Below are 71484 nucleotides of genomic sequence, written 5' to 3' on the forward strand. Positions count from 1 at the left end.
TTTTCTGGTTAACAACGAAGACTGCACAGACTATCTTCATAGTCAAGAGCGCAGGTTATTACCAGCTTCCTTTATCTTTTTTAATCCTTGTTCGTTTTGTTGTTTGTTTCTGTTTTCATGCTTACTTCTTTATCAAACGTTTTTCAGAGAAGAAGAGGAGAATTAAGTCCCCAAAGATTTCATGAGTCGCTGTTTTCTGCTTTATGCCTCTATCCATGTGGTGCTACTGTTTTCACTTCAACTTCTTAATAGATCTTTGGTGGTAGAACTCTGAATAAGGAAACAAAAGTTGATCATTGACCAGTTTAGATGATAGGATGAGGTCATAGGGAGGAAGTAGCATGCAGATCTTGCAAAGAGTTTATGTTGTCAAGATCAAAATCAAAGTCTGAATTTGGCAACCTTGCGTTTGCATTTGCTACAGACTACAACAGACCTCATCTCTGGCTTCAAATTCTGTTCATGTTTGTGCTTGGTTTGGTAGATAAAATAAGAGAGAGCTGTGCTTCAAATTCTTCTAATGTTGTGTTGCACTGTGCATCAATAATTCAACAGCTTGCCCGTATAAATCAAATGTTATAATATAAGTTTTGTATAAATTTCTGGGTCAGCCGGCAATGCGGCCCTACCGGTTCCGACCAAATTGCACCCTTTTTTTTTTTTTTGGTAAACAGATCAAATTGCATCTCTGTTGGTCCCTGATGCTGTGTTTGGTTGCAATGTAAATAAATTTACACTGATGCAAAATTATAGTGGTGCAAATGATTTGGTTTTAATTTCTGACCTACTTATTTTTCAAATTTTAGCTTATTTTGTTTGATTGCAACGCAATTAAAGTAAATTAAGGTATAAAGCATAATAAAGTAAAATCCAAATTAAGTAAAAATTTACTTTTTTTTTTTTCATTTACACTAATGCATTTGTACTAATACAAATAAAATTGCACTGCAACCAAACACTGCCTAAGCATTTGCTTAATTACTTTATTTCATATGATCATAAACAAATTTGACTCCTATTTAATTTTCTTTGACGTACCATTGCGGATATGGTCTCTCTAGTCAACTGGCTCCTCAACTTGTAACGGCATAAAGGCTCCCTCATAATACGCCTTTCAGCCTTTGTAATTTCATCAAACGAAAGGGCCAAATGAAATGGTTAGTTGATGTCTGTATCCCCTGCTTTCCACCAAAGAAAACAAAGGCTCAATTTAGAAGGAATACATATACAAATTTGTAGACTGTAAAACCTTGTATTTTGTATTATTTTGTATATATTTGCATGTTATATATTTGTATTTGTACTCCTTTCAAACTGAGCCAAAAGAATGGATAAAGTTGAGAATGACCTCCTTTGTGAATCTAAAGAATGACCCAATTTGAGAATCCCAACTTTAATCCTGACCATCAACTGGATCAAGGGAGCCAGTTTAGGCCTCCTCCACACCCTAAACCGGTCAGACCCTCAATACACCCACCATAGGGATGTATCAGAGGGGTCCCGGAATGATACATATCAGCCGATATGGGCTGATACGTGTCAATACTTTAAACCTTGCTAGCAAGTAATTCCATGCAATGCATTGGGTTGAATAGAATTTTGGGTATGTTGGGGTTTACAAATTTGGGTTTTGACATCAATTTTCATCCACACCAAGGCCCATGTTTAGGGTTGGCCCTTAATTCAATCCATTTAATTTAGGGAAATTGTCTAAAACTCATGCACCATGAATTTTCAGCATCTCTTAAACTCACCACAACTTTTCAAAATGTCTGAAACTTACCATGTCACTAACTTGATGTTAAACAGACAAACGGGTGTTAATATATTACCATTTTATCCCTCATAGAAAAATATAAAATATATGCAAATAAATTAACGAGTGTTAACATATTACCATTTTAATATTTAGACATGAAAAAAGGAAATTTTTCAAAAAATAAAATACATAAAAAACATAGAAATTATAAAAATATAAAAAATTATAGAAACTGCAAGAAAAATAAAAAATAATAATATTTTCAAATTATAGAAACTTTAGATATTGAAAAGCAAAATCAGAAAATAAAAATTATAGAAAAACACAGAAATTGTAACTAAATAACAAAATACAGGAAAATTTATAGATTATAGAAAATAGAAAAATGTAAAAAACAGAAATTATAAAAAACATCGAAAATTATAACAAAACACTAAAAATGCAAAAAAAAAAAAACAAGAAAATTGAAAACTGAAAAGGACCATTTTTCCTCTAACTCACCATTCAAGGGTAATTTAACCATGAAAATTGTTATTTATGCTGACATAGACACCTCTATTAAGAAGAATTAACCGTACACTAACGGAAGGTGAGTTTTGGAAAATAAAAACTTACTGACATGGTGAGTTTTAGACATTTTGAAAAGTTGTGGTGAGTTTAAGAGAAATGTTGAAAACTCATGGTGAGTTTTAGACAATTTCCCTTTAATTTATATCCCTGTCTTATTAGAGAAAGTCAAAAGCGTCTACAAAGATTTAAGAAGGAATGGCGGATTTAATAGGCTGGGGAAAAAAGAAATGTATCATTTTTTCTGCAATTTTAAGAATGATCTTATCAAAAGGAATTATGATGGATTTGATTAGAAAAAATTTAAATTTGTGACAACGTAGGTTGTGTTTGGTACCATTTCTATATCCACTTGCAACATTTTAGGTTGGTCAATACAAAATTTATAAGAATATTTTTTTTTTCTACCACAAATGCTGAGTTATCAATATGACATTGGGTACCATTCTGCTTCTTCAGAAAATATCAAATTTGGTGTTTCTAGTATAAATGCCAACACCTAATCCAATGCTCATATTATTTTAGTGAAATTGGTTATCTGATGCCATGTAAAAAGATAATTTATCAAAAATTTGTGTTGTGCAACACAAAACGTGAGAAGCAGAAGCGGCAATGATACCAAACAAAAATTTAGTGGAAGTGGTCATCTCGAGTGAACATTGAGATGAGAAGACTCTTGACCTCCCTCTTTCCTCTATATAGTATGGACAGTTCTAAAATCAAAGTTAAGATACCATTTGGATAGTGAGGATTATTTGATTGGTATAACGATAACGATTTTAATGTTCCATCCAAGCAAGAGGCAGCAGCTCATGGGTGTGAAGTCAAACAATGAAAGCATGAAATTCGGTGTCTTAACGATTTAATGTTTGACAGGATTAATTATTGATGAGGGTAGATTTGGCGCTCCAGTGAAATTGTGACATGTGGCACCTCGTGACAATTATGAAAACATCCAGCCAACAAACTTACGAAATTGGTGACCCACCCGGGCACCAGTCTGGCCGGCCTGGCGCAACCTGTGCACAGCCTGACTTGCGCCTGCGTGACCTTGGCGCGGCACACGTGAAAAGCGTGGCGCACGCGCGCGGCCTGCGCGAGCTGAGTGCAGCCTACGCGACCTGGCCGACCTGGACCAGCCTAGCGCATGATCCGACCAAGCCGCCCATAAGGCCCCACCAACAAACCTGGCCTAGACACTGACCCGCCGACTGACACAAGCACCAGCTTGACGACCTGGTCTAGACACTGACCCGCCGACTGACACAGGCGCCGACCTGACGACCTGGCCTAGACATTGACCCGCCGACTGACGCAGGCACCCCCCTGACAACCCCGCCCAGGCGCCAACCTGGCCGCCTGACACAAGTGCCAGCCTAACGACCTCGAGGAGTTCACCACCGTACCCTGGTTCTGACAGGATGCGACGAGTCTTACCGTTTGGAGGCTTTTCACCCACCTAACCCGCGAGGACTCCGGTATATAAAGACCTCACCCCCCAAAGGGGAGGGGGATGAAAAAAGGGAAGTAACCCCTGCTCTCTAGCTCTCTCATATTATCTTCAAAGCTCTCTACAATAAGAGTGCTAACTTAAGCGACGGAGAGCCCCCGCCGGGAAAATACCCCCGGGACCTCTGATTCAGTTCTCGTAGGTCCTTCCGCTCCCGCCGCCTACAAAGATGAGGAAAAGATGGAGTTCTCGGAGGTCCCTCAGCTCCCGCCACCTACAAAGAGGAGGAAAAGATGGAGTTCTCACAGGTCCCTCAGCTCTCGCCACCTACAAAGAGGAGGAAAAGATGAAGTTCTCGCAGGTCCCTCAGCTCCCGCTGCCTACAAAGGAAAGAAGACCACCTCATGCTGAGGGCAACCGGATTGCACCGCACCAGGGAGCTCCAGCATTCTCTAAGTCATCGTCTGCCTAGTAGGCAGTTCGCCACCGAGCAGTACGCCCCCAGGCAGTTCGCTACCAGGCAGTTCGCCACCAGGCAATTCGCCACCAAGCAGTTCGCCACCAGACAGTTCGCCACCAGGTAGTTCGCCACCGAGTAGCTCGCCACCGAGTAGTTCGCCACCAGGCAGTTTTCCCCCAGGCAGTTCTCCACTGAGCAGTTCGCCAGTAGGCAGTTCACCACCAAGTAGCTCATCACTAAGGCACGCCACCACCGGGTCAAATAATGAGGTACTTAGCCAAAAAAATTTACATCACAAAACATTGGTACGTGGCCGAAAACGGTTACATCAATTGGCTCCGTCTGTGGGAACACGCTACAAAAAGCTAAGTTCTCATCTTGCCAAAGCTAAGTCCTCACTTTTTAGAAATTGTACCTATCGCTTTACAATTTACATTTTTTATGAACTCAGAGACTATGCAGGGAGCTAACGGACTAAGTAGCTCTACCAACCTTACTTTCAACTCAAATAATGCCACATCAGTCCTCTCCGCAAGGTCCCCCCTACAAAGATGAGCTCTTCGTGGCTTTCGCGGAAGTTGGCGGTCAAGTGACTACATAGGCACCCTTACGGTCGAGCCTTCCAAGGCTCCTGTGTGAGCTGGCAACCTAAAGTTAGTAGTGCTGCCCCCGAAGGTCGAGCCCCTAATAGCTTCTTGTAGGAGTAGGTGACCGGCATTACGAAGCTGATGCAGGCCAAGCCTACAGGCCACATTACTACTTAAGACCCGGTCGCCTCTCCGGCACGAGCAAAGTTAGAAAAGAGTAGACCACTGGTCACTCCCAAAGCCTACGGGCCACATTACTACTAAAGACCCGGTCGCCTTTCCGGCACGGGCAAAAGTCAAAAAGAGTAGACTACGAGTCGCTCCCAAAGCCTACGGGCCACACTAGTAATTGGATCAGCACTTACTAGCTCATCGACTTACGAGCCAAAAGAAATCTATTCCCTTCGCTAAGTTACTATCAGCTCGGGAGTGGGGGGCTATTGATGAGGGTAGATTTGACCCTCCGGTGAAATTGTGACACGTGGCACCTCGTGACAACTAGGAAAACACCCAGCCAACAAGCTTACGAAGTTGGTGACCCACCGGGGCACCAGTCTAGTCAGCCTGGCGCGACCTGCGCGCGGCCTGACTTGTGCCTGCGCAACCTGGGCGCGGCACACGCGACCTGCGCGGCGCGCGCGCGGCCTGCGCGAATTGCGCGGCACGTGCAACCTGCGCACGGCACGCGAGAACTACGCACAGCCTGCGCGAGCTACGTACAGCCTGTGCGACCTGGCCGACCTGGACCAGCCTAGCGCATGATCCGGCCAAGCCGCCCATAAGGTGCCCACCGACAAACCTGGCCTAGACACTGACTCGTCGACTGACACAAGCGCCATATTGACGACTTGGTCTAGACACTGACCCGCCGACTAACACAGGCGCCGACCTGACGACCTGGCCTAGACACTGACCCGCCGACTGACGCAGGCGCCCCCTGACAACCCAGCCCAGGCGCCGACCTGGCCGCCTAACACAAGGGCCAGCCTGATGACCACGAGGAGTTCACCACCGTACCCCGGTTCTGACAGGACGCGATGAGTCTTACCATTTGGAGGCTTTTCACCCACGTAACCCACGAGGACTCCGGTATATAAAGACCTCACCCCCCAAAGGGGAGGGGGATGAAAAAAGGGAAGTAACCCTTGCTCTCTAGCTGTCTCATATTATCTTCAAAGCTCTCTACAATAAGAGTGCTAACTTAAGCGTCGGAGAGCCCCCGCCGGGAAAATACCCTTGGGACCTCTGATTCAGTTCTCGCAAGTCCTTCAGCTCCCGCCGCCTACAAAGAGGAGGAAAAGATGGAGTTCTTGGAGGTCCCTCAGCTCCCACCACCTACAAAGAGGAGGAAAAGATGGAGTTCTCGCAGGTCCCTCAGCTCCCGCCACCTACAAAGAGGAGGAAAAGATGAAGTTCTCACAGGTCCCTCAGCTCCCGCTGCCTACAAAGGAAAGAAGACCACCTCATGCTGAGGGCAGTCGGATTGCACCACACTAGGGAGCTCCAGCATTCTCTAAGTCACCGCCCGCCTAGTAGGCAGTTCGCCACCGAGCAGTTAGCCACCAAGCAGTTCACCACCAGGCAGTTCGCCACCGAGTAGCTCACCACCGGGCAGTTCACCACCAAGCAGTTCACCACCGGGCAGTTCGCCACCAAGCAGTTCGCCACTAGGCAGTTCGCCACCAAGCAGTTCGCCACCAGGTAGTTCACCCCAGACAGTTCTCCACCGAGCAGTTCGCCAGTAGGCAGTTCACCACCAAGAAGCTCATCACTAAGGCATGCCACCACCGGGTCAAATAACGAGGTACTTAGCCAAAAAAAAATTACATCACAAAACAATGGTACGTGGCCGAAAACGGTTACATCAATTGGCGTCGTATGTGGGAACACGCTACAAAAAGCTAAGTTCCCATCCTACAAAAGCTAAGTTCTCATCTTGCCAAAGCTAAGTCCTCACTTTTTAGAAATTGTACCTATCGCTTTACAATTTACATTTTTTATGAACTCAGAGACTATGCAGGGAGCTAACGGACTAAGTAACTCTACCAACCTTACTTTCAATTCAGATAATGCCACATCAGTCCTCTCCGCAAGGTCCCCCCTACAAAGTTGAGCTCTTCGTGGCTTCCGCGGGAGTTCGTGGCCAACTGACTACATAGGCACCCTTACGGTCGAGCCTTCCAAGACTCCCGTGTGAGCTGGCAACCTAAAGTTAGTAGTGCTGCCCCGGAAGGTCGAGCCCCTACTAGCTTGTTGTAGGAGTAGGTGGCCGGCATTACGAAGCTGATGCAGGCCAAGCCTACGGGCCACATTACTACTTAAGACCCGGTCGCCTCTCCAGCACGGGCAAAGTCAGAAAAGAGTAGACCACTAGTCACTCCAAAGCCTACGGGCCACATTACTACTTAAGACCCGGTCGCCTCTCCGGCACGGGCAAAGTTAGAAAAGAGTAGACCACTGGTCACTCCCAAAGCCTACGGGCCACATTACTACTTAAGACCCGGTCGTCTCTCCAGCACGAGCAAAGTTAGAAAAGAGTAGACCATTGGTCACTCCCAAAGCCTACGGGCCACATTACTACTAAAGACTCGGTCGCCTCTCCGGCACGGGCAAAAGTCAAAGAAGAGTAGACTACGAGTCGCTCCCAAAGCCTACGGGCCACACTAGTAATTGGATCATCACTTACTAGCTCATCGACTTACGAGCCAAAAGAAATCTACTCCCTTCGCTGAGTTATTATCAGCTCGGGAGTGGGGGCTATTGATGAGGGCAGATTTGGCTCTCCAGTGAAATTGTGACACGTGGCACCTCGTGACAACTAGGAAAACACCCAGCCAACAAACTTACGAAGTTGGTGACCCACCCGGGCACCAGTCTAGTCGGCATGGCGTGACCTACGCGCGGCCTGACTTGCGCCTGTGCAACCTGCGTGCAGCCTGTGCGACCTGGCCTAGACACTGACTCCCCGACTGACACAGGCGCCAGCTTGACGACCTGGTCTAGACACTGACCCGCCGACTGACACAGGCACCGACCTGATGACCTGGCCTAGACACTGACCCGCCGACTGACGCAGGCGCCCCCCTGACAACCCGGCCTAGGCGCCGACCTGGCCGACTGACACAAGCGCCAGCCTGACGACCTCGAGGAGTTCACCACTGTACCCCGGTTCTGACAGGATGCGACGAGTCTTACCGTTTGGAGGCTTTTCACCCACCTAACCAGCGAGGACTCCGGTATATAAAGACCTCACCCCCCAAAGGGGAGGGGGATGAAAAAAGGGAAGTAACCCCTGCTCTCTAGCTCTCTCATATTTTCTTCAAAGCTCTCTACAATAAGAGTGTTAACTTGAGCGGCGGAGAGCCCCCGCCGGGAAAATACCCCCGGGACCTCTGATTCAGTTCTCGCAGGTCTTTCAGCTCCCGCCGCCTACAAAGAGGAGGAAAAGATGGAGTTCTCGGAGGTCCCTCATCTCCCGCCACCTACAAAGAGGAGGAAAAGATGGAGTTCTCGTAGGTCCCTCATCTCCCGCCACCTACAAAGAGGAGGAAATGATGGAGTTCTAATAGGCAGTTCGCCACCGAGCAGTTCGCCACCAGGCAGTTCGCCACTAGGCAATTCGCCACTAGGCAGTTCACCACCGAGCAGCTCGCCACCGGGCAGTTCGCCACCAAGCAGTTCGCCACCAGGCAGTTTGCCACCAAGCAGTTCGCCACCAAGCAGTTCGCCACCAGGGAGCTCGCCACCAAGCAGTTCGCCACCAGACAGTTCGCCACCAGGCAGTTCGCCCCCAGGCAGTTCGCCACCAGGCAGTTCGCCCCCAGGCAGTTCTCCACCGAGCAGTTCGCCAGTAGGCGGTTCACCACCAAGTAGCTCGTCATTAAGGCACACCACCACCAGGTCAAATAACGAGGTACTTTGCCAAAAAATTTTACATCACAAAACATTGGTACGTGGCCAAAAATGGTTACATCAGTTATAATCCTTATTGTTATTTATCTTTGATCTTTATCCTTTATTTTTCTATTGGCATGACAATTTAATTAGGGCCATAGACCACCATCTCATAGAGGACATGAGCAACAGAAAGGCAGAGGCTTTGAATTTGTTTGAGTTATTTCATTCAATCGGTAATCTTCCTTTTCAAAACAAGAAGATTTGGGGTTGCAAGGTCTATGGTTCCTTTGTTGCTTAAACATCATGAAGCACAGGATATCCTAGCCTGCATACATGTACTGTTGTGGTCAACACATGCAATAATGGTCTCTGTTGCTAATAATATCTTCATTATTACAGAAATTCCTTCATGGGGAAAGTCCAACTGAGGCGATCTAGATATGACCAGTGGCTGCACCAGTGAGGAGTGACTTGACCAAGTAGAAGGCTCTAGAGTTGTTAAGTATAATCGTTTGGGGGATGGGGGGTTCCTAATGGCTATTTTCAGCTGTTGAGTTTTTTTATAGAAATACCCACCACCCCCTATTTGTTGTAAACAACTAGTTTGGGGGCAAAAAATGACTTAATACCTCCCAACAACTATATAACAATTAGTTTAGAGGACATTTTGGTAAAGCGATAATTAATTTTTTGAGAGACCAAAATATCCCTCCCAACAACTATAAAACAATTAGTTTATGGGATATACTTTGGTCAATTAAATAATTTTCAAACCCTATAAATATCCTTACCCCCCTCGTTCACATAACACCAATTCTTATACTCTCATATACTCATACTCTCTCATACTTTATCATACACTCATACTCTCTTACTCCCTAGTCCCTCCTTATAAACTTTGTTCAACCTAGCTTTGTTCAAATTTCAAGAAAAATAAAAGATAAAAAAGACTTGCTCAAGCATCTCAAGTTAACAATATAAGAGGCTTAAAAGCTTCACTAGTTGAAATCTAATTGAGATACTAGACTAGTGGACTGGGTAAGTGGTAATTAATTTTCATTTTGGTCTAAACCTTAGGATTTTAATATTTAAAATTTATTAAATTAGTTGATTCTTCTCAAAATCCTTTTCCCTCTTATAATTTTAGTGATGTCTAATCACAGTATGATAACACCAGCATCAATGTTAGTGGTATTGTTGTTGATCAAGCCGCCCTTACTCTTAGGAATGTGGCAAGAGAAAAACTAGTAAAGTCTGAAACATGTTTAATACAGAAGAAATTGAGGGAAAAGGGAAAATAACAATCTACCAAAAAATGTATAAATGATTTTAGCTATAATAGCAAATGTGGTATTTTCCATTTGGCTAAACACATGGCCACACATTTGAGAAAAAGAGATGATGAAAACCAAACACAAATTGAGCATAGGTTTCTTAGTAATTTTCGTTATTCACAAGAAAAAATGAGGCAAGAATTAACAATATATTGAACATATTGAACAACCCTTTTTATTAGCTAAAAATCCTAGACTTGGAAATTTTTTACAACAATCTATAAAGCCTCAATTTAAAAAGGTTTCTAGAAATACTATAAGAGTAGATGGTCTAAAATTTTCTTATTCATATAAACATTCAAGTCCTTTATCAAATCTTAATTCTAGAGTTTCACTTATGATATTTGGACTTTCAAAGATAATATTAATTATATTTGTATAACAAGGCATTTTATTCATGAATCATGACTTTTGCATAAAAGAAATTTTAGTTTTACAAGACTTGAAAGGTCATATATTAGCCCAACAATTGTTGGGAGTATTTTAAATACTATACATATGTATGGTATTGAAAATAAATCTTATTTTTTCTATTAGTTTTGTTAATAAATAATGAATATATTAAAAATATTTTAAATTTTAATTAAAATCATTTTTAAATGCAAATTATTTCACCACATATTTCCAAAATTAGAAATTGTCTTATATTTAATTGTTTGTTAGGACTTTTGGTACAAGAAAATAAGAATTTAAATATTTGTGGCATCAATATGGAAAAATATTAATATATATCTATATATATATATATATATATATATATATATATATATATATATATATATATATATATATATATATATGCTCAATATAGGTGGAATTCCACATATTCTATATTAGATAGTTGCATTTCATATTGGGAAATTCTTATCAATTTTTATAATGTTAAATTGCTCTATAATTTTATAGTTGATGATGATTGGGAAGTTGCAATTTGTGTAAAAGAATTTTACAACATTTTTACGATGCAACTATTTTTTTTTTCTAGGATTTATTACCTAACATCATGTATATTACTTAATCAATTGTTTATAATTAGTGAATGTTTTGAAAAATATAAAAATAATCTAAGATTTAAAAATATTATTGACATAATAGAAATTAAATTTAAAAAATATTAGAAAAATATTTCTTCTTTATATTGCTTAGCTACAATATTAGACTTTAGGGGAAAAAAACTGGTGTAGATGCATTGCTTGAATCTTATCATGTAAATATGCAAAGTAATATTGATTCGAACAAAGATAAAATTAATAATTTATTATTTGGAATGCATAATTTATATGAAACAAAACATTAGGAAATGGAAGACTGTGTATAGACACACCATCTAAAACTAGTGGTGGTAGTGCATTAGGTAAAGTTTGGTCATTAATAAACAAAAGCAGGTAATAATCGGTTGCCTCTTCATCAAGTTCATTTAATAAACTTTCATTTTTATTTTCAATCTAATCTTATAGATTTTTCAACAAATGAAAAATTAGAAAATTTTAATATTTTAACTTGGTGGAAAAAACATGAGAAAAATTATCTGGTTCTCGTCGTCATGGCATGTGACATATTAATCCCTATGATGTCAACTATTCCATCAAAGTCGTGCTTTAGTGTAAGTACCAAAGTATTGGATGAGAAGAAAAGTCGTATGAATGATGAAATGTTGGAAATGTTCATGTGCCTGAAGGATTGGCTAGAAGCTAGATGTACAGAACAGATTGCAACATCAAGGAAGACATGACACTTCACTTGATGAATTCACTAGATGATGGTGATGCAAATCAAAGAGATGGAGGGGGAATTTGAAGTAAATATTGAAGTCAAAATTTTAACTATTAAATAATTATACAATATTTTAAATTATTATAAATTTTGATTTTCAATTTTATTTGAAAGTTATTTGTGATCCTTTTCCAATCATAATGTAAATTTTTATTTTCAATTATAATATATTATTATTATTTTAAATTTTATTGTAATTTTTTCAATTTAATTTTATTATTTCATATATGATTAAATCAATTCCATACATTAAATTCAAATGAAGCAAAATTTTAGATTTTTCTTTTCAATTTGTTAAGTGTTTGTGTTTTTGTTAATTTTTTATTTTTTAAATTATGTCGCTTTTTACTTAGCAAAAAAACAAAAAAAAAATCAAAAACTCATTGCTGGGCCACCCTAGCAAGGCATGGGCCTGCTATGTCTCCAGCCATGCCAAGCTCCCCTTTTGGGGGATTCATTTCGAGCAGGAATGGCCCGCTACAACGTGGATCGCCCACAAAAGTGGGCTACACCTCTAGAAGGCTCTAAAAGAGCAAAGGGAGACCATAAAAAATGTGGGCTTCAGTATGAAATTATCTAAGAACTTGCAATTTGACAGAAGAAGAAAAAATGGAGCAAGGTTTAGCTGAAGGCGATGGCTGTGCAGCAGGCTGTGGAACCAATAATAATGTTCTACACCAGTAATAAATTACATAGGACCCTCACCTTTTACAGTGGAGCCCATGAATTTATTACGGACGTGGCAGCCCGCTGAGCAGACATCGCGTTCAGCTAATCAGAATTCGAAAAAATGTTTCGATAGAGCACAATGGCAAGAAATATCCATGTAACCAACTCCTAAATAATTGGGATTAAGGCTGAATTTATCTCAAAATTACTTTTTTTTCAACACTTGTACTTAATCATATGATGTATAAATCCTACTGCATTACTGCATGTTTTCTACCTGTACAACAGCACCATTTTAATCGGTAACAATCAAGAATTTTATTAAATCGTAATAAAGATTGAGTTATATACAAAGCTACATGAATGATCGCTTGGTCATTTCTGTACAACAGCACCATTTAAGTAATATGTACCATACACCCCATTGTAGGCCATCTTGCCTACCTCCATTTTCAATTTGTAACTTACATTCGTACAATTAGTTCCCTAATCGAACTATCCCCCCAAAACAGTTGGTCCCTATGCACTCCTTGTCTAGTCAAGGAGTGTAAGTTGTTTCCTTATTAGAAAGCGTTTTCAAACTTATAATGGATTAAAAAGCAAAATTTTGCCTTTGGCTTTGCTTTGATTGGTATTGCTACCAAATTTTCTTGATGGTTCCAATTCCTTCAAGAAACTATTAGGTGTTGATTCCTAATAATTCCTCTAACTGTTGATTTCTGAGTACTTTTTTTATCTCCTTTTTTCTTATCTTTCAAGTATATCGTACATTGGTTTTATTTCTGGTCTCTTTTCAATCGATAACAGTTAACAAGCTATATTTTTCTTTCTCATGGACATAAGAATTAAATAAAGCAAAATCCTCAACATGTCAACGAGTTTGTAAGATGTATCATCAATGCACACAATAACGGTACAAAAGATAGGAAGAACCCAAGCATTTTGCAGAAAGAGCCCACCAACCATGTAGTTCCGACAATATGTCTCTGGAGACGGGTCGCTGAACTTGCAGTAAGAGCCCATAGCCCATGTACTCATTCCAAGATATTGTCTACAGAGATGCACTGCCTAAATTTGTAGAAACAGTCCACCATCCATGTATTCATTCCAAAACTACTCAGGGGATAGATTAGCTCCAGCTGATGGGTCCCAACCAGGAGGTTTGATGTTTGGCCAATCACCTCGGCATCCTAATCTGATGTAGAGACTCTTCTTCCCTTTAAAGTAATAGAAAACATTAACAGATATTTGAAAATTGAAAAACAATATTATTAACACATGCTAGTGGCACTGGCAACTGGTGAGTTAGCCTCTCTCTCTCACACACACATACAGGATGAAGATCATTTTTCCGTTTCAATTGGTAGACCTGTTCTCGGGCCGGGCCCATTAGAATTTTGACAAAATCCCCCAATCCCGGCCCATGAACAGCTCTATCAATTGGTGAGCTTCTACCAAGATCATAACAGAAACCTCATCCCTAGGTCATCCTAACCATCTACCAACCATACAATAAATCTGTATCTATTTTGGATTCACAAACTTCACAGTCCATAAGGACACAATCACACAAATGCTTAGATGGTTAGGATTATCAAATTGATGAAAATTAGTACTTTACCTCCTAGGCGGGATCTTTAAGTCAGCAGGAGATCAAACTACATTACTCTTATGCTGTGAAAAAACATGTTTATGAAGAAATATATAACTATGCATTAAGGGAAGAGCAGGCTCAGCCATTTCTTCCAGTTCAATAATTCTTGATACTTATTTTAGTCCAGTCAGAGACAAGCATGAGTAGAACACACACAATTTGTTAAAGTAATTGATCATAACTTGGATTTTTTTCACTCAATATAAACAAAAAATGGTGGAACTGAAATATGCACAATTTTTTTTTTTTAATGAATGGCTGAAATATACACAATTAGATAGTGATGTACATCAGAAGGCGGTTGTTTACCTGGAAGCTTTTTATCAGATAGGATTAACTGTTTAAGGGCACTCAAGGAAGCCTGGGCTACGGTTTGAGCAAGATCAGGATCCCATCCACCAAGCTTGACAACCACATCAGCATTTGAGTAGCCCTGACTTCCCTCTTGGATGTTCCTCCGAGCCTCCTCCCTTGCAGAATCTTCATCTACATTAACAAATTGTTGAAAGCAATAAAGCAGAACTCATCAGATAAGACTAATAATTTTCATTTGTAATAGTTGTAGCTAGTAAGACACTGGACTGCCATTCAATAGTCCCTACCCTGATGTCCTCTATAATAGGAGTTTACAAAGATACGTGACACCATCAAGTCCACTGGATCTGTATGGAAACCCAGAAAAAGTATGAGGAAGGCCACAAAAGGCCCACCACACCAGCAACCAGCCAAAGATTAAAGAAGCATAGCAAAAACCTCCAACCAAAGAATGATAAACCCAGCAGGGAAAAGCCAAAGAAAATCAAAACACACACACGCCAAAGAAAATCAAAACACACACACACACAAACACCAAAGAACAACAGCCTGACAGTCGAACAAGACTCACCCCTGCCCCTGCATAGAAGTTGCTCAGGCTATGAAAACAACCTTCCAACAAGCACCCCAGTCACCCAACCTACTGAGAAGTAACTTCATCAGTCTATAGATTATTGTTGGGAAGATAAAGTTTATGCAACCATAGTATGCCAAACTGCCAAAGAGAGACTATAGATAACAAGTACCAGTGCATCTGCCATAGCTTATGGTTTTAATAAATAGAAGGCTTCATTTGACCAATTGTGGAAGAATATTTATCCTGCCCAAAGGAGATTGTGTATTACCACACATGCTTTTCTACTTCTCGAAGAAATGCATCATTAGCCTAGAGGGGCTTCGAAAAGGGTCGAGGACAGTGTACTTTTAAGAGATATCATGCAGAGGCAATTCTTGCCATGCATACCAAAGTATGAAGTGGAAATTCTGAAATAAAAATCCCTAAATACTGCTGCAAGTAGAGATAGCAATTTGACCCGCCCCTGTCAGGGCTCTGACCTGCCTTGCCCCAGTTATGGTGGGTATTTTGACTGCTGATCGGGTTTTGGGCGGGGATGGTATTTTCCCAACCCCCAACCCCTGACACCAGCCCCAAACCTGCCCGACTAAAAAAGTCTGTGTGTAGGGGTGTCAATGGATCAGTTTTGGATTGGACCCCATCCAAACAAAAATCATTTTGGATGGATTGGACGGACCAACAAGACGTATTGAATTGGACCAGTCCAGACTTAATGGTCAAAAGTATATATTGGATTAGATTGGACCTGGTCCATCCGTGATGAATTTATATCAGATTGGGTTGGATTCAGCCAATATCCAGTCCATTGATAGAAGATAAGGATATAGGTGTCAATGGACCGGGTTTGGGTTAGAATTAATCTAAATAATAAATTTGAACAGACTGGATGGTCCAGACATTGAATTGGACCAGTCCAAAATGTTCACTGGATTGGATTGGACCTGGTCCATTTATAATGAGCCCATATTGGACTGGATCGGATTGGACCAAATCTAGTCCACTTGACACCCCTATGTGTGTGTTTGTGTTATGTATGTATATCTAGAACTATATTATATTATGTAATATACTAATATATATATATATATATATATATATTGGTAATAAATAAAAAGAAAATTTTATTGATAAAAGGAAGAGTACATCAACCAAGGTGATGAGAAATCACCACAACTTAAAACTCTATAAACAACTCAAAAAGAGTAGACATCAAAGAAGAGAGAGAAATACAAGATTAACTGCTTGAAATCCACTACAAGAAAAGACCATAAAACCAACACTAGAGCCTCCTTTGAAATCCCTTCAGATTCTGGTATTATAAGCACCCAAACTATTATCCTTTTCTCACATAAAATCAATGTTTAGATTTTAGAAAACCGGGCCGGGCATAGAACTGGAAAAGGGAACGGGTTAGAGGTTCAACTAGGGTCGAACCATGATGACGTGGCATATAGATATGTACTATGGGTCGTATAAATACTATATATCATATATTTTATAACTTCTGATATATTTAAATATGGTAGATAGATGGCAAGTTCCTTAATTTTTAAACCAAATGACTAGGGCTCAAGTCTCTTAATTACCTAATGGTAATTGAGTAATATATAGAAATTTGAGGTCATGGGTTCAGGTCTTACTAAATACATTTTAAAATTTCAATTGTTAAGGACCCGCGGTTCACAAAACTGGGACCGGTTCATTGGTTTTCCAGTTAAACCATCCGACCAGCCGGTTTTCACCAGTTTTTGATCAAATGCAGTTATTGGGATATGAAACAAACTGGCCAAGGTCCTGGGTCACGGTTCAACCAGTCCAACCGGCCAGTCCAGTTTTCTAAACACTGCATAAAATAGTGAACTCATCTCTTCTTCAACATATGATTTCAGAGATCCCTTTTGTTTCTTTCATTCCACACTTCCCAACGTATGACAAAAGGAACACATTTCCAAACCATCTTTACCTAAAAAGTTTCTTTCTATGTAGGCCAACAAGCAAAAAATGTCTCCAGGAGACCTAGGATTCACCATACTAGATCTGAAACAGCCCAAAGACATACCAAAAAAGCTTTCAGAAAGAGCAACCAAAGCACAGATGTAGCCATTCTCCTGCACAGTTTCACACAAGTAACACCTTCCTGGCAGTTGGATATCCCTTAAGAAACTCAGAGAAATAAACCAAAAAAACTTGCTTCTGAAGCAACACAATCCTCAGTCAACAAAACTGAGAATGCCCACCCGACAAAAAATCCCCCCAAACAGGAAACTCTAAACTAACCCTAAACATATCAAGGGCTTTCAGCACTCAGCGAGTACTGTAGCTCTAGCTCCCAAAAAGCTCCTGGTGTATTCTTCCCATCCTAAAGCCAATAAGCCCAACTTCTTACCCTCTTGGAGACTGGTTTCCAGCACCTTTTCCCCATCCACCTTTTGCTTAATTTTTTGAACTCTATCCAGTTCCACTCCCTCCTCTTCCTCTTCATCTTCACCAACTTCTGAAACATCCTCTTCCCTGACAACACCCCTTTTGAAATCTATCTAGAACTATATTATATTATATTATGTAATATTACATAATATAATATAATATAGTTCTAGAGAGATTTCAAAAAAAATAAAAAATAAATAAATTTGCAAGTAGGAATAGCCAGGGCAGGGCTAGGCAAATTCGGGGATCCCCATTTCCCATGGGGATGGGAATGGAATTGGGATTTCTAGCCCCATTTGGATACAGGCCGGGGTATTTTAGTTCGGGGTCGGGGACAGGGCATGCAATACTCAGCCCTGCCTCCTACCCCATTGTCATTCCTAGCTTCCAAGATGCCAGTTCCATAAAGCTAAAATTCCTAGACAATGATAGGATAAAGATAAAGAAAAAGAAATACAACTTTTCATTTCTCAAAGACAGGGATACAGAGAAAAGCATGCAGTGTTATATGTTGCCATCCTTCGTTTACAATTAGCCTTTCAACCATAGCATACCATTAAATTCAATGAAGCTTTTATAATATTTAAAAGCAGTATGCTAATCATATTTACATAGAAAGTGAATTGTAATATTTAAGTGTGGTAAAAGAAAAGTGAAAAAACATAGGCCTCAATCTTGACGAAAATCTCCATTTCAATTAATTTAAGAGGTGTACGACCTATATTTGCCTAACATTTTGAGGCATGTTTAGGAATTTTTCTTGCTGCCCCAGGGGCATGTGAGAAGAGGGATTGCATATACTCCATACTAGTGTTTTAAAAGGTGTGGGAGACGTACGCCTGGAGGCGGGTCTCCAGGCAAGGCACTCCCAAAACGCCCTGATGTTACGGTTCAAAGCAGGCTTAGCCTTGCCTACGCTTGGCAGGCTTACGTTAGGGACATGCCCGTCATTTTCGCCTGTAAGACTTTTGGGAGAACTGATGTCATCTTCAGGCAGACCACCGAAAGCTTAACGTACTCTTTGAGGAGGGGTGGTCCACCTCCTTGGGTGCCTAACCTTGGCACTCCTAGACCATCATCCCCTTGCGGGGCGGCCCTGGTTAACGGCTAGCATGGCTACCAGGGTTCCTCATGGGCGCACACTTGCTCATGGGGACAGTGTTGGACCGGCACTGCGCTACCGATACTCAAGGGAGGCTTGGCACGCGGGCCTGGCTCAAGCATGTCCCTTCACCTCGCCAGCCCCTTGCCCAAGCTGATTGAGCTATCCCGTTGCCCCTAGCGCATGGGTGTGTTCCGGCCCAAGCGGTTGCCTATCATCATGGCACACAGGTGCCTGTCATCATCGGCATACAGGAGACCCTACACATCGGTGCCAAGTCACCTCATTGGCGCATGGTCGCCTTCCATTATGGTTGTCCCCCTTTAGCACGTAAGCAGCGCCTCCCATGGACCGGTCTGAGCCAGGAGAGTGCCCCGGCCATTGGACTTGAGGTCATGATCCAGTGCTACTGACGTTGGTGGAGCCATCCCATCGGGCAACTCCTAGCCTCTAAGCGCACAAAGGCTTGTCCTGGCCTGCCTTGGCCAGGACGCCGCACGGGTTTCTTCCGCTATAGAATTACCCCCATGACACTGAGGCGTTGACACCTCTGAGGCGTATGCCTCAGGTGCAAGAGGCGTACACCTCTTGCGCTTTTTTCATGAGGCGTGCTAGAGGCATACGCCTCATGCACATCTGATATAAAAAGACAAAAAAAGAAAAAGAAAAAGAAAAAAGAAAAAAAAGGAAAGGAAATGAAAGGAAAAGAAAGGGAAAAAGAAAAAGAGAAGAAAAAAAGAGAAAAGGAAAGGGAAGGGAAGGGAAGAAAAGATAAGGAGAAAGAAAGTAGTTTGCCCCTTGCCCCTTCGACTCCCCCAGACCTCCCCCCCTTGAACTAATGTTATGCATCTTTATTCTTCTTAATATAAAAGTTATTTATTAAAAATAAAGAAAAAATGAGATCCCCCCTCCTCTTAAGAAGGCTTACGGCTCCTTGTGTTCAGGAGGCTTACGCCTCTTGCATTCTGAACTACGCCTCACGCCTCTAGGTAGTGGAACACCTTGTGTCACGCCTCCGTGTTTTAAAACATTGCTCCATACTTAAAAGAGTATCATAGTAGTGTACATCTAGGGTATGATATCGTTTTCTTTCTTCAGCCCAAGAGGAGTGTTATTGTACTTGTACATATTTTGCTCCTCTTAATAAAACCTAATTGTGCCTTTGAATTATAGGAACTTGAATTCTAATTTTGGGTGCTCATAGGTTTCCAATCCATGCATTTTTGGGGAATTTGAATCTCCACCCACTGGAGTGTTTTATGAAGTGTCATAAGACAATTTATACAGAACCCTTGGGTTCCACACTAGGATGCACTGATGAAAATTGTACGCTATTTAAAAGGATCTCTGGGACATGAATTGTTACATAGGGAAGGTGACAAATTGGAAGTAGACAGATATATAGATGCTGATTGGGCTGGCTCCATCTCTCTAACAGAAGGCCTACATCTTGTCATTGCACCTTGCTAGGTGGAAATTTAGTTATGTGAAAGTATAAGATATATGGTTGTTGCAAGAAAAAGTGTCAAGACTGAATATGGAACTATGGCCTATGGCTCACACCATGTGTGAGTTGGTTTAGTTGAAGCATCTTCTTCAAGAAATTGGATACACTGTGACTACTCTTATGAAGTTATATTATGATCACTGAGCTGCTGTCCATATAGCTTCCAGTCAAATTCTCCATGAGAGAACCAAGCACAAGAGAAATCGATTACCACTTTGTAACAGAGAAAGCCCTTGAAGGAATTATATGTAGTGTTCATGTGAAATTTGAAAATCAGTGGAAATATTTGTTTACTAAGGCTGTTTTTTTGCAGTACAATTCTGAACCAGATATGAATTTAGCACCTAGTTCAGTTCTGCATCCGTTTGTCTCTAACTATGATTTGCACTCCTACCTGATAAAAAATTTTTACTTTCTTCTCCTCCTATGTCAATTCTCTCATATAAAGTGGGGACCACATCATCTTGCATCATACCTCTCTCCAAAACAAATAAACCTCCTCCTACTTCCATTCTCTTTCATATAAAGTAGAGACAATTTCATTTTGCTTCTCAAAAACAAATAAGACAAAAGGCAAATCTGAAACAAATTTAAAGCAAAATTTACACTCAACCCTTTTATACTCCCATTCATTAACACCAGTGCAAATGAAATCCACACTGCAAAAAACTTAGTCTAAGAATTTAAGTAGGATGAGGGTGGAATACATATATAACAAGTTGAGATATATTCTCCAGCTTGAGGGGAAGTTAAGTGACATGTAAATGGGTGTTCATGTCATTTTGTTCTGTTTTATCTTTCTATGGATCTGCCCCCAACTTAATAGGAGCATATTAGACATTTTTATATTTATAATCTAATGCAATCCTATTTATAGTAATCGACTGGGAGGGAAGAACAACTTTTCTCCCATTCAAATCATTCCCAAACTCTTCTCCTCTCTTCTCTCCCCTGCATAGACAGCAACCAATACCATATTCTGATTTCAGAATAGTTTTAATAAAGCAGCAGGATTACATAATGTTGTGTTTGATAAGAGTGGAAAAAGTGAATGCACTGACGTGAATGAAAAACGTGTTCAATAGAAAGATGAAAACCTGGTACGGTTGTGCACTGATAAATTTACAGTGTCTTGTTTGGTTGTGATGGGTGCAAACATGAATCTCAAGACCAGAACCAACCTATTTTGCATTGACCAACTTTGAGTGCAAAGTTTGTTTCCATTTTTCCAAAGCAAACTTTGATCCCATTTTGAATGCAAAAACAGTTGAAAAAAAGTACTTTCATTTTCAGTATAAAAGCACATTCTTACCAAACACCTGCAAAACTGAATCGGAGTGCAAATTCACTTTGGTTATGCAGTTGCACTCCTACCAAACAGAACCTATATGACCTTAGAAAGATCGAAGCGTAGATACACTCTAGGATATAAGAACATCTTTTTATCAATGGGGAAGTTTTACAAGGTCATGAAACAAAAATAGTAAAAACTGTTTTAAGTGATGAAAAAAATAGCGTTGAACATTGAAACAAAACAAACAAACTTGCCTGAAGCTTTAGATTTTGACAACCACACTGTAAACCCTGCATAAAGATGCCTCCACTTATCAGCCCTTCCAGCAGCTCCATGACTCCCTCCTAATGTTGCAACAACAGCACGGACGTGACTGCAACATAAAGGCATGAAGCAATGTCTACAAGTTTCCTACATTTTTAAAATGATACAACAAAATTCAACCCATGGATCATACCTACTGAGGCTTTCTAATATGGCTGCTTCCACTTCTGCTACAGAATCCACCCCTTCGGACTTCACCCCTGGAAGTGATTATACTAGTTAATGCACTGCAAGATGGTTGATACAAAGTTACCAAGCTATAGTTATAGCATGAGTAGATAACTGAAATTCATGAAGAGATGGAATGTTACAGAAATAGTTTTATTATAATTTTCTAAAAGAAACAAACTCCCCTGAGAGCATCCAACCTGTGGGAAAAAAAATGCCAAAGGTTAAGTCCATATCCAGTCTGCCTCCCAAGACCCTGGATTGTGTATGTGTGTATATACATTTTTTCATCAACCTTATTATTTAAAACTGAAAAGATTATTGTGCAATTAGGGTAGCAATAGTAGGATGCATTCAATTAAAGAAATGGTGTTCGTGCAGGCAGGTCAGTGGAGGAGATCCTTGAAGATAGAAGCAAAAAATTTCCTGTTCGAAGAGATGAGAATCAAGGGGAAGGTAAGACTGAAGGTAAGGGAAGCGAAAAAGGGTACAATATTGCTGGAAGGATTAGAAGTGATCGAGTGGCTAAGAGAGTTCATAGCTGGAGCCTGTTCAAAAGGTAAGCAGATAAACTGGCAGGATTTTAGTACATTAGAAGGGAGAAGAAATGTTGTTGAATGTAAGAGGAATAGAAAAGGCTTCTTCATAGCTTTGGCTGAATTTTTTGGTAAGGGACGAAGGCAACTGGTGTGTCTACCAGCAGGAAAAGAGAACTGAGGATGGAGGGAAGTTGACTGCTTGCTCAAAGAGTAGCAAATGATAAAAAAGCCTCCATAAGGGAGAAGGCATATCTCAGCAACAGCAGGGTAGAACAAGGGCCAGTGGTCATGGCAAAAACAAAAGGCCAATGCAGAATGGTGGGAGGTCTAGAGAGAGAAGAGTGGGATAGTAAGTTTGTGATACAAGCCAAGGAAAAGGTTAATGATTGGAGGAGGGTAGCTGACTTACTGGCAACCAGGTTGAAGCTGAAGAGTGTCTTCATAGTAACCCCCTTTGATAACTGTAAAGCCGTCCTAGATCCAGTAGAGAATGAATTGGAAATATCAGCTATCAACTTTCAGGCTGATTTCGGATCATTCACAGTCTTTAAATGGAATCCAACATCCAACTCCAAGGATTTATTTGTCGAAGATGGTGTGGTGGTGTGTGTAATAGGCTTTCCATTTCATCTGTGGAAACAAGAAGTAGCAGAGTCTATGGCAGTATTGTGTGGAGGAATCTTGAAATAATCTTTCTGGGGTGATCTTTATTCAGTAGCAATCCTGCTAAGTGGTGTGAAGCCAGAAGACATTCCACGAAAGGTAGAGGTATGAACAGAGGGGAGTTTTGTCTCTGTGTGGCTAGCATCTTCCATTGAAACAGGGCTGTGGAAGGAGGCTCGTATGGTAGGAGGGGAGAAGGAGGAAGAAGCATTATGTGGACTTGTGAGATTGGTTAATTCAAATGGGAAGGAATGTTTCACTAAAAAGGGCCAACAAATTCTGGGAAGCCAAAAAGCTTTGGGGCAGATGGAAGGTCAAACCTGTAGAAAGCAAGAAAAGGCTATGACAAATGGCAGATCTTTTGCACAGGTGGTGTCAGGGGAAATAGACAAAAATATACCAGTGTCTAAAGGGAGAGGGCTGAACCACCAACGTCAGACAGGGAGGGTTGCTGGTTCGACCATTAAAACAGGGGGGTGTGATTTGTTAAGAGGTCATATGGGAGAAAAAGACTTAGAAAATGGGCCCAGTCGAGTGGATCCCTTTTCTGGTGGGCCGGAGAAGGCAACTCAAGTAAAGGCTTTAAAGCTGGATTCTTATATTACAAGTTTTGAGCCCAAGGCCCATTACAAGACAGATGGGCCAAGGGACCCTTTAAGTAAGCACGTGACTAGGAGGAGGGATGAGCTGATAGATGAGATTAAGCGTCTATCTTCTTCTACCCCAAATCCCTCCTTTCGGTCAAACAGTTCAGGCGCAAAATCTCAAGACTCTCAGTCTCAAGGCTCTCTACAGTGGGTCCCATCCAACCTGGCGAACCGTCTCTCACCAGATAGGCGCAACCCGAGATACCTGAAGCCTAGTGATTTGAACAGAACAGGGTTTGAAGATTGGTTGAGTGAACAAAACAGCAGTGACGATTCTGATAGAGATGAAACTTTAAGTTTGGGAAGTTTGTCTCCGAAAATCAGCAATGATTCACTTGAAATAGAAAGTTTGCATACAGAGCTGTTGTTTTTAGAGGAAGAGATTGAAGAGGCAGGTGGCAGGAAGACTAGAAATGGCAAAAAAAATGGTCCTAAAGTTGTGAAAACTCCTCTTCCCTTCGTCGAGGGAGCTGACCCTGAGTCTAATGAATTACAGGATGTTGGTGGAGGGGGACAAGAATCAGCTGTGAGGATGGATGTGGGTATTCCAATGTCAGAAACACAGAGAAAGGATTTCCAAGTGGGTAGGTCGTCAGGAAGTGATTCTTTCACTATGTCTACTTCACAACTTTGTCCAAAATGGGGAAAGGCCTTAAAACCATTTGTCACCTGTCAGCAACTCAATTCCAGTGATTCTAGTCCTACCCAGTCCTACCAGGTATGGGTGTCAATTCTTTTTTAGGTACTGACTTGTCTGCTATGCCTGTAACAGATATTCCAGCTTCCCATCCAGGAGGTTCTAATGCAAGAGAGAGGGTGATAGTGGAAGGAGGAGAGAGGGTGATGGAAGGAAGTAGTAAGGGGGAGGTGGACAGAATTTGGGAGTTGATATGTACAATGATGGAGGAACTAAAAAAAAAGGAAAGATTCTTAGAGAGATGTTGTAGCCAAAATAAGTGTGAGCAGGGTAAAATTCTTCCTCAGACATTGGCTGGAAAGGATGGAGAAAAGAAAGAGGATGATTGTCGTATTAGGAAGTGGGGGGGGAAGGAACAAAGAATAAAAAAAGATCTAAAGTGGAAAGGCTAATCTTAGACATTGAGGGAGATTTAGAATTTATTGGTAGAGGAGATAGAAGGAAGGGCCTAAATGAGGAGATTATGGCATTTTCATGGGTTTTTTGCTATTTTGTCTCGATGAAAACTATTAGTTGGAATGTAAGAGGGTTAGGGAGTGCAAGAAAGAGAAAGGTGATCAAAGACCTACTCAGAAGGGAAAAACCCGATATTGTGTTGTTACAAGAATCCAAGATGATGGAATTAGATGGGAGATGGGTGAGGAGTTTTTGGAGGTCTAGAGGTTTAGGTTGGAGCTCGTCTCCTTCTTGGGGAGCCTCGGGGGGGATCGTAACACTGTGGAGGGAGGATGTGGTGGAAGTAGTGGAAGAATTGATAGGCAGATTCTCATTTTCCATTAAGTGTAAGAATGTAGAGGATGGGTGTGTATGGGTCTTAACCAATGTTTATGGCCCTAATTCCTATAGAGAGAGAAATGAGATGTGGGAGGAACTATATACAATCAAGGGGCTATGGGATGACCCTTGGTGCCTGGGCGGGAATTTTAATGTCATTAGATTCTCTGATGAAACCAGTAATCGCCAACAGGTAATTACAACAAGCATGAGGAAATTTAATGGTTTTATTAAAGAATGCGAACTGAAGAAAATACCTCTGCTGCAAGCCAGTTACACTTGGTCCAACCTTCAAGAAACCCCTTTGTGTTCGAAGTTGGACAGGTTCTTATTTAACCTTGCCTGGGAGAATAGTTTGGAAAACTTGGTTGCTAGAGCATTACCCAGGATCACCTCTGATCACTGTCCTATCCAGATAGGTACTGAGTTTTTTCTTATAGGACCCAAACCTTTTAGATTCGAAAATATGTGGCTTACCCATCCAAATTTTGTGAAAAAAGTGAAGGAATGGTGGGGTGAGGAGGAGAGGGGGGTAAGATGGAAGGGGATCAAGTTTCATAAGAAATTAAAAAGGTTGAGAGCCAAAATAAATGAGTGGAATAGAGATCATTTTGGTAGAATTGAGGAGCAAAAATTTTGCCTAATCTCTCGAATAGAAAACTTGGATGTAAAGGAATCTCAAAATGGGTTGATCGAGGAGGACAGAGTGTTAAGGAGACAATTGAAAAAGGATTTGGAACAATTGTTACTGAGGGAAGAAATCAGTTGGAGACAAAAATCTAGACACAAGTGGATTAAGGAAGGCGATGGGAACACTAGATTTTTCCATGATTTGGCAAATGGGAGACAAAGAGAGAATCTTGTGACCAAGCTAGAGATAGGAGAGGAGGTGATTACCAACCAGGATGACATAGCCAGAAAATTTGTGGACCACTTCAAATCGATTTATAGAAGACCTTTGAGTGAGAGAGCAGTCGTGGAAGGGGTGGAATGGCCGAGAATTGATGACGGAGCGGCAAGGTGGCTGGAAAGGGATTTCGAGGAAGAAGAGATTTAGTGTTGTCTTTCTAATGGATAGATCCAAGGCTCCAGGTCCAGATGGCTTTACAATGGGTTTTTATCAAGACTATTGGGAGGTGTTGAAAGAGGGTTTAGTTGAAGTCTTTAAGGAATTTGCAGACAATCAAATTATAAGCCCTATAATTAACGCCACCTTTTTGGCCTTGATACCTAAGAAGAATGATGCCAAGCATCTATAAAATTCTGGCTAAAGTGCTCTCATTGAGGATCAAAATAGTCCTCCCTTCTATCATTAGTGAAACTTAGGGGGCTTTCATTCAAGGGCAACAAATAACAGATCAGATCTTAATTGCGAATGAGTGTGTGGAGGAAATGAAAAGATTTAGGAAGAGAGGTTTCATTTGTAAATTGGATCTTGAAAAGGCCTATGATTTGGTGGATTGGGAGTTTCTATTAGAGGTTATGTGAAACTGCGGATTTGGGGACAAGTGGTGTAGTTGGATTTTTGGGTGTATTAGCACTTGTCACTACTCTATTCTGGTAAATGGTATGGTGAAGGACTTTTTTCCAGCTCGCAGGGGTGTCAGGCAAGGGGATCCACTCTCACCCTTCCTTTTTACCTTAATAGCTGATGTGATTAGTAGGATCATTACTAAGGCTGACAGTGAAGATGCCATTAGGGGTTGGAGAATAGGGAGACACCAAGTCCCCGTCACCCACCTTCAGTTTGTAGATTAGCTAATGATCTTTTGTGAAGGAGGTTTTAGCGAAAATGTAGCAAACCTAAACGAGCTAATCAAAGGATTTGAAAGTATTTCTAATTTGAGAATAATTTTGGAAAAGAGCTGCATAGCGGATATAAATTTGAAGGTAGGGGAGGTCGAGGCTATTGCGGAGTGTCTTGAGTGTTCCACCTCTACTTGGCATATGTCATATTTAGGGCTTCCTTTAGAGGCAAATCCTAGGGAGAGTAGATTTTGGACCCCAGTGATAGAAAAGTTTGAGAAGAGATTAGCCTCATGGAAGAGGAATTATGTCTCTTTAGGAGGGAGAATTACCCTAATAAGAGCTACCTTTGCTAACTTACCTACCTATTTTTTGTTTGTATTTAGGATACCAGTTAGGGAAGCTAGGAAACTAGAGAAGTTGATGAGAGATTTCTTATGGGAGCTGGGACAAGAAAAAAATGATCACTTGGTTAATTGGGAAATTGTGTGCAGAAGTAAAGAAGAGGGGGATTTGGGAAAGGTAACTAGAAAAAATCAAGCGCTGTTAGGGAAATGGTTGTGGTGATGGCCATTGGAAAGAGAGAGATTGTGGCATGAGGTGGTGGGAAGCATTCATGGGAGGTAAGAGAATGGATGGGATGTTGGTGTATCAAGGCAAGCTAACCTAGCAGCACCTTGGAAGGCCATTCACAACACCCTTCCTCAATTCCTCAAATTTATCAGGTATGAAGTTTGTTCTGGAAACACTGTTCATTTTTGGAAGGATATTTGTGTAGGAGACACACCTTTAAAGGATTTGTTCCCATCGCTATTTCATATTTCTTTGTACAAAAAAGAGGTGGTCGCAAAATTTGTCTCACCTTTGGGAACACCCTTAGATCCTACTTGGGATTTTGGGTTTCGTAGAGGACTTAGGGATGATGAAATTGAATCTCTTTGTCTTGCTTGGTTGTCTTAATCAGGTTTGTTTGGATCCCTCTAAGCCAGATAAGAGGGTATGGACTCCTAGACCCAATGGAACCTTCACTTGTGCTTCTTTCTTCAAGTCCATCAAAAGAAATTTGGTGCAGGCCAGTTCCCCAAAAAATTATAGCGTTTTGTTGGGAAGTATTCCATGGGAAAGTAAACACTCTAAATAACCTACAAAAGAGAAGACATTTCCTCTGTATTTCTCCTAATTGGTGTATCCTCTATAAAGTTCACGGTGAGGATTGTTACCACCTATTAATATCTTGTCCCTTTTCTACAGACCTTTGGGTTTGGCTACTTTCGTTGTTTGGGAGTAGTTGGAGTCTACCAGCAAAAGTTCACACGCTCTTCAACCATTCTACCTTTTATTGGCCTACAACAATAGGGAGAATTATGTGGAGATGTGTTCGTGATGCCTTGATTTGGACTCTTTGGGAAGAAAGGAATATTAGAATTTTTCAAGAAAAGGAAAGGAACAGTTAGGAATTGAAAGACTGTGTGTTAAATAGGGCAATACCTTGGCTGAAGACCTTGGAAATCTTTCATCAATTCTCCTTTAATGACCTTTGGAGAAATTGGTCAGCAGTAGCGAGGTGTTCATCTCTAAAGGACAAATCAATTACAAGCTGGTCTCCTCCATCCGAAGGCTCACTGAAGTTGAACTTTGATGGAAGTAGCATGGGTAATCCAGGATTATCTGGAATGGGGGTGCTTTGAGAAATGAGAAGGGAGAGATTTTGTTGCTCTACTCAGGTCCCTTGGAAATTGGGGACTCCATCAGGGCAGAACTTTTAGCTGTTGTACAAGGGGTGCAATTTGCAAACCAGCTGGAGGTACAACACCTAACAATGGACCTGAGTAGGAGAGGAAAGAAGAAGAGAGAAAAGAGAAGAAAGAGAGAAAGGCTGGTTCGAATTAGAGAAAAAGTAATCCCTAGATTCGGCCAGACCTGTTATTATATTATTAACTTATTGGAAAAGACTTAAGTGGCCTTCTTTAAGTAAGAGGCACTCGAACTCACATAACAGTACACATCAACATTCTCAACAAGTACAAAGACCGAAATACCCCTTCACTAACACCACTAACACTCCCCCTCAAGCTAGTGAGTATATATCATATAATCCCAGCTTGTTACATATGTAGTCCACTCTCCCCCGACTCAAACATTTTGTAAACAAGTCTGCCCACTGATTTCCCGTACTAACATATGCAGTTTCTATCACCCCATTCAGCACCTTCTCTCTCACAAAATGACAGTCAACTTCGATGTGCTTGGTTCTTTCATGAAACACCGGATTGGAAGAGATATGAACCACTGCCTGATTGTCACAATAGAGCTTCATTGAAGTACTGATGTCATATCCTATCTCCTGTAGAAGGTTCCTCAGTCACACTAATTCACAAGCAGTATGTGCCATGGCCCTATATTCTGCTTCTGCACTGCTTCTTGCCACAGCTGTTTGCTTCTTACTTTTCCACGTTACCAGGTTACCCCCCAGAAAGGTGCAATAGCTTGTGGTAGATCATCTATCAGACATAGAACTTGCCCAATCAGCATCGGTGTATCCTTCTACTACCAGTTTTCCACCACTCCTGTACAGCAAACTACGACCAGGAGCTCCTTTCAGATACCTCACAATCCTTAGCACTGCATTCCAATGTGGGACCAAAGGTTTCTGCATGAACTGACTCACCACACTAACTGCAAATGAAATATTTGGCCGAGTAATGGTTAGATAGTTTAGTTTGCCTACAAGTCGTCGGTATCTGCCAGGGTCTTCAAATACTTCACCTATATCACTGCTCAGCCTCGTATTTGTTGCCATAGGTGTCTCAACCGGTTTAATACCCAACAACCCTGTTTCCTCCAGTAAATCAAACACATATTTCCTCTGACACAAATTAATGCCATGCTTAGATCTTGCTACTTCTATGCCCCAAAAAGTATTTCAACTTGCCAGGGTCCTTTGGCTAAAAGTGTTCCTGTAGGAATGCCTTCAATCTATCAATGCCCATTTTATCATTCCCAGTCACAACGATATCATCCACATACCACCAATATTATTTTGCCTGCCAAAGAGTCAAAACTGAAGACAAAGTGATCAACTTGGCACTATTTCATACCAAACTTTTTGACCACCTCACTGAACCTACCAAACCATGCTCGAGGGGATTGTTTAAGTCCATAAATAGCCTTGTTAAGTCTGCATACCTTACCATCCTCCCCCTGAGCAACAAACCCTGGAGGTTGCTCCATGTAGACCTCCTCGAGCAAATCACCATGCAAAAAGGCATTTCTGATATCTAGCTGATGGAGAGGCCAATCATACATAACTGCAAGGGAGATGACGACACAAACTGACCCTATCTTAGCAACTGGGGAGAATGTCTCTGTGTAGTCAATGCCATAGGTTTGGGAGTACCCTTTGGCAACCAGTCGCGCCTTTAGGCGCTCTGCTATGATGCAGAGCAGAGAGCTCTTCTTCCATAGCACGGCACCACTCTGGAGAGGTAAGGGCTTCCTGGACATCCTTAGGAACAACCACGGAGGATAACAAAGAGATGAACTAGCGATGGGAGGCGGAGAGGTGGGTAAGTGAAACAAAATTGGAAATAGGGTGAAGGGTGCAAGTACGTTTACCTTTCCGGAAGGCAATAGGAAGATCTAGGTCAGAGGCTGGTGTCGGAGCTGGAGCTGAATCTGTCGACGATGATAAAGTTGGAGGAGTTGTAGCCGGTACACGTGGGCGATGTGTATACACGTGACGGATGGGTGGACGGTCAACCGGCGGTGGTACCAGAGGCAAGGACGTAGGCATTACTGAAACCAGAGGAGGTGGATCAGCCACAAGAAGAGGAAGAGGAGGTGGTGATGTGGAGGAAGCAGCAGCACCGGACCCCACGAAGAACGGAGTAGACTCGAAGAATGTAACATCAACACATACCAAGGAACGACGAGAACTGAGATGATAACACTTGTACTCGTTCTGAGTTCGAGAATAGCCAAGGAAGATACACTTCAAGGAACGTGCATCTAACTTGTCAGTCCCGGGACTCAGATTATGAACAAAGCAGACACATCCAAATACCCGAGGAGAAAGCGGAAACAAAGACATGTTGGGGAATAAGACACTAAAAGGAGAACGACCATCAAGGATAGACGTGGGCATCCGATTAATTAAGAAACAAGAGATGAGCATTGCATCGCTCCAAAAGGTTTTGGGAACATTCATGTGGTGCATGAGGGAGTGTTTCGTTTCTACAAGATGGCAGTTCTTTCTCTCAGCAACCCCATTTTGTTGCGGAGTGTAGGTACATGAAGTTTGGTGTATAATGCCATGTTGGTCCAAATATTCTTGAAAAGACGAAGACAAGTATTCACGACCATTATCAGAACGAAAAATTTTGATGTGAACACCAAATTGATTGCAGATCTCAGCATAAAATTTCTGGAAGATGGCAAAGAATTCACTTTTTTCATTAAATAGAGCCACGTCATTCTTGAACAATCATCAACAAAAATAACAAAATATCGGTATCCATTATATGACATCACTTTATAAGGACCCCAAACATCTGAATGAATTAAAGAAAAAAGACTCGACACACGGTTATCGACCCTAGAACGAAAGGGAACACAATGGTGTTTCCCAAATTGACATGACTCACAATCTAAAACAGAAAGTTGACTCAATGAAGGGACTAAGGACTGCAACACTTTCAGCGAAGGATGACCAAATCTACAATGCCACTGGAGAGGAGAAATGGATGACTAAAGGGTCGTTGACATTCGTCCACCACCATCAAGATAATACAATCAACCGGCTTCATGTCCTCCACCAATCTTCATCCCTGTCTTGAGATCTTGAAAAACACACATAGAAGGGTAAAATGTGATGGAGCACTTAAGGAACTTGATCAGCTTACTAACAGACATAAGATTAAATGGAAGCTTAGGTACATATTAAACAGAGGATAGGGATACAGGGTCTAGGTCAACATTACCAACACCACAAATAGATGATGTGGAGCCATTAGCAAAGGTAACAGATTGTGATGTTGAGCAATGAGTGAGAGACGAAAACACACCTGGAGTTCCCGTCATGTGATCGGAGGCTCCAGAGTCAATAATCCAAGGGTTGGGTGTGGATGCCAAACAAGCCATACCTGAGTGTGCAAAGGAAGTTGTGTTCTGCTGCGACTTGGATTGAACAAACCTCTCATACTCATCCCGAGGAACACTCACCATCTCCTTGCCTGGACCATCTGAGGGAGTAGAAGGCATCGGGTAAGCTGACTGGTTCTCCTGTCTAGAGCTGAAACTGGTGTCACTAGTCATGGCATGGTTGGCCCACGTCGAGGGAGGACCATGTAAGTCATAGCAGTAGTTAATGGTATGTCCATCCAAACCACAATGAGTACACTTCCGTGGACCCGAACCACGTCCTCTACCACGAGCTCCCCCTGAATCTCTACCTCCAGTACGACCACCACCACGGATATGTGTAGATCCACCACTACCACTCCTGCCATGCTAGGCTCCTCGAGCCCCACTTCTGCCACCTCGACCTCTCGACACTACAAATGCTGATTTATCGGAGACATTAGAATCCATAGATCCAATGGAAGCCCTCCGAAGACGAGCAAACACCTCTAAATATGGAAGAGCAGATCCCCCTAGTATCTGGGCTCGTACTGGTTCATACTCAGACTTCAGCCCCACCAGAAACCGTGTCACATCAAGCTGCTCTCGCTGTTGCTGTTGAACTGTGACATCAGAAGTGAGAGGATGATAGACATTTAACTCATTACGGGCATTCCTCACACTGGCATAGTACTCCTCAAGGCTCTGATTTCCCTGTTGCAGATTGAAGTATTCCTGATACAGTTGATATACCCTAGTGGTATTATCCTGACCTGAATACAATTTATTAGCATGATCGCACACCTCTTTGGCTGTGTCAAGAAACATGAAGTTCACACTGATTTTGGGTTCCATACTGTTCCACAACCATGTAATAATCTGTGCATCTTCCTATTCCCAGTCTTCATACTCCTGAGAATTAGTGGGGGGTTTCTCCTCTCTTATATGCTTCACTTTCTTCTTTGCCTTCAGAAAAACCTCTACAGACTTGGCCCAAGGGACAAAATTCTCTCTATTCAGTTTAATGGAGGTCATTTGGACATTCAAGTAGTCAATAGATATCATGACACTAGGTTTACTATCACTGTTATCTGCCATTGTCGAACTCCCTTATCACTGAATTCTGAGCACTGAATTATGAGCACTACACACTGCACACTACACACAGATACTTCACTGAAATCTGCACATTGATTTCAGCAGTAAGAAATGCTGAGAACTGCAACACAAACCCTACTCACCGAAATCTGCACACTGATTTCAGCAGTATTAAATGGTGAAAACTGTAACACCACAACCCCTACTCACCGAAGTCTACACACTGATTTCAGCGATATCAAATGCTGAAAACCATGCTTGTAACACCACAAACCCTAATCCACAGCTACAGGAAGTTTCACCATTAAGTAGACACAATTGCCCTTCGAATCACACACAAACCAGAATAAACCCTAGCATAAACCCTAGCATACTGCAATCTGAAAACCCATCATGCGAACTGTACTACACCTCTCATGTATTCCATAACAGAAAATATGCATAAAAATAACTTTACCTCATCGCCTGAAGGCCAACCACACGAAGGGTTGAGACACCACTGCACCACATGTACCAGCCCTAACTAGGGCTTAGAAACCACAGCAACCAATCACCAACGACACAATTGGAGGCATAGGAACCTCCTAGGGAAGAGGGCGATCACTCCTTTTCAGCCCTTTTCCCAGTCTCCAACTCACAGCTAAGAAACCCAAGAAACCCTAATTCGAATGCGCAGAAGACAGAATTCTAGCAAGTCTGATTTGTTGAACCTTGCTCTGATACCATGTTGAAGTTTGACCTGCCCTAAAATTTTGTCTTGTTCGTTGACTGTAAAGTAAACAGCAAGAAGTAGGAGAAGAAAGAAGAAGAGAGAAAAGAGAGGAAAGAGACAAAGGCTGGTTCGAATTAGAGAAAAAGTAATCCCTAGATTCGGCCAGACCTGTTATTATATTATTAACTTATTGGAAAAGACTTAAGTGCCCTTCTTTAAGTAAGAGGCACTCGAACTCACATAACAGTACACATCAACATTCTCAACAAGTACAAAGACCGAAATACCCCTTCACTAACACCACTAACAAATTTAACTAGTCAAGTGTTCTACTTGCGCCAATGCTTCGGAAACATCAACATTACTAGACCTATTGAACCCTCACGGTGGAGGCGTAGAAAAGAATCAGGTTTGCTCTAATACTAAATTTGTCATTCAACAAACAGGTTAATGTATTATAGGGCCAATGAATGGAATTGAAGAACTTCAAGGTTTCACTATTAGAACAGACTAGGATTTCAAGAAAAGGGAAAAGGCAAGAAAAAATGAAAAAAAAAATGTCTTATCAGAGAGTGTGAAAAAAAAAATAAACACAATCTAGACAGCATAAATGGGTTGGTCGGCCAATCAAGGATTCAAAATTAAAGCTTGTAATTAGGTTTGTAAAATTCAAGAATTCTGCAGAACTTATATGCAAGAACATGAAGAAACTAAATATGAATTCAATACAACCAAATAAACTTGAGAAATTCAAAGTAAAAACTTTCTCCAAAATGTGTTTATGATGATTTAGAGTTACTTTTCTTGCTAGTATATTTTCTCTTGCAGCTTTTAGTCATGTGTGCAATATATGGGTGTCTAAGAGGTTCATAAGGAAAAATAACTGCATTATCAAGACCACTGACAGAATCAGACATCAAATCATACTCACATGAATCAACATCTTGTTTTGAAAATTCTTCCAGCAATTCACCTGTATTAAGTGGAGTATACCTGCAAATGATATAGACCAAATTCTTCCAATATATTAATCAACCAGACTTCAGAATCATGAGATCTAGAAGAGGTGATCAGTGATTCAGTATTTCACTCCAAAAGAAATGAATATTTTTTCCTGATAAGGCAGCCCTACTTCTATTCGTTAACAAAAAGAACTTGTGTATCAGTGGTGAATATGATTAACATGGACAAAGATAACTGATATTTGAGATAGTCAAATAACAATATGAGGAGTTGCACTGTGCCACATTAACCAAGAAAATAACAATACACCTGTTGGTGTGAAAATTCTAATAAATTCTCATGCAACATAATTCACTCAATCAAGTGATTGAGTTTTTATTATTTTGGGTAAGGCCCATTCAGGGAATCATACGGATCATTCCCCTTAACTACATCTCCACAAGAAAGTAGAGAACACCTTTTGATTCTGACTTGGAGAAATGAATGCATAGAACAAAAGAAAAGAACAATAGGGTGCTTAAAAAGAACTTTTCATTTGTTTTTCTTTTCCATCAAATGTACAATAATGAGAAGAAAGAATAAGAAAATACAATTGAGAAACTATACAGCAATACATTTCTCTTTTCTTTTTAATACAAAGAAAATTTCCTCCCCACTCCTTTCTTCACAATAAAGCTGTAGTCAATCAAATGAAATTCTAATTGTAGACAGCCTTAATCCTTGGATTTTTGCATACAAAAAGGGAAGCGTAGTCAATCAAACTAAATATTTGATTGTAGATGGTTTTCATCCCTCTGCTCTTCATTTTCATTTGAACGGAACCATAACCAGCCTTCAAGAATTAGACTGTAGACGGTTTAATCCCTAACTTTGTCTTGAAAGAGGGACCATAATCAACCAAGTAGAGACAACTGGTTGTAGATGATTTATCCTCTACTATTCATTTTCCTTTGAAGGGAACCATAATCAGCCTTCGAGAATTAAACTGTAGATGGTTTCATCCCTAATTTGTCTTGAAAGAGGGACCATAATCAATCAAGTAAAAGAACCTGGTTGTAGATGATTTACATAGCAAAAGACATAAGTAGGAAGTATTCACAGAGAGGACTTTCCTTTTTCTACCTGTATTAGTGAGACTTTTCCTTCCTTGCCTTCCCTTGAGCACTTCTCTTTTCTTCTCTCCTTACCTTCGCTTTTCTTAAGAATCTCTTGTGAAAATTTTCTACGAAGAGTCTCCCTGTGTCTCTAGCTTCCCTTTAAGGAGCTTAAATAGGGAGTGGGGTAGTTATGTAACTACCTCCTCCTCCTAGGTGAAGGACACCTGTCTCTCCCACTTAAAGAGAGGGAATTCTCATACAGGATACTTTTTAATAGTTTTAATGATTTGGCTAGAAGACTGTAAAGAGATTGGGCCGAATGGGCCCAAAGAGCTGCTTGTGTGATATCCTTTATTTTTATCTTTTATTTTATGTTGATGGGCCTCACTTAATGGACCTGTTATTTGTTCTTGTTTTATTTTCTTTATGTAATTGCCAAGCTGGCCGCCCACTTAAGGGCATACTTGTCATCATTATTTTTTAGAGATTAATAAAATAGGGTTAGAGGAGAAGGGTGAATTATTCGACTTCTTCTTCTCTTACCTCTTCTCTTTGACATACACAGCTCTTGCACTATTATTCAGATCTGATTTGCATTGTTAATTACTGATTTTAAACCTGATATTAGAAGACCGATTCACATCTTGGTATCAGAGCGGGTATAGTTCTTCTTTCTTCTTTTTCTTTGTTCCTGTACACTCTAAAATCAAGAGAGTGTGTGGAGAGATAGGTTCTCTATGGTATAGAGAATCACTTGCCTAGTTAGTAGAAGGGTTTAGAGATTTAAGTTCTAGCCGAATTTTGCCAAGAAGTGATGCTGTTTTGTTGCTGCCTGAAACCCTAGCCAACTAGAGATTTTCGAGGTTACCAGGAAAGGTGAAGCTTGGGTGTGGCGCTCTATGCTTGGAAGGTGTCTTGTGACTACTAAAGGAGGGCGGTTCAGGTTAGGAAGAGTTTGGGTCAGTCTGGTTGGTGCGGCACCATCTTCTCTCTTCCTCCCATCTGCTGGACGGAGCAAAACCCTAGTTTTTCAAGCACCCTATTTCTGGTTTGACTTCAAGTAAGTTTGCATAGTTAAAATTTCAGTTCTTTGATTTCCGTTTGATTAATGGAGACATACGGAAGTGAGTTCAAGTAGGTGCCGGTTTCTAGACCTGCTCCAGTAGATTCCGTTTTGACTGGTGTTACCACGATTAAGCTAGATGGGACGAACTATCTTGCCTAGGCACAGTCTATAAAAATTTATGTTTGTAGTAGAGGAAAACTCGGGTATCTCACAGGCAGTAAGGTGAAACCCGAAGAGACAGATCCTGAATTTGAGAGATGGATGCAAGAGAACTATACCATTATAGGATGGTTAGTTAACTCTATGCAACCTCATATAAGCCAACACTATCTCTGGATGTCTTCTGCTAAGGAGATATGGGACAGTGTAACTGAGACTTATTCACAGAAATTGAATGCAGCCCGAGCATACAAATTGAAAAGTGATGTGAAGAACCTGAGACAGGGGGAGAAGAGTATAGCAATCTACTACTCTATACTAAAATCCCTATGGCAGGAAATTGATGTTATGGAAACTGTGGTATGGGAGAGTAAAAAGGATGCTGAAATATACAGAAAGCTGGTGGAGAGAAATAGGGTGTTCGAGTTTCTCACTGGACTCAACCCTGAGTTTGATATAATCAGACAGAATATTTTGGCCAGAGACGAGGTTACTCTATCACAGGCATATGCCATGATAAGTAGTGAGGAAAGTAGACGACAAGTTCAATTGCAGAGTCCACCTACAGAACACTTTGCACATGCGGGAATGAAATCTAAGGGGCCTACCAAGAAGGGGGAGCAGTTGTGTGAATATTGCAAGAAACCACGGCATACCAAGGACACCTACTGGAAACTTCATCCTGGACTACTCCCTGAGAGGTTTAAGAACAATCCTAAGAAGGGCAGTCAAGCAGAAAAACTCAAGACTGCTAATGCTGCTGCAGTACCTGAAGGGGGAAGTAAGGAGACTGAGAAAACATCAACCATTGAGTAGTTGGTTGCAATGAAGTTAGACTTTGAGAAGTATGGGAGGCTCCTAAATCACCTAGAAGCTACAGTTTCTTCAGCCCACCCTTCCAACAGTACATCCTCTTCATCGGCTTTTGCTCACTCAGGTACATATGCCTCAGCTAATCATGCTTCAGTTTCAGGTAATCATAAACTCCCTTAGAATATAGATTCCAATGCATCAGACCATATGACCAGCCTATCTAACCTTTTTTGTTCATATCATCTCCTCTCTGGGAAAGAAAAAATATCCCTTGTCGATGGATCACTTGCCCCCATCTCTGTTAAAGGAGATAAAAAGACCTCTAACACCCTGTTCTTATCTTCAGTTCTCCATGTTCCTAAGCTTAACACAAACCTTTTATTTGTTAGTAGCTTAACAAAGTCCATGAACTGCAACATAACCTTATTTCCCACTCATTGTGTTTTTCAGGACCTGCAGTCTCAGAGGACGATTGGGAGTAGCCATGAGGCGAACAGAATATACCTGCTGGACACACCAGATCAAGCCTTGGAACCACCTAATGGAGTTGCTTTAGAGTCAGTTGTGTCAGAGTCTGTTAACAAAATTTTTTTATGTCATTTTCGATTTGGTCATGTCTTTTTCCGCTTTAAGTCATCTGTTCCCAGATATATTTAAAGGAGTGTCTTTATCTAGTCTTCATTGTGAGTCATGTGAGCTAGCAAAGCATTGTAGACATTCCTATTCAACAAGTAATAAAAAATGTGTTTCTCCCTTCCATATTGTTCACTTTGATGTGTGAAGGCCATATCACATCCCAACCATGGGGGGCTACAAGTCTTTTATCCTTTTTATTGATGATTATTCTCGTTATACTTGGATTTATCTCATGAAATCCCGGGATGAAGTACCAATTATTGTGAAAAAATTTCATGAACTTATCCTCACCCAGTTTAATACCCGTATCAAAATATTCCGCTCTGACATGCTAAGGAGTATTTTGAGAAAACCCTCTCCACCTATCTTGATGCTTTTGGGGTTATTCATTAAAGTTCTTGTTCCTACACTCCACAACAAAACGAGGTGGCGGAAAGAAAGAACAGACATGTGGTTGAGGTTGCCAGATCCCTTTTATTTGCATCCCATGTTCCTGTAAGGTTTTGGGCAGATGTTGTTCATACTGCTACCTACCTAATCAACCGTATGCGGATCTCTTTTCTCTCCCTCTCCGTGTATTTGGGAGTACTTGTTATGTGCATATTCATAGTCACCAAATGCATAAATTTGAACCTAAGGCTCATAAGTGTGTTTCTGGGATATGCCTCTACACAAAAGGGTTCGTGGCACCCGCTTTGTATCTCGGGATGTCACCTTTGTCGAGTTGACTCCTTTCTTTAGTATTCCTCCTGAGGGGGAGACATCTAATGAACCCTTTGCTATGTCTCCAGCTGTTCCTCTTCCCATCCCTAGTGAGTCTGATCATGGGGTGTCCACCTCTTCCACTAGACCCACCCTTGATCCTCCTCTTGCTTCTGCTCCTACTCTCCAAAGGTGTTACTAAAGACGGAGTTTCAAACATATGCAGGTTGTTTCCACTCCTTCAGAAGAGCATCTTGCCACTCCCATAGTTCCGGAGGAAACAGGTCAGCCCTCTATTGGCCTAGCTTCGATTGTCCCTGACCTTGACCTTCCTATTGCTCTTCGCAAGGGCAAGCGGAAGTGTACAGCCCATTGCATCTCCAAGCATTTATCTTACAGCCTTCTCTCTCCTTCTTACTACTCCTTTCTTGCTTTTGTTTCTTCACATGTGATACCCAGGTCTGTATCAGAAGCATTATCTCAACCTGAATGGAGGGATGCTACGATGACTGAACTTGAAGCATCATATAAGAACCATACCTGGGATATTGTGGACTTGCTGGAAGGGAAGGAACCAGTGGGGTGTAAATGGATGTTTACCATTAAACATCACTCTGATGGCTCGGTTGAGAGGTATAAGGCTAGGTTGGTTGCCAAGGGTTACACCCAAATGTATGGCATTGACCATCTTGAGACCTTTGCTCCTATAGCTAAGATGACTTCAGTTAGGTTCTTGTTTTCTCTAGCAGCTACCTTTGACTAGTTCCTACACCAATTTGATATTAAAAATGCTTTCTTGAATGGAGATCTGCATGAAGAAGTTTATATGTCTCTACCTTCAGGGGTGTATGGAAAAGAAATGAAATGCAAGGTGTGTAAACTACACAAATCCATTTATGATCTCAAACAATCTCCTCGGGCTTGGTTTGAAAGATTTCGGGCTGCTCTTGTCTCCTTTGGCTACATTCAAACACAATCTGATCATACATTGTTCTTGAAGAGAAATAACACTCTGGTGACCTTCTTGATTGTTTATGTTGATGATATTGTGGTCATGGGTAATAACATTGAAGAGGCCAGTAAACTATAAGGATTTCTCAACTCTGAATTTGAAATCAAAGACTTGGGAGATCTTTGGTATTTCTTAGGTATTGAAGTTGCTCGGTCTAAGGATGGTATCTTCATATCTCAACGCAAATATGTCCTTGATCTTCTTGCTGAAACTGGTAAACTTGGAGCTAAGCCTATCTCCACTCCCATTGATCCTAATCATAAGCTTTCTGCCACAGATGGTGAACCTTTGTCTGATAAGGGAGTGTTTCAGAGACTGCTTAGGAGGTTGTTATACCTTTGCATGACTCGGCCAGATATTTCCTATGCAGTAAGTGTTATTAGTCAGTTTATGCATTCTCCCAAAGATACACATCTAGCTGCTACAAAAAGGGTTTTGTGCTACTTGAAAGGTACTCCAGGGAAAGGTATTCTATTTGCTAAGCATGGTCACATGAAGCTGGAAGTCTTTATTGATGCAGATTGGGCAGGATGTATTGATGACAGAAGGTCCACATCTGGTTATTGTGCTTTGGTTGCTAGGAATATTGTGTCTTGGAGAAGTAAAAAACAATCAGTAGTTGCTAGATCCTCAGCTGAAGCAGAATACAAGGCAGTGACTCATGGTGTGTCAGAACTACCATGGCTACGATCTCTTCTAGAGGAATTGGAAGTGAACTATGAGAAACCAATGGTGCTCTGTTGTGACAACCAAGCTGCTATCAACATTGCACGTAATCCTGTTCAACATGACAGAACTAAGCGCATTGAGGTTGATAGGCATTTCATAGGGGAAAGAGTCTCTTCAAGCGAAGTTTGTTTGCCATTTATCACATCAGAAGAGCAACTGGTTGATATCTTGTCCAAGGGAGTTTCCAAAGGGAAATTGACACACTATATAAGCAAGCTGGGTATGATTGACATCTATGCTCAAATTGAGGAGGAGTGTAAAGAGACTAGGCCGAATGGGCCCTAACAACTGCTTGTGTGATATCCTTTATTTTTATCTTTTATTTTATGTTGATGGGCCCCACTTAATGGGCCTGTTATTTGTTCTTGTTTTATTTTCTTTATGTAATTGCCAAGCTGGCCACCCACTTAAGGGCATACTTGTCATCATTATTTTTTAGAGATTAATAAAATAGGGTTAGAGGAGAAGGGTGAATTATTCGACTTCTTCTTCTCTTACCTCTTCTCTTCGACATACACAGCTCTTGCACTATTATTCAGATCTGATTTGCACTGTTAATTACTGATTTTAAACCTGATATTAGAAAACTGATTTACATGTAAGACTAGTTAACCCACTTATTTGAGTTCTAATTTATTAAATGTTATTTGGATTTTAAAAAAAAATGCCTTCAACAACACCAGAACCAATATTTTAATCCAAGTATGAAGTTCCAGGTAAATTTAAGTCTACGTATGTCCTATGTGTATCTCTGTATCCGTATATGTTGTAACTAACAATTAATAAAAGAACTATATTTGCACTATATAAAATGAATAATGTATCTTTATGTGCATTTTAGAAGTAAATAAAGATGAGCATTTTCATGTGTCCACTACACGTCAACACGTGTCATCTTGATATGGGTCAATATCCTACACGAGCAGCCCCTCCACTTTAAATATTTGGAGTTGAATAATATGGATGTGTAACTTATTGAATTTTTTTGGTAAATTCAGTAAGATAGCAAATGAATAAAATGGAACAGATATTAACAATGAGAAAAATCAATTTAAAATCATCAGTTCCTATTACCTAGAGGAAAACATACCCAAGGCCAACTGCAAGTTTCTGAGCAATTTTCTGGTTAATTTCTGTCGACTCCCCAACAATGTAGATTGAAGTTCCTTTAAGAAGTTGTGCAACTCCTACTGTAAGCGACTCCCAGGACTCCATGATGTCTGGCCACTTCAAGTCTGGATCTTGCTTTTTCAAATTGACTACAAGTTGATCCTCATCTAAGTACCTGTTGGAAACAGTAAGCCCAAGCTAACATGTGATCATTTTCTTTTAAAGAATAAGGAAATTCATGTAAGGAAGATCATACAAACCATATAGTTTCAGCAGGCTTTATCCTCCCATACAGATTATTAGTTTCTATAAGAGTTATGGGAGACTCAGTGCAGTGCTTTCTTATTGTTAAGGAACTCTCATCAGCATCCACAGAAATATCTCTAGAACTTTGAATATCTCCAGACCCTAGCTTTAATCTCAATTCTACCTCTGTAGTACTATCAGAAAACTGCATAAAGATTTGTATAAAGGTGCTTAGTGATTTACATAGGGTAAAACCAAATGCTCGTTTAAAATCAAAGGTTCAACCGAGAAAATAGAGAGGTTAAAATGAAATCATCAAAGTTTCATTAATTTCAAAAGTCCTACAATCAGATATACAATAATTTCACAAAATGTTCTAGTGTCTCTATTTGAATCATTAACCTAGATGGATTGAAACGTAGCTCTCAAGTTTTTAAGGTTAGGATAGATATTCAAATTCATATTCCCAATTCATTTGGAAGCTATCTGACCTACATATAATATGTGCAAAAAACACTTTTTAAAGTATATATGATGCCTTCTCCAAGTCTCTTACTTTAAAAGAGACTTCTGCTTAATAGTAGCATTAGGGTTTGTTTTCCTTAAAAGCTACTACACTAGAAATCTGTACCTGCAATAAGAAGAAGAAAAGGGAGAGAGGAACGGGGAGAGAGAAGTCTGGGGGAAGAAAGGTAAGGATTGCCCAACCAATTCATTAGATTATATACTTAACAGAATATAGAATGCAATCATATAAATACCCACACTAAGTTATTTACATCCCAAATATCACTACAACAACTATTTATTTAAATAATAATTTTAGCCTACACAATTCTTGCTTCACTATTTGGTTCTTTTCTTCTTATGACATTCAAAAAAAAAAAAAAGCTATCTTTACATTTTGTTAAGCATTTGTTCAGGGAATTCTTTATTGAGTAACATTAATTCTATTAATAATCAAATATTTATATAAATATATTAACCTGAAATGTGTACGTAAGAAGGCCTGAGGATGAGGGAAAGGGAATCTAACAGTATTTTTTGCCTTTTTCTCATAGAAATACAAGAATGCCACTCTCTACCAACTCTCTCTCTCTTTTGCTTTTTTTTCCTTTCAAATTACAAGAATGCCACTCTCTCCTACCAACTCTCTCTCTCTCTTGCTTTTTTTTTCTTTCAAATTACAAGAATGCCACACTCTCTCTTAGGGATGGCAACTTCCTTATCCCCGGCCCGATGGGGTCGAGGATGGGGATTTCAGTTTTCTTCGATTTTTCTTCTAGCCTGAGTGAAAGCTCGACAAGAGGCCAAAAAGGAGTGGTCGTTTTGTGGTTTTGGAGGTAAGTATGCCTCTAGTTACTATGGTGGTGGTCGTTGAGGTGGTGTACTAGATGCCCTCTATTCTGTGATACGAAGAGGGTTGTTTGTGGATAGGTATGAACAGTTTTGTTTTTCGCCCAAATAGTGGATTGTAAATGCTGTGTTTTGGTTCAAAATATTTTTTTGTGAAGGTTTGAAGTGATTAGTATGCATATCAGCCTTGTTCTCCTCTGTTTTACCTCGTATGTGTGTTGAAAGTAGGGTTTTTCGACTGCTGAAGTTCACAACAGTAGTGGTGTGGTGGTGGTTGTACTGTGTTGAATGGTGTGTGGATGATTCTAAATAGTTGAAAGTAAAACCTTGTGTCGTGTGGTGGTGTTCATACTGATTTCTGTGGTGGTGTTCATACTTCCTTGTGAGGTGAGCAAATTTAGTTGAAAATGTCGTCAACCGGAGATGGTAGTGACAACAAAACTGAGGTGATGATCTCTCTAGATTATCTGAATGCTCAAATGATATTCATTAAACTGAATGGTGAGAACTATGTGCCTTGGGCCAAGTCAGTGGAGGTGTTCTTAAAAGCCAAGAAGAAGGTGAAGCATGTGAGAGAGGAAAGACCTTCCTCTGACTCTCTAGGGTTTAGTGACTGGGGGGAGCAGGAGGATGCTCAAATTATGACATGGTTGTGGAATAGCATGGAGCCAAAAATCAGTATGAACTTTATTCCTAGATACAGCTAAAGAGATATGGGATCATGCTAAGAAACTGTATTCCGGGTAAGACAATACAACTAGGGTGTATCAGTTGTACCAAGAGTACTTCAATCTGAAGCAAGGTAGCAGAGCTTGGAAGAATACTATGCAAATTTGAGGAATATCTAAAATGAGCTTAATGTGTATCATCCTCTGACACCGGATGTTCAGGTTTAGCAACAACAACACGAGCAACTTGATGTAACGAGATTTCTGGTGGGTTTGAGGGCTGAATATGAACCTATCCGTGCACAAATACTAGGGGGTCTGCCCTTCCCTCACTTGAAGAAGTGTTTGCCCGTCTTAGGAGGACATCTATTAAGTCTACAGAGCATTCTTCCTTCTTAGATAGATCCGGTTTGGTTGTGGCTAGAGGTGGAGGTCATGGAAATAGAGGTGGTGGTGGTGGTCGTGGTGGTCGTGGACTTCCAGGAAACCAAGGTGGTCCCGTGTCTAACCGGGCTGGTGGCCGGAGTGGATGTCGAGACTCAGGGGGAGGTCGTGGTAAAGGAAGAAGTAATGCTCCTAGGAAGTGTACATACTGTTGATTAGAGGGGCACACTATAAATTTCTGCTATGATTTACATGGTCCACCCAACACTTGGGCTGACCATGCTGTGACTAGGGACAGTGGTATAGTTAGTGAAAATCAGCAAACGGACCAGACTCCCTCCACATCTATTGGTGCTTCTGGAAGGAGATGGTGAGTGTACCTCATGTAGTATATGAGCAGTTCCTTCTGACATCTTCTCAGGAGAACACAGCTACCCTTGCCCATTCAGGTATGGCTTGCTTGGCCTCCAAACCTTCACATTGGATCATTGATTCCGAAGCCTCAGACCATATGTCTAGGACTCCAAATGTATTCTCTTCTCTTTCTCGATCCTCCATATCTCAAACAATTATTCTTGCTAATGGTTCTACATCTCCCATTTGTGGTGTTGGTGATGTTGACCTCTCCTCCTTCTCTTTATCATCTGTTTTATATGTTCTTAAGTTCCCTTTTAACCTAATATCTGTTAGTAGATTAACCAAGTCACTTAATTGTTCCATAACCTTTAATCCCTTTTCTTGTGTGTTTCAGGATCTCAAGACGGGGATGAAGATTGGTGGAGGGCATGAGGCAAGTGTATTGTATTACCTTGATGGTGGTGGTCCTCTAGTAGCCTTTCAGTCGTCTCTTACTCCTCTTCAATGGCACTGCAAACTTGGTCATCCTTCTCTCAAAACTTTGAAGTTGTTGGTTCCTTCTTTGAGTCATCTTTTATCGTTGGATTGTGAATCGTGTTAGCTTGGGAAACATCATAGTCTCTTTCAGTCCAAGAGTTGATAGTCGTGTTTTGAGTCATTTTTCTTTAGTTCATTCTGATGTTTTGGGTCCAATCTAAGTAATGTCATATAATGGCTATAAGTATTTTGTCATTTTTGTTGATGACTTTTCAAGAATGACATGGATTTATCTTATGAAAGATCACAGTGAATTGTTCTCCATTTTTCAGAAATTTTATGTTGAAATACGTACACAGTTTGGTATTCATATTAAAATTCTTCACTCTGACAATGCAAAAGAGTACATCTTAACACCATTTCAGCAATACTTAGAGCATCATGGGATAATTCATCAAACCTCGTGTTCCTATAACCCACAACAGAACGGTGTAGCTGAACACAAAAATCAACATCTCCTTGAAACTTCTCGGTCTATGATGCTTAATATGAATGTCCAAAAGAGTTTTTGGAGTGATGCTGTCCTCACATCATGTTTTCTGATCAATCGGATGCCCATGTCCATCCTTGGAAGTCAATCTCCCTTCTCCGTGTTTTTTCCCACCTTGTCCCCATTTCCTCTTACCCTAAGAGTCATTGGGTGTATTTGCTTTGTTCAAAATTTGGGTCCTGGTTTAGACAAGTTAGATGCACGAGCTACTAAGTGTATTTTCCTTGGATACTCCAGGACTCTGAAAGGGTATAAGTGCTATAACCCTAACTCCTATAAGTCATTTGTGTGTTCCAATGTCACCTTCTTTGAATCGGTTCCTTTTTTTCTCGAGCATTGTGGTTCATTCTCTTTCCCCTGTAGTTCCTCTTCCTGTCCCTGTTGATGATCATCTTCCCATGGTCCCCATTCCAGTTGTAGTTCCTCCTCCCATGCCAGTTACTACTAAGAGTCCACCAATCAGATAAGTGTATACTCACAGAAGCACACTGGCCCCTCCTCCAATCCAGCCCTCGTCAACAGATCCTATGGTTGCTTCTCCCTCAGACCTTGATCTCCCTATTGCCCTGCGGAAAGGTAAACGCACTTGTACTTCTCATCCTATTTCACATTATGTTTCTGTTGCTCACCTTTCTTCTTCTCATCGCAACCGTATATCATTGCTATCATCTATTTCCATTCCCAAGACTGTCCATGAAGCCCTTACCTCCCTAGGGTGGCGGCAAGCAATGGAAAAGGAACTATCTGCTCTACAACACAACCACACGTGAGAACTCACTGCTCTTCCTCCTGGTAAGCATGTTGTTGGGTGTAAGTGGGTCTACATAGTGAAGTATCTCCCAAGGGTTATTCTCAGCTGTATGGTGTAGACTATATGGAGACATTTTCTCCTGTGACTAAAATTGGTTTAGTTCGGGTGCTGATTTCCTTAGCTACTATGTATGATTGGCCTCTTTTGCAACTAGACGTTAAAAATGCCTTCCTGCATGGTGATCTCATTGAGGAGGTGTATATGGAGCAACCACCAGGGTTTGTTGCTCGGAGAGAGGATCATAAGGTTTGTAGACTCAAAAAGGCAATTTATGGACTATAACAATCTCCACGAGCATGGTTTGGCAGGTTCAATGAAGTAGTGAAAAACTTTGGGATGAAACAATGTTAGGTAGACCATTCTGTGTTCAGCCATGATGCAAAAAACGGGAAAATCTTGCTAGTGGTGTATATGGATGATATTGTCATAACTGGGAGTGACAATAATGGGATTGACAGGTTGAAGAAATTTCTACAAGACCACTTCAATACGAAAGATTTGGGTAAGCTGAAATACTTCCTAGGAATAGAAGTTGCAATGTCAAGACATGGAATTAACTTATGTCAAAGAAAATATGTTCTTGACTTACTTGAAGAAACAGGGTTGTTAGGTGCTAAACCAGTAGAGAATCCTATGGAACTAAATACCCAACCAAATATATCATTTGCTATGAGTATGGTGAGTCATTTTATGCAACATCCTCGGATTCCTTATTGGGAAGCAGTTCTAAGGATTGTTAGGTACCTGAAGGGTGCTCTAGGTCGTGGTTTTCTATATAAAAGTGGAGGGCCCCTTGAGATAGTAGGGTATACAGATGCTGATTGGGCTGGTTCTGTATCAAACAGGAGATCAACTACAGGGTATTGTACCTTTCTTGGTGGCAATCTTGTAACTTGGAAGAGCAAGAAATAAACAGTGGTGGCAAGGAGTAGTGCAGAATCTGAGTACAGAGCTACGGCTCATACCACAAGTGAATTGGTATGGTTGAAGAACTTGCTACAAGAGATGGGGTTCTCAGTTGACAAACCTATGAGACTATACTGTGATAACCAAGCAGTTGTTCACATCTCTTCCAATCTAGTCTTCCATGAGAAAACCAAGCATATTGAGGTTGATTGTCACTTTATAAGAGAGAAAGTGATCAGTGGAGTGATAGCCACATCTCATGTGAGCTCGGGAAATCAGTGGGCAAATCTCTTTATAAAGGGATTGTCCCGAGGCAGAGTAGATTATATTTGTGACAAGCTTGGACTATATGACATATACTCTCTAGCTTGAGGGGGAGTGTTAGAGTTCACAAAACAGGGGTATTTTGGTCATTTGGGTGTATCTGTGTAAGAGTGAAAGGTCTATTTTATTCAGGTCCAAGTTGTGTGCCCCATCACTTATGAGGGGCAATATAGTCTTTCTTGTAACCAAACTTATTTTGAGATAAATACAAGTGGGTCGACTAGAGATGACTGTTTTTTCCTCATCTGGACGAACCCTTCTTCTCCTCTTTCTTCTTCTTCTTCTCTTCTTCTTCTCTACTTTAACCTAGAATCGAATAGGGATTTTACAACCTCCAATAGGAATGACCAATCAACCAAGTCATACACCTTTTCCATATCTAATTTACAAACCACACCTCTTCTCCTGGATCTCTTATAGTCCTCTAAACTCTCATTTGCTACAAGTATATGATCTGTTATTTGCCTCCCCTTCACAAAAGCTCCTTGATTGCTTGCTATGATAGTTGGAAGCACCTTTCTAATTCTAAGGGACAGCACCTTAATGATGATCTTATAAAGGCTATTTACTAGATTGATCGGTTTGTAATCCTTTGGATGATTTGCATCACTTTTCTTGGGAACCAAAGCAATGAAGGTGGAATTTAACCCAGGGCTGATTACTCCTCTGGTATGGAATTCATCGAATACCAGCTTTAAGTCCTCCTTTAGTATACAATCCTAGTAAAAAGCCATCGTAAAACCATCTGGGCCCAATGCCTTTGATCTATCCATTGAGAAAACCACTTCTTTTATTTCTTCCAACTCAAACTTCTTTTCCAACCACTCCCTATCTTCTCTCTTGAGTGTTGGCCAATCCAAACCTTCCAGCCACCATTTACTTAGGGGCCTTCTAAATATATGCTTAAAATGATTTGCAAATGCTTCTGCAATTTCTCTTTGACTTGTGACAGTTTCCCCTTCAATCTCCAAACTGGTAATAAAATTTCTTCTCCTTCTGCTACTTGCCAAAGCATGAAAGAACCTAGTGTTCCTGCAAATCTCTTTTAGCCACTTGCATCTTGACTTTTGCATCCAGCTTATTTCCTCTTGAAGAATATAATCCTCTAACTGTTTATGTAATCCCCATCTTTATTCCTTATCCTCTACGGTTAGGCTGCCTCTCCCTTCTTTGCTGTCCAAATCTTTAATTTGTGTAATCACACTCTGCTTCCTTTCCTCCAATCTCCCAAACTCTAATAGATTCCATTCCTTGATTTTTCATTTCTAATATTGGAGCTTTTTATGAAACCGCATCCCGCACCACACCACTACGGGATTACTCTATGACCACCACTCTTTACTTTCTTAATGAAACTCGGGTGCTCTAACCACATGTTTTCAAATCTAAATGGAGCGCTACCAGCATTTATCACCTCCTCCTTACAAAGTAAAATAAGCTCATCAACAAGAAAGCATAAGAGAGAGAGAGAGAGAGAGGGAACATGGATAAGGAAAAAAACTCCATGAAATACCTCTTAACTTATTCGCTTTTCAATAAAGTTAATCATATGCCCTCCCAAAGATAGTTTTTACAATAAAATTAATCCCTTAAATCCAAAGATAAATGTATCGAAAGGTACTTTAATATTAAAAATCAAAACGACTTTCACATTTTCATCTTCATTTGCAGAAATGTGTGACACCCAATTCCAAATTCCACGAAAAAAAGTTCAACAAGAAAGTATAAGAGAGAGAGAGAGAGAGAGAGAGAGAGAGAGAGAGAGGGAACATGGATAAGGAGAAAAACTCCATGAAATACCTCGTAACTTATTGTGTCAACAGCGCCCGATGAGAGACTTCTGCAGCAAACACGGCCGAATCTCTTAGAGAGAGCGACTCCTGTGGGCAGAAGATGGCACTTCGGCAACGAGAACGCATTGTTGATAGCGAATTTAGGTGCGCATTTGCAGATAAAGAGTTTGGGGAGCGAAAATTCTATGGCTTTGATGGCGTTTCCGGAGAGGAAGCAGGGAATGAAGAGCATAGAAGCAGCCATTTGTGTCAGCTGAGAATGTGAGAGATAACACTAGTGCAGGAGCCTTTATCCATTGAGAGCAAGGAACCTGAACAGTCACTATGGGAGATTAGGAGTTCCTGTTCCGCAACGGCTGTTACTTTTTAGTTTCTTTATATAAAATATAAAATTAGAGACTGACGCCCTGTATATATTGAGTGATGACACTTAGTCCACCTGAATTTTATTTTGTTACAAAGACTCACTGAACTTCATAATTCTAACATTTTCGCCTATTCCGTTATCGGGATTGACGGTAAAAGAAAAAGATGTCCATTCAAAACTCAACTAATGAGACGGAAAGCTATCAAAATGATAAGAAAAATTGCATGTTATATAAATACAACTAGGGGAACTTGTGCAATGTACAGGATTTATTGAGCGGAAGTTAAATAATATAAAACAATATTCATTAAAATATTCCTTATAATTTCATAGATTTATTAAAATCTACCCTATAATTAGTATTTTACTAAAACACCTCTTATACTTTGTAATGGATTTAATCAATCTTATGTTAGAGGACTTTAGAAAATGATAGTGTTTATTTTAATGTTCATTTAAATAAATTTAATCAAAAGAAAATAAAAATAAAAATACATTTTTTATCCTTAATAAGACACAAGCAACTACTCTATTGGCTATATTTGGTCAATTTGGTTTTTTATACCAAAAAAATGTTAAGGGTATTTTTTGAATAAAAGATTATGGGTCTAATGTCAAAACAAACACTCTTTAATGAAAGGTTGGTTAAGTAAATAAGTTGTAAAATACATGAGATGTTTTAGTGAAATGAAAACTATAAGGTACGTTTAAGTAAATATGTAAAACTATAAGGTGTGTATGAATGACAATAAGGCGAAAATCATATTCTCCATCCTCGACCCCGATTTTGAAATTAACCCCCATCCTTGATCCCCGATGGGGATGGTTTCCTTGTGGGGACCTGGATCCCCAAAATGTTTTCAGATAATAGCATTTTTTAAAATAAATATAAATTATAAATTATAAATTATAAATAATGTTTTAAATATGTTTTGATATATTTATATATATAATATATAAATAATATAATAGTATGTTTAATATAAATAACATTTAATATATATATATATAATTAGGGTCAGGGTTGGGCGGGGACCTCAATCCCCATCCCTGACCCCGACCCCAACCGAGGATTCCTATTAATCCCCATCCTTGCCCCTCGCCCCACCAAGACAATCCCCATCCCTAGCCCCATCGGGCCGGGGAAGTCAGGTCCCCGTCGGGGATGGGGAAAATTGCCATCCCTAAAAGTGTGTTATAAGAAATATCCCTAATAGAAACACACAAGAGTAAACAATTGTTTTATATTTTCAACTTTTTAAATAATTAATAATTATTCATATTTTATATACTACTCTTAATGAAATTTTTATAATACAAATTGATAAAAGCGGCCAACCCAATTAACTCGACATGAGTTGGTTGGTTTTCTAGTATTTTATGTTAGCTTTGGCTCAAAAATTTCCCAATTCGACCAAATTGGATCAGCTTCACTTTGGCCATTTGTAAACCGACCAAAATCGAACGACTTAACCATGGGAATATATTAATATTTTATATTTTAAATATAATTTTTAATATGAAAAAAATGGGAAATTTCCCACATTTCTTAGTCTAATGTATTTTATATCATAAACATACTTTTTAAATTTAATTTTAATAATTTTATTGTAATTTTTAAATTTTAATTTAATTTTTAAGTTTAAATCTTTTGAATCAACTGACCAAACAAAAAAATCGATCCAATTCGATACAACTTGAGTGGGTCAGTTTTCACAAAAGGTTAGTTGGTTTCAACTAACCAACTCCCTAACCTGAGCAAGTCAATTTGGTTGGCCAAATAGCCTATGAACGAATCGAACCAATTCATGAACACTCATAATTTCAACTAAATTAATAGTCTCATCTCTGATAAATAACAATAGTTTAATCTCCAATAATTATTGAAAATTTATAGCGAAAACACTACAATAATTAAAGAAATAACAAAAATTCAATAAGTACTAAAAATATATTAAATTAGTCAATAAATAATATAATTTCAAATAATAGTTTAATCTTTAATAAATATTAATCAATAATTTAAAACAAAAATACAATAAGTATAATAAATTAAATTTAAAATTTCAATAACAGTTATTTAATCTCCAATAAATATTGAAAGTTTTCTGTTAAATAACAAAACAAAATAAATTTATGCATAATTATTGAAAATACATTTATCACAAAAACAATAAAAAATTACTGAAAACAATAAATATTAATTTTTGTATATATAATTATAAAATAAATATAGATTAAGAGTTTAAAATTGTTGTTAATAAATATTAATTTTTTGAAAGTTATTTTCTCAAATTATTACTTGATATAAGTGAAATTAAGTGTTTACAATATTATGTAAAAATATTAAATTATTACTAATTTCAATATTATGTTATAATTATTTTTCTACTTTTTAGAACTTTTTACATATTTTCTTTATTTTAACTATTTAAAATCTAGTTATATTAAATATTTTTATTTAAAACATTTACTTAACTAAATACTTAAATAATTTGTAAAATATTTAAATATTTAAAATTTAAAATATTAATTATTTAATGAATTTAATTATCCATAAAATTATAATTTATACTATTATTACATAATTTCATTATTAATTTTGTAATATCTTAAATTATTATTAATTTCAATATTGTGCTATAATTATTTTTCTACTTTGAAGAAATTATTTAAATTTATTACATAATTTCGTTATTTTAACTATTTAAAATCTAGTTATGATAAATATTTAGTTATTTATATATTTAAATAATCTATAAAATATTTTAAACTTTTTGTTATTTGAATTTAATTTATTTAAAGCTATTATATTATTAAATATTTGAAAAAAGATTTATTAATTTCGTGATATATTTTATAAAAATATAAAATTATTTTTTATGTTTTTAATAAATATTTTAAAGTTATTATATAATTTTGTTAAAATATTTAAATAAATCTTAAAATTTTTAATCTAAACTTTCTTTAGATAGATATAGATAAAAAGTATGGAAGAGGATAAATAGGAATTAGAGATAATTTAGGAGAGAAACTCTCTACTAAATTAGAGATAATTTTGGAGATAAAAAAGAATTAGAGATAATTTAGAAGATAAATAGGAATTAGAGATAATTTAGAAGATAAATAGGAATTAGAGATAATTTTGGAGAAAGTGGAGGATAGTGGAGGAAGTAGTTCAGGAGAAATTTATGAGAAGATATTATTTAAGTTATTGGGGAAGTGCATCTCATTGGTTGTTTAAAAAATGACATGGAATAAAAAAATAAAAAATTTCTTGATTGCTTTGTTTATATATATATATATATATATATTCTCTTTTCGACTAAACCCTTATCAGAAAGACACAATATGTCTAGGGTTGTCAACGGTTTTCGAAAATCCATTTTTGAATTCGATATTCAACATAGTCGAATCGAATTCAGATAATTTGAATATCTAATCCGTCAAATTCGGATATGACCTTATTCGATTCGATAAATATCCAAATTCGGCCGATTATTTAATTCTTATATATAATATATAAAATATTTTTATATAATTTATATATAATAACTGATTTATATAAATAATTTATATACTTTATATCAACAAAATATTTATTTTATATATTTATTAATTATCTACAATAATTAATTAATCAAATTTGAATAGAATAGAATATTCAAATATTTAATCAGATTCGAATTTGGATATTAATTTTCAACATCCATCGGATATCGAATCGAATTTGAATTCAGATATTGCTTGATCCGATTTGAATTCAATCCATTTACAACCCTAAATATGTCAATATCTCTCTCTCAAATCTATATCTATACTACTTTAAAAAGCAAGAATAGCCTCAAAAGTATTTTTGAAAAATTTTCAGGATAAATTTTACCCCTCTATATTTAAATTATTAATAAAAAATGAACACAAATAGAATAATTGGTTATTGATATTAAATGAGTTGGAAAGAGGTAATTTTAACATAACATACAATTCCCTCTTATTAAATCCAATATTTAAGGTATTAACTTGCATTCACCTTCATTCAATCATATGTTTAAGGCATTTTTTTCATTATTAAATTCCATTAATTAAATCTATACATAATACATTAATAATTCTAATAACATAAAAACTTATACTTTTAAAATCTACCTAAAAATAGTGTTTTCATCTAGGTGATGGTAAGAAATTAAACTATTTCTGGTCAAATGGGCAAATCCATGTTACCATAATTAAATAATAAAATTCAAAATAGATAACATGCAAAAAATATAGAAATTAAAAAAATGAAAACATTTTTAACATATGTACAACATATTAAACAATAATAAGTATGATAAAAAAATAAATGTTTTTATTAGTAATAGAAATGTAATGTAAATTTAAAACCAATTGAAAAAAAATTATTTTCCTATTCTCTCTCATTAAATCTCATATTTAACGTATATTCTCTCATTAAATCCTATTTTTAAGATATATTTATCTCATCATTAAATTATATTAATTAAAGTCACAACATTAATTTTAATAGTATAAAAATAAATATTTTAAAAAAAGTCATTTGAAAACAAAACCATTTTTCTTCCCTTCTAGTGATGAGTAAGCAATTCAACCGTTTGGGGTCAAATGGGTTAATAAATATTACCATAATTAAATAATAAAAATTTAAAATAAGTAAAATATATAATAAAAAAATAATTGGGTATATCTCTAGCACTGTATATTCATTATATAAAACAAAAATAAGTATGTAATGTATGAAATATTTTTATTAACGATTAAAATGGAATTCCAAATTTAAAATCGACCTAGAAATGAAATGATGTCATAATCAAATAATAAGATATTTGAAAATAGAAAATCCAAAGAATCACAAAAATATAAAAAAAAATAGAGAAAATTTGGGCACACATCTAATGCTACATATTTATAAAAAATAAAATGTTGGGTACTTCTCTAATATTATTAATTCCTTACATTGAACAAAACTAAGTGTTATACATAAGAAATAATTCTATCATTGATGAAAATATAATACAAAATTTAATATCAACTTAGAAATCAAACTATTTTTCTTTTTTGATGGTGTGTTAGTAGTTTGGGTCAAATGGTGGGTAAATGATCAAACTTTTAAAAGAAAATCATGATGCCATGATTCATATATCCGTCATGTTAAATAAAAATAATTGCTAAAATAAAAATTATTTTTATTTATGACAAAAGTGGAATACAAAATATAATAATAACAATAATAATGACAAAAGTGGAGTACAAAATAATTATATTATTATTATTATTATTTAAAATTTCCATGTACAATGCATGTGTACATTTACTACAAGCATTTAAGTTCATTTTTAATCATATTGTCACTTTTGCTTATTTTCATTTTCTATATTAACTATGATATATATAAAATTTAAATAATTGATATGAAGAAAATTTTATTACATGCAACACATGTGCTTAATTACTAGTGAGACAAAAAAAAATAGGAAATAAGTTTTTAGAAAGGATAAATTTCTTAAACTACCCCTAATGTTTAGGAAATTGACTAACTATACCCTTATACTTTCACTATTGTCTTCAAGTATTCTATTGTTTTTGACAATTGTCACACAACTCCCTTCCCGTTAACTCTTTGTCACAAACTGTTTACACATGACTTTACTTGTTTGATTTAATGTTAAATTATACTCAAGCATACCCTTTAATAGTCCTAAATGCACTTTTCACTTACGCACAAAGAGATAAGACCAAAACTTGTTGTGCTAGTTCTACCATCGGTAGTCATCAACAAGAACACTGGGTCTAATGTAGATAAAGACGAACCTCAGCATGCACATCAATGAATCGTGTGAACGGGCCATTCAAGTGGGTTTATTGACGGCAACTTAAAGGTCGAGCTGTGCAACTGGGGTTATCGACAACACAATAACAAAGGAGGAAGGAAATTTGTGTCAATCAACAGTGAGGTAGAAATTTAAGGTAAAAATAGGTCTGGAAGTTGCAATTGTGTCAATAACAGACGAACAATTTGTTTTAGGTGAAGGAGATGGTACACATATGAACTGGAAGTTGCAATTGTGCCCTAGCGCTTGTTCGATCCCCACACCCCTAGCCACTTGAACCAAAAAGAAGTGTGAAAGGGGCAATGAAAGATACGAATATCTATGAAACGGTGCCCCCATTCGAAAATGATGTACACCACACCAATTTCTATCCATACCTTACTATTCGAAGATTATTGGAAACAATATACAACTTTTAACTTCCGTTGATCCCACTGCAAGATGTAAAGTAAACAAAGCAGGCAAAAGTCCTTTCGGATTGGGTTTAATGCCATTACAGTTAAACTCGTATTAGAGTTTAACGCTATTACAATTAATCTCATTCAAATAGCATAAGAAAAGGCTAAAAGACAAACTTCAACATAAAAAAAAAAAAATGTAAATGACTAGGCGTTTCTCACTGTGGCACCGCTAGACAAAAGTTGCAGCGGTTTCCATTGCGGGCGACAATGTTCTTCTCTACTCCAGCAGGGGCGTATGTTCTAACATTTGTGGTTGTAACATTTGTGGGCAAGGTTTGGTGAGTTCAAAAATGATCACATACTCACATGTACTCTCAGAATTTAGTGTACCGGTGAATTCAAATATAGTATGATACGTCAATGAATTCCAAAGTTATTGTACGATATGCACTGCTAACATATCAATACTTTTGACCTTTGATTGTGGGTAGCAGGTTCAGACTCCTAGTGGACTTCAATTCTCATAATTATGTTGTTTGTGCATGGTGATCTCCTACCCACATCACACTATAATTGTACATTGGGATCTGGGTAGACATGGGTAGGATTTTTGTGGGCAGAACATCCGAGCTCTTGGTGGAAAGATTAGTCTATACCCAATCCACCCTTCCCAAGACCCTTTGCTCAGACTAAATTGGATAAACTTTTATTCAGACTTAACAGGGAGCTGTTTTGGGGTTCGGTTCCCAAGTCAAATGCTTCAACTGTCCAGTCCAACACAAATGGCTCACTTTAACAAAAAAATTAAAACTTAAAAAATGGCCAAAAACTATTGTTTGGGTAATGGTTCGTAGACCAAATCAACGATTTTTGGCCAAAAGGCGTTTTTTGAGTGAAATGGAACCGGTCAAGTGACCCTAGTTCCCGATTTTCCGGTCCAATTTTGAAAACACTACTTTTGTTTTTCCCACTTTCTTAAATAGATATTTTATGGAAGGCATTATTTGATAGTGTTAAAATTTTCAGGTTAACAAATATAAGAATGTAGGCTCAACTCTAGTTTGTTGAATAGGTAATAACAAATTTTCAGGTTAAAATTTTATTTTTCCAACATTTATAAAATTTTTAGGTTGTTAAAAATAGGAATGTAGGCTCAAATCTAGTTTGGTGAATAGGCAATAACAAATTTTTAGGTTGAATTTTATTTTTCCCACTTTTTAAAAATTTTTATGTTGACAAATTTTCAGTGGTGGATATAGGACCTTTGACCGGTAAGGGAAGGCATAACATCAACTTAGTCATAACAAGGTAGGTTCAGGGCAGGGAGCCCGAATGAGTTTTCCATAGGGACCCAAATCCTTGACCTTGATCAGGTACCCTATTAATTCCCTTCGCTACCAACATAATCTCCATCCTTAATCTAATTAGGTCGGAGGAGGTTGGGTACCCAATAGGGATGGAGAATATTTCCATTTCTAGGTTTGAGGAGACGAAGTAGATAGATATTGAGGGATGTAAAATGAGGAAAAACAAATGGAAGAAAAAGAAAGCAAAACAATGTAACGTTAAAACCCTAAATCCTAAACTTCATAACATGGTGCACATGGAACAGGGACATGTGTGTCATTATTGTATGCTTTTTCTTTATTTCTTACTTATTCATTTATGAAAAAGTACCTCATTTCATAAAACATATTAATTTGAAAAGCTGACGAACCGAACCGAACCGAACCGGTCAACTGGTTTACTGATCAGCTTCAGTTCAATTGGTTTACTGATTTTCTAGAAACCGAACATATTAATACTGAACCGGTTTGGTTACTGGTTTTCTAGAAACTAGTAATACCGGTTGGATTTCAAAAATAGGCCCACGATTTGGTAACTTTTCTTTGTCAAAATTGATTGATAAGTTTCATAACATTTATTTTTCAAAATTGACTTCAACATAGATCTTCCAATGATTATATATTTGCATTATATATATTTGTATTTACATACATATTTGTATTTGTATTTACACTATTCCCAAATTGAGTCACAGCAACTAAGAGGTCCCACCCTTTCCCTTCCTCTTTACCTTTTATTTCAAATCAAACACAACTGTATTTGGACAAAAAAGACTTATTTGTTCTTAATTACTCTTCAAATTTTCAAAATGTGCCTTCATTAAACAAAACTCATGCAAACACATCCAAAGCCACATCCCAGCTACAACCCTAAAAATGTGCCTCCTTTAATCCTCTATTTCAAACCCAAATACAGCCATGGAAATCAAGTAACAAGGTTTGTCTCAGGCTTGTAAAACCATACTTGTATGGTAACACTCCACAACTACTTTATTAGTTTCCTCAATCTCCCCCATTCTCCCCAAACCCCCCAAACATCAAACTCATTTGAGAATAAAAGAAGCAAAAAACCCAAGTGGGCTGTAAATTGTTATGATGAATGTTCTCAAAATATTCATAAAAGAACAATTTCCATTTACAAACTAGGTACATTAAAATCAACGAAGAAAAAGAAAACACATATGTGGATTAACCATTACAACAAATGGCTAACGAAGAAAACGAAAACATGTACGTGGATTAACCATTACAACAAATGGCTAACGAAGAAAACGAAAACATGTACGTGGATTAACCATTACAACAAATGGCTAACGAAGAAAACGAAAACATGTACGTGGATTAACCATTACAACAAATGACTAGTGAAGAAAAAGAAAACAAGTATGTGGATTAACCATTACAACAAATGACTAGTGAAGAAAAAGAAAACAAGTATGTGGATTAACCATTACAACAAATGGCTAATTTCGTTACGGCATCAAAGTAGAAAAACTGACAAACCAATCAATCCTTAATTGAGATTTTTCGAGGGCTAAAAAAATTGTGTCCCAATCTCACCTAAGCATGTTGCTACTCTCTCAAAAAAGATAAAATGGAAGGAAAAAAGTGTTTACATAATATGCTTTTGCAATGCCCAATATTAGTGCAGCACCACCAATTGTAAGTTGTAAATTTGAGATTTTGAAAAAAAAAAACTCCATTTTGGGAAAATATACTATGGTGGATTTCAAGCTGTGAAACCATAAATTCTACCATGGCTTTGAGATTGAAAGGTGTGAAACAGAAGACTATAATCTCTAAATAATTTACCATAAGTTCAGCCATGGCTCCAAGAGGTTCCGTGTCATCATCATAGAATCCTTCTCTTTAATCAAACCCAGATCTCAGGAAAAAGTTCAAGAGAATGACAAAAAAATTAAGAAATTAACTTTGTATAGGTTTCATTATCTTTTACTTCAAATCAAACACAGTAGACTAAGCAAAAGCTAACTTTAAAATAGATTCTTCGAGAATTAAATAAGGGAAAATTCCTTATCAGTAATTTGTACTTTGGCTCAAGTGACAAATAACTTTAAAATGAGACGATCTAATACTTGAACTTCTAAAATGTGACAATCCAGTACATGTCATTAATCAGCCATTAAATGACATTTGAAAAGTCAAAAATGTCCTAAAAATGCCATCTAATTCTCTTTATCAATCATCCAAACATTGACAATAAAATTAACAATCCCAAATTCAAGATTCTTCTAAACATTCACCATCTTTTTTGAATAGAAGAGGCTAGGATTTGTGACTGTTCAGGATTGTCGCATTTTAAAAATTCGGGTACTGGATTATCGCATTTTAAAGTTCAGGTACCAAATTGTCACTTGAACCAAAGTGCAAGGTACTGATCAGGAATTTTTCCTAATAAAATAAACTACTCAAAATATAGAAATTGAACTTTTTTTTTTTTTTAAAGAAGAGCACTACACAAAATGGGGGATAGTGCATCCCAAAAGTCAGCAAATTGGATAAGAAGAAGGGAATGAGGAAGAGAAAGAATTTAAAGCTAAGAGGAAGATTGAGCCTCATGAACAAGCCAATCAACTGCTTGGTTTGCCTCCCTGAAACACATGATAGTATACTAGCCCATGCTCGAACAAATCTCGAAGATTCTTAAATAGGAGTTTTTCTTTAGGATAAAATACAAAAATTTCATTGACAATCATAAAAACCTCCCTTATAGTTTCTTTTTAGCAAAAATCTCTCTTCTATTTTTGACAAAATTAACAAATACCTTATTTTCGTCGATGACGACGATCATTTAAGAACACTACTCGTCTTCTTCCACGTTCGAACCCAGAAGCAGAGGCAGCGGCGACACCCCTCTAAATCCGATCTCTTCCTATCCTCTCATTTTCTTCAGCTTCTTGTTATTTTCCGTTCTCCTCCTCCTCCTCCTCCTCCTCCTCTTCTTCTTCTTCTTCTTCTGGCATTGTCCCCTTCCATCGCCCCTATTTTTTCAACGGCGGTGATTCATGCGAAACCTCTCCCTTTCTGCCATTCTCTCCCTCCCAATCTCTCTTTCCTATTGCCCCTCTCCCCCTCAACATAAATCAATCGAAAAGGCACTTTCCCCTCCCCTGTTCGAACCCAGAAAGCAAAGCGGCGGCGGCGGCACCCCCTCTCAGTCACTCTCTTCCTCCCTCTCTCCCTTTCTCTCATTTTCTTCTCCTTCTTCTAGTCAGTTGGAAATACCCCTTGTTCATCGCCTTCCATTTGAGACCGAGCAGAGCAACGGTGACAGCGGTAGCAGAATCAAAGAAACTATTGATCGTCTTCTTCCTCTCGAACAGTGGCAGATCTGAATTCATCCCTGCGAACCATCGGCATCTTTTTCCCTTAGGCGGCGGCATTTTAGAATCTCCTTCACACCTTTGAGCTCGTACCAGTTATGGGGGAAAACTAACAGAGGTGAAACCTCACTGTCGTCGTTTGGTTTTGCAACCATCCAAGGTCCCCGCTCCGTGAACGATATTCCTTCAATTGAACACTGTCGTGAATCAAGCACCTGGAGGTCATCGTCCATTCGTTCAAGCTTGTAGGTGGGAGCATATTCAATTGTTCCACCCTTCCGTATCCTCTTTCTTGATTATCGAACACATTGAACTCACTGGAATTCCCGTTGGCAGCATCAAACCATCGCCTAGGACATTACTAAGGTACTCACCATGAACCAGATCTTCTCTATATTTCCTTTGACAGGGAGAATTTGAGGTTGGGGAGAAGATCGATGGAGTAGGTTCCATCAGATTCTCTCCCATAGATCTTACTCTCAACCCAGTTCAATCTAAACATTCTTGCTTGTTCTTGTGTGCTAGATCGTTTTATTTATTTATTTATTTTCTCTCTTTCCATTTTATCTTTGAGATTTTGTTTCCTGGGTTAAATGCCATTAACGATTTGGTTTCAGTTCTATTTTCAATTTTTCTTTACTTGCTCTAGAGTTCAAGTTGTTGAAGATGCAGGATTTAAAATTCAATTTATCATGGATGCGGCTATGGTGATGATCAGAGAACAGTGATGGAAAGCGATCCGAAAATGAACGCCAACGGGGAAAGGAAAAGAAAGGAGGGGAAGGAGGAACAGGAAGAAAAGAGATGAAGAAGAAAGAGAGGGAGCGCATACAAGGGGAGAAAGATGGTGGGAGAAGGCGGGTCGATGTTGAGTTCGAATCCGACGCTACAACTGGTTCCAACGGCAGAAATGGGACAGAGAAAGGGAAAAAGGGAAAGAAGAAGAAGTCCAAGAAGATGAGAGAAGGGGAAGAGATGGGATTTAGAGGGGTGCCTTTGCTTCTGGTTCAAACAGGAAAGAAGATGAACGTGTTTGAAAAAGGATAAAATAGGTATTTTATAAAAATAATTATCTCTTTAACGTTTTCCATATTGGTCGATGACAGAAGGGAGGTATTTATTAATTATATAAAAAATAAGGAGGAGATTTTTGCTAAAATAAAACTATAGTAAAAATTTTTATGATTGTCAAAAACTTCAGTGACGAGAGCAAAACTAGATTTTTTAAAACGATTAAAAACTTCAGTGACAAGGTTTTGAAATTTTAGTGATACTATAGTCTTTAAGTAATATTGAATAGTTGGGAGTACTTTGATTGATTAATCTTAATTCTAATTAAAAAATAGATTAGATATTATAACGTCAGGCACAAGAAGCCCAATTGGAGGAAAAAAGAGACGATCAAAAGAAGGTAACATCGGGCCAACCTGATGGTTCCCAACGCCGATTGGAATAGACATAGAAAAGGCTCGTCGATAAAACTCCTATGTGGCGGTATGAACCAAAAATCAAGCCGATATCATCAGTTTGGGTGAACCATCATACCAAATGAGCAATCATCACAGGGAACCAACCACCATCACGCTCTGGGGGTTCTTCTTTCGAGATTGGCAATCAACACAACGTCGAAGCTCAAGGAAATGGAACCGTTAGGAGTGGTTATTTAAAATCTAATTGATGAAGCGAAATTCGGCTGGTCTTAGCTGTCAACCATCTTGCTTCTGAACTGGATAGTAGGGAACCTGAAATGGAAGAGATGAGGAAGCTCCGAGGGGGAACCCGGTGTAGCAGCTCTGAAGCTCAAGTTAGAATCCTTTAAAAGCAAAATAACACCAGATAGCGCAAAGTTTGTATACCTTCTTTGTTGGGGGGCAGGGGGCTCTTATAATCACTTTGCGCACTCGCTCCGAGGCCCTTGTCAGGTCGGGTATGATTACCCTTGCGCTTGTCAATTCGCCCGTCGTCCTTTCTGCTGGGACAGAACCGACACTGCCTAACCGTCTCTCTAACTGGAGATGGCGGTGTTAGTGGCGGTGGCAGGTGGCCGTTTATAGTGCAGCCGCCAAACATAAGATCCCAAGTCAATCAGGTGTGGCGCCCTCGGGCACGGACTTCCTCAGTGTCAGGCATGGTACGACTTGTTTGGTTTTGGTGCCCAGAAGGTGATGCGGAGTGGTGAGCGAGGTGAAGTCTTGAGTTCGGAGGTATCTATAGGGCAGGTCAGTTCGACGAGGTATATCTCGAGCTGTTACAAGGTCAGTTCGGCGAGACATACCCCGAGCGGTTACAAGGTTGGTCAGTTCGGCGAGGTATATCCCGAGCTGTTACAAGGTTGGCCAGTTCGGCGAGGTATATCCCGAGCTGTTACAATGTTGGCCAGTTCGGCGAGGTATATCCCGAGCTGTTACAAGGTTGGCCAGTTCGGATTACTCTGGTTTTGGGCCAAGGGTGAGTTCGGGCCCCCGTAGGGATTTCGGTCCGCTGGTGTCCCCTTGTTCATGCCTTAGGCTTGGCTCTTTTGTCGAGCTGTTGTTTCTGCCACGTGTCGCATAACTGTGAGGTCGGGCCAAATCTTCCTTCATCAATTGCCCCCCACTCCTCCCGCTAAGGGTCTTGCCCTGGTGTGGGGAGTTTCGCGAGGTAGTAGGTGGATTTGTCCCGTCCTTCGAATCTTGACTGCGCGAGTTACTTTTTTCAGGGTTCTTCGGTTTCCAAGAAGGCTGGAAACATGCCTACTCATAAATGCTGATGGTTGTGACAGCGCGCGTTTTAAATTTCAAAAATTCACACCGCTTGGACGTGACAGCGGGTCATTCAAAAAGGCGTGCCACTACTGTACGTGCGCGGGCGGGTGTCAGGGAGATGTGCGGCGCAGTCAATTTCGGAAAGACGCGTGTCGGCGCGACGACGGTTTCAAGAAGGCGTGTGCTGACATTTCGCTCTTTTCGGAAAGACGTGTGCCAATCACGTCTCGACCTTATGGGACGTGCGGTCAGCGAAAACGTGGGCCATCGGATCGTCTTTGATCTGCACGGTCGATTCTTGGTTACTGTAGCTATAAATAGTGGGGGACCCCAGTCGATTTGTCACTTCTGCGGTTTGTCTATTGAGCTCGCGTCCAACTTTTCAGCTCGCGTCCAAGTTTTTTCCAACTCGCGTCAAGGCTGGTTACATAGCCTTCAAGGTTCTTTGGCTTGTTCCCGTCTCCGGAGCTTTCAAAACTTTCTTCCGGTGAGTACCTTCCTGAATCCACCTTTTCCTCAATGTCTAGCTTTGATAGCTCAGACGACTCTTCAAGTAGGGCCGACGTAGGTTCTACCAACCGAGCCATGTCCCCCGACTGCCTCAGTGATCCTGAGGTGGAACTCAAGGACTATGAACCAGTAGGCCGAGTCGCTTCGGGTAGTTTGACGTCTACCTCTCGCCGATGTCGGATGCTAGACAGGTTTGGTCCCTCGACCATGACGTCTGAGGGGCTTCAATCTGTACTTATGTCTTACAACCTTCCTGGGGGTATACATATTTTATTCCTTCAGCTAGCTTTCCTTGGGAACACGGTCTTGATGAGATCGTGATTTTTCGAAAGCAGCTCGCTGCGGGGTTGCGACTTCCTTTCCACCCCCTTCTCGTCGAAGTTATAAACCACTTCGGTGTCACCATTGGCCAACTTCATCCGAACTCTATTCGGAACCTGGTGGGGACAGTTTCCCTTTTTTGCGAGCAGAATTTCCCCTTGGACTTAGAGATATTCTCCTCCATCTTGATGCTCAAGAGACAGGCGGGTTCTCTTCCTGGGGGAAGACGGGCGTATTACCTTTCTCCTCGCCAGGGTTTTAAACTTCTGCACGATCTTCCTAATAAGGTCCCGACGTGGAAGCGGGACTACTTCGGTGTGCGAAGTGCACAAGGATGGCCCTTTCAGACCGGGTGGGGTGAGGTCGCTCCTAATTCAGGTGTTACTCTCGATAAAGAGACGGTGAAGGGCCTCCAGCAATGGGCACGGCAAGGTTTAAAGTGCCATCACTACTTAACGGAGGCCAAGCTTATTGCGGCCGACCTGAATTCGGGTAGGTTTCTAGCTATGCGGTTTCTTGCTTGTTTTGTTCTTTCATTTTTTCTGATGTCGAACTCGTTTCTGCAGGTGTGATGGATGCGGAGAGAATTCGTGGGGGGCGTCTGTTCCAAGGTATGAAGAGGAGGAAGTGGGTCGCCAAGCGAACTCGTACCGAGCTGCCCCTAGATGAGGAGCCCTAAGTTCCAGACCACACGCTGGAGGATCTGCCCAGGGAGCCCGAAGTGACTCCACCGATGCATGAAACTGCCGAGGCACCTTACGCTGAGACCACTCATACGGGCGCTCCTGCATACTCAAGTGCTCCTGCTCACTCTGGGTCCGCTCATACGCGGGCTGGGCCCTCGGGTTCGGGAGCTCAAGGGGAGTTCAGGAGCGTGTTGATGCCGAACTACACTCTTCAGAAGAGTAGGGAGGCTACTTTCCCTGAGGAGATCGCGGCGTGGACCGATCTTCCTTTGAATCAGGTCGTCTGCCGCGCCGTAACACATGCTATGGTGGTAAGTTAGATTTCGTCTGCCTTTTTCATTTTTTGTCGCTTTTGCTGTTATTGCTCACTTGTTTCTTTTGGTAGGTGAATTCTTCAATTCATGCCTTAGCGGCCCAAGTGGAGAGGAGCTCGTGACAGGTGCGAGCTGTTGAGGCTGCCGCTCATGCTGCTGAAGAAGCTTTTCGTGCTGCAGAGGCGAATACCCGAGCTGCTGAGGCGGCCGCTTTTGCTACCGAAGAGGCTGCTCGCGTCACGATGGCCAGGCAGGCAAGGTCTCAGCGTGACGCTGAGGCCATGGGGGTAGTTGTCAAGCATATGGCGGACTTGAAGTTGGATTTGCAGCATCAAGTCGAATTTCTTCAGGAGGACATCAGGGAGAGAACACAGATTTTTTCCCAAGGCATTGAAGACGCCCAGAAGAAGGCTGTTGAAGACTACATTGCCTCCCCGCGTTTTGACGATCTGATGGTGGATTCTTACAAGAGGGGGTTCAAACTGAGCAGGTGGATGATCTGGAACATGTACCCCGACCTCGATGTTAGTGCCATATCCACTTCGCGTATAACTCAGGAGATGGCCAATGCTGCCAATGGCGAGCCGGACTCTGAAGGAGAGGCAGGACCTTCGGGTGTTGTTGAAGTGCCTTCTGATGGTGAAGAAGTAGCTCCGGGCATGTAACAACCTTTTTTTTTTTGTAAGTCCCTTCGGATGGCCAATGTACTCTTGTTTCTTGCAACGGAATAGATAATCTTTTTGCCCAAGTGTTCCTTTTCCCCAAACTGATTCTTTGTCGAACTGAATATGCCACTTTCTTGTCCGGGTTATTATACTTCCGCGACCTGTTTTGCCGCGAAGGCTTTTTGCAGCGAACTGATTTTTTTCCGAGCTGATAATATGCTCGACTTCTTTGCTTGTTTACGCCGAGGTTCCTCTTGGCTCTGCATCGTGGCACATAGGACCTGATTTTGTCCACTTCGCTTAGCGGTTTTATAGGTAGTATCGCCTTAAGTTCACGATGTTCCACACTCGATGTACTTGTTTGCCTTCCAAGGTTTCGAGTTCGTATGCCCCCCCGAACACTCTTTTTACTTTATAGGGTCCTTCCCAGTTTGGTCCAAGTTTGCCCACGTCGGGTTCGGGCACCATAATCTTACGAAGGACCAGGTCGCCGACTCGGAAGCTTCGTTGCTTTACTCTGATATTGTAGTAGCGAGCTACCTGCTGCTGGTATGCCGCTGTTCGGATGTGCACGAGGTCCTTACCTCGTCCAATAGGTCAAGGTTGGTACGTAGCTTGTCTCCGTTCATCCGATCATCGTATGTTTCTAGTCGCAATGTTGGTACTTCGATTTCCGTCGGGATCATTGCTTGAGTGCCGTAGGTGAGGTTGAAGGGGGTTTCTCCCGTGGCAGTTTTTTCTGTAATTCGGTGAGCCCATAAGACACTTGGTAGCTCTTCGGCCCACAATCCCTTAGCTCGATCCAGACATGCTTTCAGTCCGCGCAGGATGGCTCTGTTCATTACTTCCGTCTGACCGTTTGCCTGCGGGTGCACGACTGTTGTGAAGTTTTGCCGAATCCCCATGTTCTGACACCACTCTTGGAACTTGATATCCTCGAACTGCTTGCCGTTGTCGGAGATTAGTACCCGAGGTAACCCGAAGCGACATACTATGCTCTTCCAAAAGAAGTTCTGTATGTTTCGGGCCGTAACAGTTGCCAGAGGTTAAGCTTCTATCCACTTCGTAAAGTAATCTACTGCAACAAGTAGGAATTTTCTTCCACCTGTTGTTGGTGGGAATGGCCCCAAGAGGTCGATGCCCCATTGTGCAAAGGGCCACGGGCTGGCGAGGTATTTGAGGTCGAAGGCAGGTTGATGGTGGATATTGGCGTGCTTCTGACACTTGTCGCATTTTCTGACGAGCTCGACAGCTTCTGCCTTCATCGTTGGCCAGTAGTATCCTTGTCGATGTGCTTTTTGGGCGAGTGCTCTGCACCCCAGGTGTCCGCCGCACAGGCCTTCATGAGTGTCGCGGAGTACGAACTCGGCTTCGGCAGGTCGCAGGCAACGCAAGTAGGGGAACGTGTACGACCGTCGGTATAACCGTTCGTCTATTATGACGTATTTAGCTGCCTGGCGCTGCACCCTCTTGGCCGCATTGCGTTCTGCAAGGAGGGTTCCGTCTATCAAGTAGCTCGCGAGTGGGTCGATCCAGCTCGGCTCTGCTTCCAAGACAGGAGCGACCTCCTCTGTCCCCCCGAGAATACTAGGCTGAGGTAAGTCCTCTATGTAAACAGTTCTCATGTTGTTGTGACTTGTGCTGGCTAACCGGGACAGAGCGTCGGCCTCAGTGTTCTCTGACCTCGGGATTTGACTGATGAAGTGTGACTGGAAGTTGAGCAGGGCTTCTTTTACTTTCGCCAAATATGCGATCATGGAGAGCTCGCGTGCTTCATACTCGCCCGTAACTTGGTTGACCACGAGCTGCGAATCGCTGCAGATGACCAAGTGTTTTGCCTTTACCTTTCGCGCTAGGTCCAGCCCAGCTATCAGTGCTTCGTACTCTGTCTCATTGTTGGATGCCGCAAACTCAAAGCGTAGTGCATATTCTAATTTTGTGCCGCCCGGGCCACATAAGACTATTCCTGCTCTGCTGCCTTGCCGGTTCGAGGAACCATCCACGTGAAGGATGCAGGGCTCCTCATCCCAGTTCGCGTTTCAACTGACCAGGAGAGATGCCACACTGGCTGCTATTTCACGGGGTTCAGACTCTATTGGCTTGGGAGATTCGGGTTCACCCGAACTGGGGACCTCGGGCTCAACCTGTGGGGCTTTGTGGTTGAAAGTGCACTCAGCGATAAAATCTACCAAAGCTTGGGCCTTAATAGCGGTTCTTGGCTTGTACTGGAGGTCGTACTCGCTGAGTTTGATGGCCCATTTCGTTAGTCGACCGGAAACCTCGGGTTTGAGTAAAACTTGTCTCAAAGGTTTGTCAGTCAGAACGATGACGGTGTGAGCCTGGAAGTATGGGCGGAGTTTCCGAACTGCTGTCACTAGTGCGTATGCTAGCTTTTCTATCTGCCGGTACCTTGTCTCTGCTCCCTGCAAAATTTTACTAACATAATAGATGGGTCGCTAGACCCGGTCTGTTTCTTTTATTACTACCGAACTGACCACCTCATCGCTTGCCGAGAGGTACAGTTCTAAGACCTCGCCCTCCTCGGGCCGGGCTAAGGTTAGCACACTAGCGAGGTAACCTTTTATCTCGTCAAACGCGAGATGGCAGTCCTGGGTCCACTCGAACCCTTTGCCTTTGATTGCTTTGAAGAAAGGTAGGCAGCGATCTGCCGATTTGGACATGAAATGGCTTAGAGCGGCTATGTGGCCATTTAGCCTCTGAACTTGTTTTACTTTCCAATGTGGTCTTATATCTAGAATGGCTTTTATCTTGTCCGGGTTGGCCTCAATACTGCGCCGATTGACAATGTACCCTAGGAATTTGCCCGAGGTGACGCCGAAGACACATTTGTTGGGGTTCAATTTCATGCTAAACTGACGCAGGATTTGGAAGACAGAATCTAAGTCTCGTATTAATTCTTGTGAAAACTGAGTCTTGATGACCATGCCGTCAACATAGCACTCTATCTTCGTGCCAATCAGGGGCCGAAACAGCCTATTTACAAGTCTTTGGAAAGTCGCCCCGGCATTTTTTAATCCGAAGGGCATGACCTTGTAGCAATATAGGCCGAACTCAGTTATGAAGCTGGTTTTTTCCTCATCGGATGGGTCCATCCGGATTTGGTTGTAGCTCGAGTAGGCGTACAGGAAGCTTAGCAACTCATTTCCCGAGGTCGCGTCCACTAGGCGGTCAATTCTAGGGAGGGGGAAGCAATCTTTCGGGCAAGCTCGGTTCAGGTCGGTGTAGTCGACGCACATGCGCCACTTGTCGTTTGCCTTTTTTACCAACACCGGGTTGGCCACCCAGCTCGGGTAATGGACTTCCCTTATGAAGTTTGCTGCGATGAGCTTCTTGACCTCCTCGTCGACCGCCCTCCAGCGCTCTGGGGCTAAGTTACGTTTCTTCTGTCTAACGGGTCTGACTACAGGGTCAGTATTAAGTTTGTGAGTTATCAGGCCGGTTGTCTCCACCTACTATTTGGCCATGAAGTTACCTACGGACTTCGGTGTGGGGGTAGCACGGGGCGACCAGCTCGAGTCCCGCAAATGTTATGCTGCCGCCCTGAAGGGAAAAACCAAGGTGGCCGACAACCTCGAACTAGAGCGGCCTGCGGAGCAAGGTGAGGAACGAGCTTTGCCCACGGAGGAAACGGTCGCAATCCCGACTTCGGTTACGGACCCAGCTCGCACACTTAAGATCGGAGCTTCTGTCGAGGAACCTCTACGGTTATGAAGCTGGTTTTTTCCTCATCGAATGGGTCCATCCGGATTTAGTTGTAGCCCGAGTAGGCGTCCAGGAAGCTTAGCAACTCATTTCCTGAGGTCGCGTCCACTAGGTGGTCAATTCTGGGGAGGGGGAAGCAATCTTTCGGGCAAGCTCGGTTCAGGTCGGTGTAGTCGACGGAAGCTCCGATCTGGAGTGTGCGAGCTGGGTCCGTAGCCGAAGTCGGGATTGCGACCGTTTCCTCCGTGGGCGAAGCTCGTTCCTCACCTTGCTCCGCAGGCCGCTCCAATTCGAGGTCGTCGGCCACCTTGGTTTTTCCCTTCAGGGCGGCAACATAACATTTGCAGGACTCGAGCTGGTCGTCCCGCGCTACCCCCACACCGAAGTCCGTAGGGAACTTCATGGCCAAATAGTAGGTGGAGACGACCGCCCGTAGGATATGCATGATCGGCCACCCTATTATGGCATTGTATGGGGAGGGGGTCGCGACCACCAGGAAATCATGGTTGAGTCAGACCGCACAAGGCCATGTTCCGACTTCCATAGGTACTGTTATTTTTCCGAGGGGCCTGACTTCCTCTCCGCTGAAACCCACCAGGGGAGTGTTCGCAGGCTTCAGCTCGCTCCTCTGTAACTGTAGCTGGTCAAATGCTGGTTTAAAGAGGATGTCCGCTGAGCTGCCCGAATCTACGAGTACGCGCCTAACCTCGAAGTCGATGATCCTTAGTTTAATGACAAGCGCGTCATCATGGGGGTAGCGGACCCCTCACGCGTCGTCCTCCGTAAAGAAGATTGGTTCTTCAGTTTTTGGTCTCTTCGGGGGGTTCCGTTCCTCGAGGGCCGCTTCGCGAACTGAGGTTCGGGCCACTGCCGAGGTACACTCTGCTACCACCGAACCTCCCACAATTACATGGATGGTTCCCCGAACTGGCCTCTCTTCCGGAAGCTGTTGCTGCAACGGTTCGGCAGGTCTGCTGCTAGACTCGGGGGCATCCTTTTCGTGCTCCTCTTGCCGACCTGCCTTATTGTTATTATTGTTGTGCTGTACAAAGTTTCTCAAGTATCCGCGACAGATGAGCCCCTCTATCTCGTCTCGGAGGTTATTACACTGCTCGGTACTATGACCATGGTCTCTATGGAAACTAAAATACAAATTCTTATTTCTCTTGTTCAGATTTCCCTTTAGGCGAGGTGGCCACT

General features: G+C 40.3%; 2 protein-coding genes and 1 long non-coding RNA gene across 6 annotated transcripts in view; 2 read left to right on the top strand and 1 right to left on the bottom strand.

Moving 5' to 3' along the window:
- LOC148864749 (putative disease resistance protein RGA3) overlaps positions 1–303 on the top strand; it is a 3589-nt gene extending 3286 nt beyond the window's left edge. Inside the window, 2 exon segments of the mRNA XM_088975858.1 lie at positions 1–54; positions 148–303. The exon segment at positions 1–54 is cut by the window's left edge and continues 1691 nt beyond it. Coding sequence (XP_088831984.1) covers positions 1–54; positions 148–166 — 73 coding nt within the window. The 3' untranslated portion in view covers positions 167–303.
- Positions 304–13316: 13013 nt separating this feature from the next.
- SKL2 (shikimate kinase like 2) lies at positions 13317–50367 on the bottom strand. 4 transcript variants are annotated; one of them, XM_088980973.1, is made up of 9 exons: positions 50025–50367; positions 42406–42596; positions 42126–42320; positions 34790–34851; positions 21834–21896; positions 21627–21716; positions 14753–14812; positions 14460–14636; positions 13317–13713 (listed from the first exon to the last, which is right to left on the bottom strand). In XM_088980973.1, exons 1-9 carry the CDS (start codon positions 50259–50261, stop codon positions 13610–13612), a joined length of 1179 nt encoding a protein of 392 aa, XP_088837099.1. In that variant the 5' UTR covers positions 50262–50367; the 3' UTR covers positions 13317–13609. The 4 variants fall into 4 exon arrangements, with proteins under 4 accessions (XP_088837099.1, XP_088837098.1, XP_088837101.1 ...); XM_088980972.1 differs by having other exon boundaries at positions 21627–21745; positions 21830–21896; XM_088980975.1 differs by lacking the exon at positions 14753–14812.
- A 10453-nt stretch (positions 50368–60820) lies between these two features.
- On the top strand, positions 60821–62485 carry LOC148864751 (uncharacterized). The gene is made up of 3 exons (XR_016109026.1): positions 60821–61570; positions 61658–61687; positions 61994–62485. It is a non-coding gene; the product is annotated as an uncharacterized LOC148864751 (long non-coding RNA).
- The last annotated feature ends 8999 nt before the right edge of the window (positions 62486–71484 follow it).

Source organism: Nelumbo lutea, chromosome 3, assembly GCF_056320005.1.
Source record: "Nelumbo lutea isolate HS-2025 chromosome 3, American lotus-T2T, whole genome shotgun sequence".
NCBI classification, from domain to species: Eukaryota; Viridiplantae; Streptophyta; class Magnoliopsida; order Proteales; family Nelumbonaceae; genus Nelumbo; species Nelumbo lutea.

What these genes read in the sequence shown, in the direction of transcription:
- SKL2 (XM_088980972.1), bottom strand. Translation starts at nt 50,261, where the DNA reads ATGGCTGCTTCTATGCTCTTCATTCCCTGCTTCCTCTCCGGAAACGCC. An exon ending in AAACTTGCAGTTGGCCTTGG is followed by an intron (nt 34,852 to 42,125) that starts GTATGTTTTCCT and finishes TATCATTTGCAG; the next exon opens with GTATACTCCACTTAATACAG. An exon ending in ATATTAGAAAGCCTCAGTAG is followed by an intron (nt 21,746 to 21,829) that starts GTATGATCCATG and finishes TTTATGTTGCAG; the next exon opens with TCACGTCCGTGCTGTTGTTG.